The sequence below is a fragment of the Salvelinus namaycush genome, unplaced genomic scaffold, assembly GCF_016432855.1.
Source record: "Salvelinus namaycush isolate Seneca unplaced genomic scaffold, SaNama_1.0 Scaffold938, whole genome shotgun sequence".
In the NCBI taxonomy this organism is placed as follows: domain Eukaryota; kingdom Metazoa; phylum Chordata; class Actinopteri; order Salmoniformes; family Salmonidae; genus Salvelinus; species Salvelinus namaycush.
Window position 1 is genome coordinate 32,501 of NW_024061684.1, and position 67,735 is coordinate 100,235.

General features: G+C 42.9%; 1 protein-coding gene across 1 annotated transcript; it reads left to right on the top strand.

Moving 5' to 3' along the window:
• The first annotated feature begins 16,534 nt into the window (after positions 1-16,534).
• Positions 16,535-35,971, top strand: LOC120043474 (hyaluronan synthase 2-like). The gene is made up of 3 exons (XM_038988067.1): positions 16,535-17,161; positions 30,737-30,838; positions 33,021-35,971. Exons 1-3 carry the CDS (start codon positions 16,535-16,537, stop codon positions 33,954-33,956), a joined length of 1,665 nt encoding a protein of 554 aa, XP_038843995.1. The 3' UTR covers positions 33,957-35,971.
• Positions 35,972-67,735: the final 31,764 nt, after the last annotated feature.

Sequence of the window (67,735 nt, forward strand, 5' to 3'; positions counted from 1 at the left end):
GTAGGATATAGACCGTAGGGCTACTATGCCATACATATGTGTGGTTTGGTCACGTTTTTTTTTATATACTTTAGTATTGCATTAATCTCAGCCATTATACGGTGGATAAATGAAATAGTGGAACTATAAAGTCGAAACAAGGTAGTTCTTTATTATTCCCTGCTGCCTACGGGGGGGAAAAAATCTGCACCATAACGTTTTAGAGTGAACTGGATTAACACGGTACTCCATCGAGGATGGGCATAATCACTGTCCAAATCATTTATTGTACCGTTAGAATAAAACATATGTCGACGTCACGGCCATATACGTCATTCGAATCGCAGGGGTGCTTGAGCCAATGACAAGGCAGCTATTGGGTTTCCTTCAGAGCACACTCAGTACGTTCGAAATATCGTTTTTTTCCATGGATACAGTATTTTATTTATTTTGTATTTATTGTCACATACACAGGTTATATGCAGTGAAATATGGTGTTTTACACGGTCAGCCACTGTAGTACTGGAGCAAATTAGGGTGAAGTTCCCTCCGTATTCAAGGGGACAACGATCTTCGAACTTCCTTCCTTTCCCGCTCAGGCGTTTTTTATACCTCAGCGTGGATGCGCGCGCTGTTCGAAACACATAAATAGCAGCCCACCATTCATTACAAAGCAGTTTATTTAGTTAGTGGTTTTGAGTTGACTTGATTCTATAACAGTTTATTTAGTTAGTGGTTTTGAGTTGACTTGATTCCATAACAGTTTATTTAGTTAGTGGTTTTGAGTTGACTTGATTCCATAACAGTTTATTTAGTTAGTGGTTTTGAGTTGACTTGATTCCATAGCAGTTTATTTAGTTAGTGGTTTTGAGTTGACTTGATTCCATAACAGTTTATTTAGTTAGTGGTTTTGAGTTGACTTGATTCCATAGCAGTTTATTTAGTTAGTGGTTTTGAGTTGACTTGATTCCATAACAGTTTATTTAGTTAGTGGTTTTGAGTTGACTTGATTCTATAACAGTTTATTTAGTTAGTGGTTTTGAGTTGACTTGATTCCATAACAGTTTATTTAGTTAGTGGTTTTGAGTTGACTTGATTCCATAACAGTTTATTTAGTTAGTGGTTTTGAGTTGACTTGATTCCATAACAGTTTATTTAGTTAGTGGTTTTGAGTTGACTTGATTCCATAGCAGTTTATTTAGTTAGTGGTTTTGAGTTGACTTGATTCCATAACAGTTTATTTAGTTAGTGGTTTTGAGTTGACTTGATTCCATAACAGTTTATTTAGTTAGTGGTTTTGAGTTGACTTGATTCCATAACAGTTTATTTAGTTAGTGGTTTAGAGTTGACTTGATTCCATAACAGTTTATTTAGTTAGTGGTTTTGAGTTGACTTGATTCCATAGCAGTTTATTTAGTTAGTGGTTTTGAGTTGACTTGATTCCATAACAGTTTATTTAGTTAGTGGTTTAGAGTTGACTTGATTCCATAGCAGTTTATTTATTTAGTGGTTTTGAGTTGACTTGATTCCATAGCAGTTTATTTAGTTAGTGGTTTAGAGTTGACTGGATTCCATATTCTTTGTTATCATTTATGATAAGCCTATACGTTGTGGAGATATTCATATCTCATCTGTTGTGTAGGGATTATACATTTTTTCAAAGATGTACACCTACAGTATACAGTAGACTATTTTCATTTCTGAAAGTAACATATCCCACTGGGCACAGATGTCAATTCAACGTCTATTCCACATTGGTTCAACGTAATTTAATTCCACTTTGGTTCGACATAATTTCATTAAAATGACGTGGAAACAATGTTATTTCAGCCAGTGTGTTCCCAGTGGGACGTGACTGTAAATGGTACAATGATCAAATACATGCTTTGAACTGTGCGAAAACAAAACCACATGACTGCAAGAGTACATGCTGCCATTCATTTTAACCGCATGAAGACTCCCGTTGAGACATGGTAGTCCTCAACTCAACATATATGGAGATGCTTAAAGCTGGAATCCTCAGTTGAAACAATAACAAAGCAGTCACCTGCCTCTGTTTTTTTTAATTCATTCATTAATAAGTCCAAAAATGAATGTAGCAACTTAAGAATTCTAGGTTTAACACAGCCATGACATAACCCTGTGGGCCGACTTCCCTTTCAATATATGTCACTATATTGTCAACATTGTTATGACAGATGGCAGGCATTATAGGTCAGATACCCAGCTTTTATCTACTCCCTCAGTCACAGTTATGACATTGTTATTAAATGGTTGAACATGACTACATAGAATGTCACAATGGCAATGCTGTCTTAAAACTGAAACATCCAGTCATCTAGTTAAGACCACTGTCATCTACCGCAGGGTTTCACAAACTCAGTCCTGGAGCCCCTCCCTCCCCTGGGTGCACGTTTTGGGTTTTGCCTTAGCACTAGCACCAGGACCAAGTTTGGGAATCCCTGATCTACTGGACCAGTATACCTTTATAGTTGAACAATAACATTGTCACAATAAGCCTGCTGCCTGTGAGGGAAGTCATTTGTCCATTCTGGCTCGGACAAGGTTACTTACTCTTACTTACTATGAGGAAAGTCATGACTCAGCATGCCCGTGGCTACGTGTGAGCCATTGCTCAACCATTTACACAGAGAGATGGCAACACACAAACTAATGCATTGTTTATGTCTGCATTTCAGACTACCATTTATCCCATTTCTAGTAGGCGTACTCTTTCTATCTAATCCCACCTACAGTATATACAGTGTGCAATCAAGATCTCTGTAGGTTCTATCTGCCAATGAGGTGGTTTGTGTCTTTACAGAGGAAGAGTTCTGTAGGACTATCTACCAATGAGGTGGTTTGTGTATTTACAGAGGAAGAGTTCTGTAGGACTATCTACCAATGAGGTGGTTTGTGTATTTACAGAGGAAGAGCTCTGTAGGACTATCTACCAATGAGGTGGTTTGTGTCTTTACAGAGGAAGAGCTCTGTAGGAATATCCACCAATGAGGTGATTTGTGTCTATACAGAGGAAGAGCTCTGTAGGACTATCTACCAATGAGGTGGTTTGTGTCTTTACAGAGGAAGAGCTCTGTAGGAATATTCACCAATGAGGTGGTTTGTGTCTTTACAGAGGAAGAGCTCTGTAGGACTATCTACCAATGAGGTGGTTTGTGTCTTTACAGAGGAAGAGCTCTGTAGGAATATCCACCAATGAGGTGGTTTGTGTCTTTACACAGGAAGAGTTCTGTAGGACTATCCACTAATGAGGTGGTTTGTGTATTTACAGAGGAAGAGTTCTGTAGGACTATCCACCAATGAGGTGGTTTGTGTCTTTACACAGGAAGAGTCCTGTAGGACTATCCACTAATGAGTTAGTTTGTGTATTTACACAGGAAGCATTCTACGCCTGTTCCGTATTAGTGCTCCCAGTCAGGGCCTTGCCAGCCATCCTTAAACACTGCAGGCTGGGAAGCAGGTAGGCAGGGAAGCCAGGAGGCAGGGAAGGAAGGAAGATAGGAGGGAGGGAGGGAAGCATGGAAGGAAAGAAGCTGGGAAAGAGGGAAGCTGGGAGGGAGGAAAGCAGGGAAGGAGGGAAGCTGGGAGGGAGGGAAAGAGGGAACCTGGGAAGGAAGCTGGGAGGGAGGGAAGCTGGGATGGAGGGAAGAAGGGAAGCTAGGAGGGAGGGAAGCTGGGAAGGAAGCTGGGAGGGAGGGAAGAAGGGAAGGAGGGAAGCATAAAGAGGAGGTGAGTAGCAGAAAGTCAGGTAGTTGGAGTAACAATAATTAGTAGTGGTGGAGGATCACAGACCAGACAGGAAGGAGGGAGGGACAGAGAGATGTGATGGATGAGTCAGAGAGCTAGCTGAATCAGGAAAGCATCCAGGAGCCAAGGATGGCAAGGCGCCACCACCGCCCAAGTTCAACATCACACACAGTCTCCTCCTCTTCCTGACGTTCAACCCATCCAGAAAGAGAGAGGGAGCTGTATGAGGGAAGACTTTGGGTTGTACGGTAACTACTACAGCTGATTCCAATCAGGAGAGGAAGAGGAGTAGGGTGTTCCATTTAATGATGGAACACTTAATGACAACATGATTCCCACACCGGTGAGAATACTGCAGCCACAGGGAAAGGCTGTACATCTACATAGGGTTCCGGAACTACAAGAGGGTTAAGGGGAGGAGGGGGGGACGGGGGACGTCACTTCACACACACACAACCACACACACACACACATAGAAGTAACCCTCTGTGCCTTTTGACACATTACTAGTTGTCTCTTAATCACGTTTCCGAACCTCAGAACCTCAGTGACTTGTGTTCATTGAGTTTGCTTTTAAGTCCAGTTCAAGAGAAGGTTCGATCTGAACTAACTACAGAAGCAAGCCTAGCAAGAACTACAAGTAGCTAACTACAGAAGCAAGCAAGAACTACAAGTAGCTAACTACAGAAGCAAGCAAGAACTACAAGTAGCTAAATACAGAAGCAAGCAAGAACTACAAGTAGCTAAATACAGAAGCAAGCAAGAACTACAAGTAGCTAACTACAGAAGCAAGCAAGAACTACAAGTAGCTAACTACAGAAGCAAGCAAGAACCTCAAGTAGCTAACTACAGAAGCAAGCAATAACTACAAGTAGCTAAATACAGAAGCAAGCAAGAACTACAAGTAGCTAACTACAGAAGCAAGCAAGAACTACAAGTAGCTAACTACAGAAGCAAGCCTAGCAAGAACTACAAGTAGATAACTATAGAAGCAAGCAAGAACTACAAGTAGCTAACTACAGAAGCAAGCAAGAACTAGAAGTTGCTAACAACAGTAGCAAGATAGCAAGAACTACAAGTTACTAACTACAGTAGCAAGCTTTGAGATAGTACAGTACTGTATATATAATTAACATCTTGTACAAGGATTCCTGGTCATTCCATGCGTTCCTGTCTTTTAATCTGCTATAGAATAGTCGTCATGAGGCATGAGTTTCCTGCCATTTATAATGGCAGTATTGAGGGCCATCTTCGTTTTACTGCAGCTGTGCCTCTCAGACATGAAGTGGAATCTCTGTAGACTTCAACTATAGTACTGTAAAATAGTACCGTTGCTGTATTAGCATGTAACACAGATGCGTAATGAAACCATAAATAATGGAATGGGGATCTGACTTTACTGGTCTTCATGACTACACATGAGGCTCCACTTCAGCGTGCAGTCTGTAAGTGCTATGCTAAATCCCATCCAGCAACACAAGGACATCACTTTAACATTTATTAAATACAGGACACCAACTGATTTTTTTCTTCAACAACCCCTTTCTATCCAGATATATTTCCCCCTTCTGCACATGCTGTAAGCTGTAGGTGCCATTGAAGCCATATATTCATGGTGATGGTACACCATTTGATTGATTGATTGATTGATTATTCCACACATGAAGTTCCACCTCACCATACACCTCAATATGTCAATTTAACAACCCTCTTCTATCCTTTCATCCTCCTTCTACACATACTGTTAGCAAGGCAACTGTTACCAAGACACCTGTTACCAAGACAAGTGTTAGCAAGACAAGTGTTAGCAAGACAGCTGTTAGCAAGACAAGTGTTAGCAAGACAAGTGTTTGCAAGACAAGTATTAGCAAGACAAATATTAGCAAGACAAGTGTTAGCAAGACAAGGGTTATTAAGACAACGTTTAGCAAGCAACTGTTACCAAGACAAGTGTTAGCAAGACACCTGTTAGCAAGACAAGTGTTAGCAAGACAGCTGTTAGCAAGACAAGTGTTAGCAAGACAGCTGTTAGCAAGACAAGTGTTAGCAAGACAGCTGTTAGCAAGACAAGTGTTAGCAAGACAGCTGTTAGCAAGACAAGTGTTAGCAAGACAGCTGTTAGCAAGACAAGTGTTAGCAAGACAGCTGTTAGCAAGACAAGTGTTAGCAAGACAGCTGTTAGCAAGACAAGTGTTAGCAAGACAGCTGTTAGCAAGACAAGTGTTAGCAAGACAGCTGTTAGCAAGACAAGTGTTAGCAAGACACGCGTTAGCAAGTAACGTATTAGCAAGACAACGTTTAGCAAGACAAGTGTTAGCAAGACAGCTGTTAGCAAGACAAGTGTTAGCAAGACACGCGTTAGCAAGTAACGTATTAGCAAGACAAAGTTTAGCAAGACAACTTTTAGCAAGACAAGTGTTACCAAGACAACATTTAGCAAGACAACTGTTAGCAAGACAACTTTTAGCATGACAACTGTTAGCAAGACAAGTGTTACGAAGACAAGTGTTACCAAGACAAGTGTTAGCAAGACAATGCTTAGCAAGACAATGGTTAGCAAGATAAGTGTTACCAAGACAACTGTTAGAAAGACAAGTGTTACCAAGACAACTGTTAGCAAGATTAGTGGTGCCAAGATAACTGTTAGCAAGACAAGTGTTATCAAGACAACTATTACCAAGACAACTGTTAGCAAGACAAGTGTTACCAAGACAAGGGTTATTAAAGTTATATCAAGTGTGGGCATGGCCGTGTCCCAAATGGCACCCTATTCCCTATCTAGTGCACTTCATACAGCTGTGGTCTACAGGGTTCAGGTTAAAAAAAAATATAGTGCACTATATAGGGGATTTGGTGTCATTTGGGACACAGCCCACGTCACTGACCAGGTGTGAACTGCACATCCACGGCGGTAGACCACTACATTAATAAAGTGTTTTTGACTACAGCAGGTATTCATTTTAGAGCTGTAAAGTCCATTGACCACAGTCATTGCCACGATTCTATTTCAGTTGTTGAACAGAACAGACCTCAAGTCCTCTTGGCCCAGTTTCAGCTTTGCTCAGCTCTGCTCTGGCCGCAGTGTTGTATTTCATCTAAACCGTCAAAGCCTTGGAGTTTAGGTTTTCCCCACTGACCATGATTCAACTCTCCGTTGAGTCTGTCCAGCTCAGCACAGGAACCCCTCCCTGTGTCCGCCTAGCCTTTATACCCCTCCTGGAACAGGCCCAGCTCCAGCAGAATCAAACTAATGGTCTTCATGTTGGATTCTCAGACAGGTAGCCAGACAACAGGTGTAAATATGAAGTCTTTACATGTCAGCTACCATGCTGTTTCACCAACATGGCAGATACATTACGCTATAGCCTACACACATGTGCGCACATGCAGGCGAGCACACACACAAGCGAGCACAAACACAGATGCAGACGCACACACACACTCTCTCACGCTACCTCAGCTGTAGTTACAGTATGGTATAACATGACATGTGTTAGACTTGCAGTTGGCTGCAGCCACAAGGTTTTTATTGGTTACCTTCCTTCTCCAACATCCCCCATCACTTACTCAGCATTCACTCTCCTACACCCCCCTTCACTTACTCAGCCTTCACTCTCCTACATCCCCCATCACTTACTCAGCCTTCACTCTCCAACATCCCCCTTCACTTACTCAGCCTTCACTCTCCAACATCCCCCTTCACTTACTCAGCCTTCACTCTCCAACATCCCCCTTCACTTACTCAGCCTTCACTCTCCAACATCCCCCATCACTTACTCAGCATTCACTCTCCAACATCCCCCATCACTTACTCAGCCTTCACTCTCCAACATCCCCCATCACTTACTCAGCCTTCCTTCTCCAACATCCCCCATCACTTACTCAGCCTTCACTCTCCTATATCCCCCATCACTTACTCAGCCTTCACTCTCCAACATCCCCCATCACTTACTCAGCCTTCACTCTCCAACATCCCCCATCACTTACTCAGCCTTCACTCTCCAACATCCCCCATCACTTACTCAGCCTTCACTCTCCAACATCCCCCATCACTTACTCAGCCTTCACTCTCCAACATCCCCCATCACTTACTCAGCCTTCACTCTCCAACATCCCCCATCACTTACTCAGCCTTCACTCTCCAACATCCCCCATCACTTACTCAGCCTTCACTCTCCAACATCCCCCATCACTTACTCAGCCTTCACTCTCCAACATCCCCCATCACTTACTCAGCCTTCACTCTCCAACATCCCCCATCACTTACTCAGCCTTCCTTCTCCAACATCCCCCATCACTTACTCAGCCTTCACTCTCCAACATCCCCCATCACTTACTCAGCCTTCACTCTCCAACATCCCCCATCACTTACTCAGCCTTCACTCTCCAACATCCCCCATCACTTACTCAGCCTTCACTCTCCTACATCCCCCATCACTTACTCAGCCTTCACTCTCCAACATCCCCCATCACTTACTCAGCCTTCCTTCTCCAACATCCCCCATCACTTACTCAGCCTTCACTCTCCAACATCCCCCATCACTTACTCAGCCTTCACTCTCCTACATCCCCCATCACTTACTCAGCCTTCACTCTCCAACATCCCCCATCACTTACTCAGCCTTCACTCTCCAACATCCCCCATCACTTACTCAGCCTTCACTCTCCAACATCCCCCATCACTTACTCAGCCTTCACTCTCCTACATCCCCCATCACTTACTCAGCCTTCACTCTCCAACATCCCCCTTCACTTACTCAGCCTTCACTCTCCAACATCCCCCATCACTTACTCAGCCTTCACTCTCCTACATCCCCCATCACTTACTCAGCCTTCACTCTCCAACATCCCCCATCACTTACTCAGCCTTCACTCTCCAACATCCCCCATCACTTACTCAGCCTTCACTCTCCTACATCCCCCATCACTTACTCAGCCTTCACTCTCCAACATCCCCCATCACTTACTCAGCCTTCACTCTCCAACATCCCCCTTCACTTACTCAGCCTTCACTCTCCTACATCCCCCATCACTTACTCAGCCTTCACTCTCCAACATCCCCCATCACTTACTCAGCCTTCACTCTCCAACATCCCCCATCACTTACTCAGCCTTCACTCTCCTACATCCCCCATCACTTACTCAGCCTTCACTCTCCAACATCCCCCTTCACTTACTCAGCCTTCACTCTCCAACATCCCCCTTCACTTACTCAACCTTACTCACTATCAATTGAGATCATTGCTGTGTTATCTCAGGCAAAGGGAGTGTCCCGCCCAGACCCAGACCCAGGCCCAGACCCAGCCCCAGCCGACACAGTGCGTCAGTCAGGTCGCGTCGCAAATGGCACACTATTCCCTATTTAGTGCACTACTTTTTAACAAAGGCCCATATGGCTCTGGTCAAAAGTAGTGCACTGTACAGGGAATAGGGTGCCATTTGGTATGTATTGTCAGTCTGGACGTGTTCAAGCTAACCCACCAGCATACAGTCCAGGGACAACACACACAGGGCCTTGTGCAACTGTGAGGTGACATCATCTCAATATGTTGATGACACCCTCAATGTCGCACACACACACACAACTGTGCGCACACACACACACACGCACACACACGTGCACACGTGCACACACACACACACACACACACACATTTGAAATACTTTATTTCCATCCACCAATTACATTTTATTTCAATCCACCATTCAATTCAAACATTTCAAAGGTCCCTGTATGTATGGCACTCAAGGGTACAGAAAGCACCTCCTTCTCCAAACAGTCCACGACAGCTGAAACAGAGCAGTACCTAGCCAATTTCTTTGTCCTAGTTTTTGTCAGGCCTACAATCTGGAGGCTCCACCCGAGGCTGTCCAAGCGTGCCACGAGGGACTGGTGCTTAAGCAGCTTCTCGGCAAAGGCCTGCTCCAAGTAGCCGTCAAATGAGCAGCCCACTTCCAAAATGAGCACTTCACCCCGGCCCCTTATCAACAACAATATCTGGTGTTTGGCACACAGAAAAACACATCACCATCAACATCAAACCAGGGTTTAGATCTACATAGGGTCCGGAACTACAAGGGGGTTAAAGGGGGGAGGAGGAGGGAGGGAGGGGGGCAAAACGTCACTTCCACACATTAGTGGTTAATCCTTCTGCATTTGGCCCACAGGGTTTAGCTATATAGGCTGTTTTAGCACCCTCTGAATTGGGGGTTTAGGTTCACAGTTCACACAAAGTGTAGCCTACAACAGTGAGACTTGAAATGAAATATTTTAGGTTTGGGACGCTCTTTGTACTGGTTTAACACTACAGACGTTAACACCAATGCGTTAGGTTAACCAGTTGGCGAAGGGGTGGGGACTTGGAACATATGGAGGGGAATGGAATCAGAGGTCTTGTAAATGTGATGACGCTTTAAGTCCAGAAACATGCCAGTTCAGCACTCAGCTCGCCTCACACACTGATTACATCTACTTATCATCCTGTATCAAGTGATCCAGGCCTTATTCCATGCCAAGGAGGTGGCTGATTTTATAAAAAGAAAGCAAACTACAGTCTAGACACAAGGCGTGTCAGGGTTTCTTTGCTTCACAACATCATCGTACACATCACGATGTGTCACTTATGCAATCACATATCCAAGATTTAACCACGATGTACCACCTTCTTCTTCACTGTGACAGATAGAGAGGTCTTTCATGGAGAGTAACCTCTGCTGAGACCCTAACAACCGGATGGATGTTCCAGTTGTCAGGGGAAATGGAAAGAGAGCCTGTGACTTTGTGTGTCTTCCACTTTTGGATGTTAACAAGGAGACACTCCATCTTAACTCATCCTCCACATTTACTGGATTGGTTGAACAGTGCAGAAGAGAACCTCCCCCGACAGTTTATTTCCTTCTTGTCAAGACCAGGATGTAGGGCATCTAGTTTCAGACCAGTATGTAGGGGGATCTAGTTTCAGACCAGTATGTAGAGGATCTAGTTTCAGACCAGTATGTAGGGGATCTAGTTTCAGACCAGTATGTAGGGGGATCTAGTTTCAGACCAGTATGTAGGGGGATCTAGTTTCAGACCAGTATGTAGGGGATCTAGTTTCAGACCAGTATGTAGGGGGATCTAGTTTCAGACCAGTATGTAGGGGGATCTAGTTTCAGACCAGTATGTAGGGGGATCTAGTTTCAGACCAGTATGTAGGGGGATCTAGTTTCAGACCAGTATGTAGGGGATCTAGTTTCAGACCAGTATGTAGGGGGATCTAGTTTCAGACCAGTATGTAGAGGATCTAGTTTCATACCAGTATGTAGAGGATCTAGTTTCATACCAGTATGTAGAGGATCTAGTTTCATACCAGTATGTAGGGGATCTGGTTTCAGACCAGTATGTAGAGGATCTAGTTTCATACCAGTATGTAGGGGATCTGGTTTCAGACCAGGATGTAGAGGATCTAGTTTCATACCAGTATGTAGGGGATCTAGTTTCAGACTAGTATGTAGGGGGATCTAGTTTCAGACCAGTATGTAGGGGATCTGGTTTCAGACCAGTATGTAGAGGATCTAGTTTCAGACCAGTATGTAGGGGGATCTAGTTTCAGACCAGTATGTAGAGGATCTAGTTTCATACCAGTATGTAGGGAATCGAGTTTCATACCAGTATGTTGGGAATCTAGTTTCATACCAGTATGTAGGGAATCTAGTTTCATACCAGTATGTAGGGAATCTAGTTTCATACCAGTATGTTGGGAATCTAGTTTCAGACCAGTATGTAGAGGATCTAGTTTCAGACCAGTATGTAGGGGGATCTAGTTTCAGACCAGTATGTAGAGGATCTAGTTTCATACCAGTATGTAGAGGATCTAGTTTCATACCAGTATGTAGGGGATCTGGTTTCAGACCAGTATGTAGGGAATCTAGTTTCAGACCAGTATGTAGAGAATCTAGATTCATACCAGTATGTAGAGGATCTAGATTCATACCAGTATGTAGAGAATCTAGATTCATACCAGTATGTAGGGGGATCTAGTTTCAGGCGTTTCTACGCTTACTGCTTTAGGTCACGTGGAGGGAGACCCATGCATGCAGCATTTTATATGTCACTATTCCCATTCCAGTCCTTAATCCAAGTCAAGGAGGCGGCTGATTTTAAAACTCTAATTACAAGCACAAGTCAAACAAGACATGTCAGGGTTTCTTTGTCTTTAGACAGCCTTGGACTGCAACTTAGACTACATATAAGCCTTTAATGTAGTCTACTAAGACAACCTCAGCCTTTAATGTAGTCTACCAAGACAACCTCAGCCTTTAATGTAGTCTACCAAGACGACCTCAGCCTTTACTGTAGTCTACCAAGACAACCTCAGCCTTTAATGTAGTCTACCAAGATGCCCTCAGCCTTTAATGTAGTCTACCAAGACACCCTCAGCCTTTAATGTAACCTACCAAAACGTCCCTCAGCCTTTACTGTAGTCTACCAAGACGACCTCAGCCTTTAATGTAGTCTACCAAGACAACCTCAGCCTTTATTGTAGTCTACCAAAACGTCCCTCAGCCTTTAATGTAGTCTACCAAAACGTCCCTCAGCCTTTAATGTAGTCTACCAAGACGACCTCAGCCTTTAATATAGTCTACCAAGACGACCTCAGCCTTTAATGTAGTCTACCAAGACAACCTCAGCCTTTATTGTAGTCTACCAAGACGACCTCAGCCTTTAATATAGTCTACCAAGACGACCTCAGCCTTTAATGTAGTCTACCAAGACAACCTCAGCCTTTAATGTAGTCTACCAAGACAACCTCAGCCTTTAATATAGTCTACCAAGACGACCTCAGCCTTTAATGTAGTCTACCAAGACAACCTCAGCCTTTATTGTAGTCTACCAAAACGTCCCTCAGCCTTTAATGTAGTCTACCAAAACGTCCCTCAGCCTTTAATGTAGTCTACCAAAACGTCCCTCAGCCTTTAATGTAACCTACCAAAACATCCCTCAGCCTTTACTGTAGTCTACCAAGACGACCTCAGCCTTTAATGTAGTCTACCAATACGACCTCAGCCTTTAATATAGTCTACCAAGACGACCTCAGCCTTTAATGTAGTCTACCAAGACGACCTCAGTCTTTAATGTAGTCTACCAAGACGACCTCAGCCTTTAATGTAGTCTACCAAGACGACCTCAGCCTTTACTGTAGTCTACCAAGACGACCTCAGCCTTTAATGTAGTCTACCAAGACGACCTCAGTCTTTAATGTAGTCTACCAAGACGACCTCAGCCTTTAATGTAGTCTACCAAGACGACCTCAGCCTTTAATGTAGTCTACCAAGACAACCTCAGCCTTTAATGTAGTCTACCAAGATGACCTCAGTCTTTAATGTAGTCTACCAAGACGACCTCAGCCTTTAATGTAGTCTACCAAGACGACCTCAGCCTTTAATGTAGTCTACCAAGACGACCTCAGTCTTTAATGTAGTCTACCAAGACGACCTCAGCCTTTACTGTAGTCTACCAAGACGACCTCAGCCTTTAATGTAGTCTACCAAGACGACCTCAGTCTTTAATGTAGTCTACCAAGACGACCTCAGCCTTTAATGTAGTCTACCAATACGACCTCAGCCTTTAATGTAGTCTACCAATACGACCTCAGCCTTTAATATAGACTACCAAGATGACCTCAGCCTTTACTGTAGTCTACCAAGACAACCTCAGCCTTTACTGTAGTCTACCAAGACGCCCTCAGCCTTTAATGTAGTCTACCAATACGACCTCAGCCTTTAATATAGACTACCAAGATGACCTCAGCCTTTAATGTAGTCTACCAAGACGCCCTCAGCCTTTAATGTAGTCTACCAAGACGCCCTCGGCCTTTATTTGACCAAGAAGTACTACTTTGTTCTCCATTGTGACAGATGGGTCTTTAGTGTTACTGGACAGACCCATGCAGGCAGCATTGGACACATCAAAGTGTCACTTATGATAGATCCAAGATCTTTAATTAAAACAAAGTAACAAGATGCACTACTACCTGCTTCACTGTGACAGAAGGGTCTTTAGTGGAGACCCCAAAAAACTGTCATTCAAATAAAACAAGTCATGATAGTGTTTCTTTGTTTTTCAACAGCACCTTGAAGTGTCACTTAAACTATCACATGTCTAAGCCTTAAACAAAAGGTGCCACCCTCCTACTGCCTCAACTGATCAAATGTACCACCATATTCTTCAATGTGACAGAAGGGTCTTTAGTGGAGAGGCAGCGTTTTATATTTCCCTGCTCTTGTCTTCCCACGGAGATATAAACAGATGATGTCAGAGGGTGGTGCTCGCTCTCTCGCTCGACTCTTACGTCTGCCCAGCAGATGGGATGCAGCGTTAATAAAAAAGACTTGGAACAATCGGCCATAGAGAACCATCTGACATTTAGAGGGGGATTTTGGGGAGGGGGATGTAGGGAGAGAGGGATGGGAGGAGTCTGTTTACAGTCTGTCTGAACCCGTTTTCTTGTTGTTGTAAAACATGGAGTCTGTTGCTATGGTGACAGAGTAGAGTTAGGGAAGAGCTTTTACAGTGACGCATCGTAATGATGATTATTAGGTACATTTATCATCATTATCATCATTATGGTGATTATTAGGAACATGTATCATCATTATGGTGATTATTAGGTACATTTATTATCATATCATCATTATGGTGATTATTAGGTACATATATCATCAATATGGTGAATATTAGGTACATATATCATCATTATGGTGATTATTAGGTACATTTATCATCATTATCATCATTATGGTGATTATTAGGTACATTTATTATCATTATCATCATTATGGTGAATATTAGGTACATATATCATCAATATGGTGAATATTAGGTACATATATCATCATTATGGTGATTATTAGGTACATGTATCATCATTATCATCATTATGGTGATTATTAGGTACATTTATTATCATTATCATCATTATGGTGATTATTAGGTACATTTATCATCCTTATCATCATTATGGTGAATATTAGGTACATATATCATCATTATGGTGAATATTAGGTACATATATCATCATTATGGTGATTATTAGGTACATTTATCATCATTATCATCATTATGGTGATTATTAGGTACATTTATCATCATTGTCATCATTATGGTGAATATTAGGTACATTTATTATCATTATGGTGATTATTAGGTACATATATCATCATTATCATCATTATGGTGATTATTAGGTACATATATCATCATTATCATCAATATGGTGATTATTAGGTACATATATCATCATTATGGTGATTATTAGGTACATATATCATCATTATCATCATTATGGTGATTATTAGGTACATGTATCATCATTATCATCAGTATGGTGATTATTAGGTACATTTATCATCATTATCATCATTATGGTGAATATTAGGTACATTTATTATCATTATGGTGATTATTAGGTACATATATCATCATTATCATCATTATGGTGATTATTAGGTACATATATCATCATTATCATCAATATGGTGATTATTAGGTACATATATCATCATTATGGTGATTATTAGGTACATATATCATCATTATCATCATTATGGTGATTATTAGGTACATGTATCATCATTATCATCAGTATGGTGATTATTAGGTACATATAGCATCATTATCATCATTATGGTGATTATTAGGTACATTTATCATCATTATCATCATTATGTCTTCTGTATATTTCTAACAAGTTGACCAATTCATATCTGAAGCTGTGTTCATTTAGTAATTACCATATCAATGTCCTCCCAGTTACTCTACTGTCATCTCATTATTGATCCCACTGTATGTCTCTACTGTCATCTCATTATTGATCCCACTGTATGTCTCTACTGTCATCTCATTATTGATCCCACTGTATGTCTCTACTGTCATCTCATTATTGATCCCACTGTATGTCTCTACTGTCATCTCATTATTGATCCCACTGTATGTCTCTACTGTCATCTCATTATTGATCCCACTGTATGTCTCTACTGTCATCTCATTATTGATCCCACTGTATGTCTCTACTGTCATCTCATTATTGATCCCGCTGTATGTCTCTACTGTCATCTCATTATTGATCCCGCTGTATGTCTCTACTGTCATCTCATTATTGATCCCGCTGTATGTCTCTACTGTCATCTCATTATTGATCCCACTGTATGTCTCTACTGTCATCTCATTATTGATCCCACTGTATGTCTCTACTGTCATCTCATTATTGATCCCACTGTATGTCTCTACTGTCATCTCATTATTGATCCCACTGTATGTCTCTACTGTCATCTCATTATTGATCCCGCTGTATGTCTCTACTGTCATCTCATTATTGATCCCACTGTATGTCTCTACTGTCATCTCATTATTGATCCCACTGTATGTCTCTACTGTCATCTCATTATTGATCCCACTGTATGTCTCTACTGTCATCTCATTATTGATCCCACTGTATGTCTCTACTGTCATCTCATTATTGATCCCGCTGTATGTCTCTACTGTCATCTCATTATTGATCCTGCTGTATGTCTCTACTGTCATCTCATTATTGATCCCACTGTATGTCTCTACTGTCATCTCATTATTGATCCCACTGTATGTCTCTACTGTCATCTCATTATTGATCCCACTGTATGTCTCTACTGTCATCTCATTATTGATCCCACTGTATGTCTCTACTGTCATCTCATTATTGATCCCACTGTATGTCTCTACTGTCATCTCATTTGACATTGACAATGATTCTGTTCTTGTTTGCTTTTCCAGATGAAATGTGACAAAGCTCTCACCTACCTAAGAATTTTCGGGACGACAATGTTTGGAGTCTCGCTACTCGTGGGAATTTCTACCGCCTACATCATGGGCTACCAGTTTTTCACCACGGCACGAAACCACTTGTCCTTCGGGCTGTACGGGGCCATCCTGGTCATCCACCTCATCATCCAGAGTCTGTTTGCTGTCCTAGAACACCGGAACATGAGGAGATCCCTGGAGACGCCCATCAAACTCACCAAATCACTGGCCCTGTGCATTGCAGCCTATCAGGAGGACCCGGCCTACCTGAGGAAGTGTTTGGTATCGGTCAAGAGGTTGACCTACCCGGGCATCAAGGTCATCATGGTGATCGACGGGAATAACGAGGAAGACAACTACATGATGGAGATCTTCCGGGAGATCATGGGGTGGGATAAAGCCACCACGTACGTCTGGAAAAATAACTACCACCACCGGGGACCTGAGGAGACGGACCAGATGTACGCTGAGAGCCTGCAGGCCATCTCGCGCCTTGTGCTCAATAATAAATGTGTCTGCATCATGCAGAAGTGGGGAGGCAAGAGGGAAGTAATGTACACAGCCTTCAAAGCCCTGGGGAGGAGTGTGGACTATGTTCAGGTAAGTCCTGGGGGGAGGAGGGGTTGGAGGGGGGGGAGCGGTGGGGTACACAAAGACCCTTTTGTGCTCTCTTTCTTTAAAAGGATGGTGTGGAGGCCTTGTGTATGTACTGTAGCCCTACGGCTGTAAGGCTAATGCTGTTCACAGAGTGCTAGAGCTCAGCGTTAAACCCATTTACATATGTTTCTGCACTCAGTCCAACTCAGACAAAGTGGAGAGACCTGTAGGCTAATAGGTTGGAGTCAGATCATGTTGCATAGCATCGTGTCAAAACACACAGTATTCTCAGTGAGGAACTTTAAAAGTGACAGTATCCGCATTAGCTACTATCCCAAGGCGTGTATTAAGTTCCTTCATTAACATTTACTAAGTAAACAGCACCAACTGTGCTGTATATACTACATTGTGAATAGTTATACAGCAATACTGTAGAGTAGGTCCTCCAAACTGCTCTGGATAATACTGGAGTGTAGGTCCTTCAAACTGCTCTGGATAATACTGGAGTGTAGATCCTTCAAACTGCTCTGGATAATACTATAGTGTTGGTCCTTCAAACTGTTCTGGATAATACTGGAGTGTAGGTCCTCCAAACTGCTCTGGATAATACTGGAGTGTAGGTCTGATCAAACTGCTCTGGATAATACTGTAGTGTCGGTCCTCCAAACTGCTCTGGATAATACTGGAGTGTAGGTCCTTCAAACGGCTCTGGATAATACTGTAGAGTAGGTCCTCCAAACTGCTCTGGATAATACTGGAGTGTAGGTCCTCCAAACTGCTCTGGATAATACTGTAGTGTCGGTCCTCCAAACTGCTCTGGATAATACTGGAGTGTAGATCCTCCAAATTGCTCTAGATAATACTGTAGTGTAGGTCTGATCAAACTGCTCTGGATAATACTGTAGTGTAGGTCCTCCAAACTGCTCTGGATAATACTGGAGTGTAGGTCCTTCAAACGGCTCTGGATAATACTGTAGTGTAGGTCCTCCAAACTGCTCTGGATAATACTGGAGTGTAGGTCCTCCAAACTGCTCTGGATAATACTGTAGTGTAGGTCTGATCAAACTGCTCTGGATAATACTGTAGTGTAGGTCCTCCAAACTGCTCTGGATAATACTGTAGTGTAGGTCCTTCAAACTGCTCTGGATAATACTGGAGTGTAGGTCCTCCAAACTGCTCTGGATAATACTGGAGTGTAGGTCCTCCAAACTGCTCTGGATAATACTGGAGTGTAGATCCTCCAAACTGCTCTGGATAATACTGGAGTGTAGGTCCTCCAAACTGCTCTGGATAATACTGGAGTGTAGATCCTCCAAACTGCTCTGGATAATACTGTAGTGTATGGCACCTATTCAGTGCACTACTTTTGTCCAGGGCCCCTAGGGCTCCATTTGGGACGCAGCCTAGTACACTGCTGTCTTTCCACCGTAAACTCCTGGTTTCAGTTATAATTCTAACCTCTGATCCAAAGCTTATGGAGGGCTAACTGTGTTGGCCTTGTCACAGATCTGTTTTAGCTAGCTATTAGCTACCAGACCTGTGTGGTTATTCTCACTGTGGGGTCGTCTGTCTAACGTACCTGATCGTGACGGTTAAAGCCTTGGCTTGGCACCACACAGATGACTTACTTGACTTGACTTAGGTTACGTCCCAAATGGCACCCTATTCCCAAACATAGTGCACTACTTTTGATCACTACCCTAAGGGCCCTGGTCAAAAGTAGTGCATTATATAGGGAATAGGGTGCCAAAACAGTTCGGTAGAGTTCGTGCATATACTGTATTATAACAACATTTTGTGACATTTTTGTTGGTTTTGGACTTCGGTGAGGGTTTTTTCAGCTGTTCGTGCACACAATTTTTTTTTCTGGAGGCAAGCCTAAGTTCGGTGTCTGAAGTTTCCACCCCTTCGTCGGTGATTGGTCAACGGTAGGGATTCTTCAATAAAGTCTTTGTTGTCATTCAACATAATACGACTTGTTTTCATGCACATTTTTTCATTGAAAAACATTGCACCAAACATCTTAGTTAGATGTAAAATTGTTTGACTAAGATCACTTCTGCAAAAAAAAAAAGATTTCTTGAGTTATCTTAGATTAATTCTGACTATTTTGAGGAAGTGTATACTGGCTACGGCGTCTCAAAATGGACAAACAGTACTACTGCCACTCTTTTATCATTTTCAAAGTGAAGTTTTTTTTAAGGGAGTATGCTAGTACACTTGTTCGGTACGACTAGCTTCAGCCGACAAGTGCTCAGCATATGTGGGAACTCCTTCAAGACTGTTGGAAAAGCATTCCAGGGTGAAGATTCAGCCCAACTGAAGCTGACGCCTTAATTCCTTTTAGCTACTAGTGGAGCAGAGGGCCTCGACAGTTCAACACAGACATGACAGATTGTTCTCTACGGCCATGTCCTTTCAGAGGGCCTCGACAGTTCAACACAGACATGACAGATTGTTCTCTACGGCCATGTCCTTTCAGAGGGCCTCGACAGTTCAACACAGACATGACAGATTGTTCTCCATGTCCTTTCAGAGGGCCTCGACAGTTCAACACAGACATGACAGATTGTTCTCTACGGCCATGTCCTTTCAGAGGGCCTCGACAGTTCAACACAGACATGACAGATTGTTCTCCATGTCCTTTCAGAGGGCCTCGACAGTTCAACACAGACATGACAGATTGTTCTCCATGTCCTTTCAGAGGGCCTCGACAGTTCAACACAGACATGACAGATTGTCCTCTACGGCCATGTCCTTTCCGAGGGCCTCGACAGTTCAACACAGACATGACAGATTGTTCTCTATGGCCATGTCCTTTCAGAGGGCCTCGACAGTTCAACACAGACATGACAGATTGTTCTCTACGGCCATGTCCTTTCAGAGGGCCTCGACAGTTCAACACAGACATGACAGATTGTTCTCTATGGCCATGTCCTTTCAGAGGGCCTCGACAGTTCAACACAGACATGACAGATTGTTCTCCATGTCCTTTCAAAGGGCCTCGACAGTTCAACACAGACATGACAGATTGTTCTCCATGTCCTTTCAGAGGGCCTCGACAGTTCAACACAGACATGACAGATTGTTCTCCATGTCCTTTCAGAGGGCCTCGACAGTTCAACACAGACATGACAGATTGTTCTCTATGGCCATGTCCTTTCAGAGGGCCTCGACAGTTCAACACAGACATGACAGATTGTTCTCTATGGCCATGTCCTTTCAGAGGGCCTCGACAGTTCAACACAGACATGACAGATTGTCCTCTACGGCCATGTCCTTTCAGAGGGCCTCGACAGTTCAACACAGACATGACAGATTGTCCTCTACGGCCATGTCCTTTCAGAGGGCCTCGACAGTTCAACACAGACATGACAGATTGTCCTCTACGGCCATGTCCTTTCAGAGGGCCTCGACAGTTCAACACAGACATGACAGATTGTTCTCTACGGCCATGTCCTTTCAGAGGGCCTCGACAGTTCAACACAGACATGACAGATTGTTCTCCATGTCCTTTCAGAGGGCCTCGACAGTTCAACACAGACATGACAGATTGTTCTCCATGTCCTTTCAGAGGGCCTCGACAGTTCAACACAGACATGACAGATTGTCCTCTACGGCCATGTCCTTTCAGAGGGCCTCGACAGTTCAACACAGACATGACAGATTGTTCTCCATGTCCTTTCAGAGGGCCTCGACAGTTCAACACAGACATGACAGATTGTTCTCCATGTCCTTTCAGAGGGCCTCGACAGTTCAACACAGACATGACAGATTGTTCTCCATGTCCTTTCAGAGGGCCTCGACAGTTCAACACAGACATGACAGATTGTTCTCTACGGCCATGTCCTTTCAGAGGGCCTCGACAGTTCAACACAGACATGACAGATTGTTCTCCATGTCCTTTCAGAGGGCCTCGACAGTTCAACACAGACATGACAGATTGTTCTCTACGGCCATGTCCTTTCAGAGGGCCTCGACAGTTCAACACAGACATGACAGATTGTTCTCCATGTCCTTTCAAAGGGCCTCGACAGTTCAACACAGACATGACAGATTGTTCTCCATGTCCTTTCAGAGGGCCTCGACAGTTCAACACAGACATGACAGATTGTTCTCCATGTCCTTTCAGAGGGCCTCGACAGTTCAACACAGACATGACAGATTGTTCTCCATGTCCTTTCAGAGGGCCTCGACAGTTCAACACAGACATGACAGATTGTTCTCTACGGCCATGTCCTTTCAGAGGGCCTCGACAGTTCAACACAGACATGACAGATTGTTCTCCATGTCCTTTCAGAGGGCCTCGACAGTTCAACACAGACATGACAGATTGTTCTCTACGGCCATGTCCTTTCAGAGGGCCTCGACAGTTCAACACAGACATGACAGATTGTTCTCCATGTCCTTTCAGAGGGCCTCGACAGTTCAACACAGACATGACAGATTGTCCTCTACGGCCATGTCCTTTCAGAGGGCCTCGACAGTTCAACACAGACATGACAGATTGTTCTCTACGGCCATGTCCTTTCAGAGGGCCTCGACAGTTCAACACAGACATGACAGATTGTCCTCTACGGCCATGTCCTTTCAGAGGGCCTCGACAGTTCAACACAGACATGACAGATTGTCCTCTACGGCCATGTCCTTTCAGAGGGCCTCGACAGTTCAACACAGACATGACAGATTGTTCTCCATGTCCTTTCAGAGGGCCTCGACAGTTCAACACAGACATGACAGATTGTTCTCCATGTCCTTTCAGAGGGCCTCGACAGTTCAACACAGACATGACAGATTGTTCTCCATGTCCTTTCAGAGGGCCTCGACAGTTCAACACAGACATGACAGATTGTTCTCTATGGCCATGTCCTTTCAAAGGGCCTCGACAGTTCAACACAGACATGACAGATTGTTCTCTATGGCCATGTCCTTTCAGAGGGCCTCGACAGTTCAACACAGACATGACAGATTGTTCTCTACGGCCATGTCCTTTCAGAGGGCCTCGACAGTTCAACACAGACATGACAGATTGTTCTCCATGTCCTTTCAGAGGGCCTCGACAGTTCAACACAGACATGACAGATTGTTCTCTATGGCCATGTCCTTTCAGAGGGCCTCGACAGTTCAACACAGACATGACAGATTGTTCTCCATGTCCTTTCAGAGGGCCTCGACAGTTCAACACAGACATGACAGATTGTTCTCCATGTCCTTTCAGAGGGCCTCGACAGTTCAACACAGACATGACAGATTGTTCTCCATGTCCTTTCAGAGGGCCTCGACAGTTCAACACAGACATGACAGATTGTTCTCTATGGCCATGTCCTTTCAAAGGGCCTCGACAGTTCAACACAGACATGACAGATTGTTCTCCATGTCCTTTCAGAGGGCCTCGACAGTTCAACACAGACATGACAGATTGTTCTCTACGGCCATGTCCTTTCAGAGGGCCTCGACAGTTCAACACAGACATGACAGATTGTTCTCCATGTCCTTTCAGAGGGCCTCGACAGTTCAACACAGACATGACAGATTGTTCTCCATGTCCTTTCAAAGGGCCTCGACAGTTCAACACAGACATGACAGATTGTTCTCTATGGCCATGTCCTTTCAGAGGGCCTCGACAGTTCAACACAGACATGACAGATTGTTCTCTATGGCCATGTCCTTTCAGAGGGCCTCGACAGTTCAACACAGACATGACAGATTGTTCTCCATGTCCTTTCAGAGGGCCTCGACAGTTCAACACAGACATGACAGATTGTTCTCTATGGCCATGTCCTTTCAGAGGGCCTCGACAGTTCAACACAGACATGACAGATTGTTCTCTACGGCCATGTCCTTTCAGAGGGCCTCGACAGTTCAACACAGACATGACAGATTGTTCTCTATGGCCATGTCCTTTCAGAGGGCCTCGACAGTTCAACACAGACATGACAGATTGTTCTCCATGTCCTTTCAGAGGGCCTCGACAGTTCAACACAGACATGACAGATTGTTCTCCATGTCCTTTCAGAGGGCCTCGACAGTTCAACACAGACATGACAGATTGTTCTCTACGGCCATGTCCTTTCAGAGGGCCTCGACAGTTCAACACAGACATGACAGATTGTTCTCCATGTCCTTTCAGAGGGCCTCGACAGTTCAACACAGACATGACAGATTGTTCTCCATGTCCTTTCAGAGGGCCTCGACAGTTCAACACAGACATGACAGATTGTTCTCTATGGCCATGTCCTTTCAAAGGGCCTCGACAGTTCAACACAGACATGACAGATTGTTCTCTATGGCCATGTCCTTTCAGAGGGCCTCGACAGTTCAACACAGACATGACAGATTGTTCTCTATGGCCATGTCCTTTCAAAGGGCCTCGACAGTTCAACACAGACATGACAGATTGTTCTCCATGTCCTTTCAGAGGGCCTCGACAGTTCAACACAGACATGACAGATTGTTCTCTACGGCCATGTCCTTTCAGAGGGCCTCGACAGTTCAACACAGACATGACAGATTGTTCTCCATGTCCTTTCAGAGGGCCTCGACAGTTCAACACAGACATGACAGATTGTTCTCTATGGCCATGTCCTTTCAGAGGGCCTCGACAGTTCAACACAGACATGACAGATTGTCCTCTATGGCCATGTCCTTTCAGAGGGCCTCGACAGTTCAACACAGACATGACAGATTGTCCTCTACGGCCATGTCCTTTCAGAGGGCCTCGACAGTTCAACACAGACATGACAGATTGTTCTCCATGTCCTTTCAGAGGGCCTCGACAGTTCAACACAGACATGACAGATTGTTCTCTACGGCCATGTCCTTTCAGAGGGCCTCGACAGTTCAACACAGACATGACAGATTGTCCTCTACGGCCATGTCCTTTCAGAGGGCCTCGACAGTTCAACACAGACATGACAGATTGTTCTCCATGTCCTTTCAGAGGGCCTCGACAGTTCAACACAGACATGACAGATTGTCCTCTACGGCCATGTCCTTTCAGAGGGCCTCGACAGTTCAACACAGACATGACAGATTGTTCTCTATGGCCATGTCCTTTCCGAGGGCCTCGACAGTTCAACACAGACATGACAGATTGTTCTCCATGTCCTTTCAGAGGGCCTCGACAGTTCAACACAGACATGACAGATTGTTCTCCATGTCCTTTCAGAGGGCCTCGACAGTTCAACACAGACATGACAGATTGTTCTCCATGTCCTTTCAGAGGGCCTCGACAGTTCAACACAGACATGACAGATTGTTCTCTATGGCCATGTCCTTTCAGAGGGCCTCGACAGTTCAACACAGACATGACAGATTGTTCTCCATGTCCTTTCAGAGGGCCTCGACAGTTCAACACAGACATGACAGATTGTTCTCCATGTCCTTTCAGAGGGCCTCGACAGTTCAACACAGACATGACAGATTGTCCTCTACGGCCATGTCCTTTCAGAGGGCCTCGACAGTTCAACACAGACATGACAGATTGTTCTCCATGTCCTTTCAGAGGGCCTCGACAGTTCAACACAGACATGACAGATTGTTCTCCATGTCCTTTCAGAGGGCCTCGACAGTTCAACACAGACATGACAGATTGTTCTCTACGGCCATGTCCTTTCAGAGGGCCTCGACAGTTCAACACAGACATGACAGATTGTTCTCCATGTCCTTTCAAAGGCAGCCAGTTTAAACTGAATTACTCCAAATTGCTTAAATGGAAATAAAAAAAATAAAAATCGACGTCATAGTCATTATCTCCAGAACCATCCCTGCGTCAACATATGTGAAAATTTAACATTTCTATGTTTTGCTGTAAAATAGATAGAAGAAGATGTGTTTCCATTGACATCATCGGTGTGCATCATGTGATATTAACCAATTGTGAGGAGGCATTACCTACTAATTACCTACTAATTACCTACTAATTACCTACTAATTACCTACTAATTAGTTTATGATGTCATTGGAAACACCTATCTTCCTCCATCTTTTTTTACTACTAAACATTAAAACGCGCCATTTTCAAATATGTTGACGTTGGAGAGGTGCTGGAGATGATGGCTATGACATCGAATTGTCCCTTTAAGCATTCCTCTTAGCAGTCCTGTTATGTCTGATAAGATATGTTGCATCAGTGGATGAACTTGACGTGACCTTTATTTAGCTACCGGTTGCTGCATGATCATCACAGTAAACTAACATGGCCGAGTGCGTCCCAAATAGCACCCCCCCTTTCCCTAGATAGTGCATTACTTCTGACCAGGGCCCATAGGGTCAAAAGAACTAAACCTTATATTCTCACCATAACTGTGTGTGAAGGTATTGATATTGTGGCATAGGGTAACACTTAACTACACAGGCGTAAGAGAAACTTAGTGTAAAGTGTTACCCGGCATTGCTTTGCGGTGTCATTATTCTGTTGGCAGGTACAGTATGGGTAATATTCACCACACTGTGAGAGGAAAGCCCCCCAGGACTGTTAGACAGAGGACATGTCCTACGTTAGGAGAAGGACTACAACGCTGTCTGTTGGACAGAGGACATGTCCTACGTTAGGAGAAGGACTACAACGCTGTCTGTTGGACAGAGGACATGTCCTACATTAGGAGAAGGACTACAACGCTGTCTGTTGGACAGAGGACATGTCCTACGTTAGGAGAAGGACTACAACGCTGTCTGTCAGACAGAGGACATGTCCTACATTAGGAGAAGGACTACAACGCTGTCTGTCGGACAGAGGACATGTCCTACGTTAGGAGAAGGACTACAACGCTGTCTGTTGGACAGAGGACATGTCCTACGTGTAGTATGGATCCAGATGGAACATCAGTGAATCCATTGTTCGTCTGCTGACGTCATGACCCCCCCGACCTTCGCCTTTTGTGATGTCAAAACCCTGTGGTATTTGTGGCACAGATCAACCGACTGACGCCAGATCGAACATGTTTTACTGAGGAGACCTTTTACACAAGCTATTCCCGATAACCACTTATCGGAGGAACAACTGATTATTAGCGGTTTTCATGTCGTCTCCCCAAGCTGAGGCTCGTTACAGCTGCAATCTGTTACCTCTTTTACAGTGAAACTATAAATATTAAATGGGACTTTCCCCCTTCGTTTTCAGCATCTGTAGTCTTTGCAGTAATTTGATGCGGGTGATCTGTGAATATGAATGCCATTTATGGACCCGTCAGAACAGGTTTGGTGCTAAACGTTGCTATGGGACTGGTTGCCAAGGGGCAGTGATCAAAGAAACTGAATTCCATTTCTTTGGTAGTGATGCAGCTTCTCTTAATCAAACACTCTACAGATGATGAAAATAACATGAGGAATGTTGTGCACATTAGCAGACGTGCCAACAGGCTATGCCAAACTACGCATGAGTATCTGTTCTCACCGGGAAAGGGGGAGTGTGTGTTGGTGTTCTGTGTATCAAAACCAATAGACTGGTTAGGGGTACAGAGGTCTATTCCTGAGGTGGTTTGATTATCTTCTGGCCATATCATTCTCTTTAGTTACTCTCCTTTCATGGCATTTGTGTATTAATACATTGCTCTTACAGCAGAAAGATAGAATTGAATTATCACAGTTCTACACGATGAAAATGTCTTCCTTTTCAAACAATTCAAACAGCTGTCTTGATCTTTCTCCATATATGACCATTTTGAAACAGCTATAGAGCTATACTACAAAATCTCTGCCACCATCAGAACACAACCAATCACAACACAACCCTCTCTGTCAGAACACAACCAATCACAACACAACCCTCTCTCAGTCAGAACACAACCAATCACAACACAACCCTCTCCCAGTCAGAACACAACCAATCACAACACAACCCTCTCCCAGTCAGAACACAACCAATCACAACACAACCCTCTCTCAGTCAGAACACAACCAATCACAACACAACCCTCTCTCAGTCAGAACACAACCAATCACAACACAACCCTCTCCCAGTCAGAACACAACCAATCACAACACAACCCTCTCTCAGTCAGAACACAACCAATCACAACACAACCCTCTCTCAGTCAGAACACAACCAATCACAACACAACCCTCTCCCAGTCAGAACACAACCAATCACAACACAACCCTCTCTCAGTCAGAACACAACCAATCACAACACAACCCTCTCCCAGTCAGAACACAACCAATCACAACGCAACCCTCTCTGTCAGAGCACAACCAATCACAACACAACCCTCTCTCAGTCAGAACACAACCAATCACAACACAACCCTCTCCCAGTCAGAACACAACCAATCACAACGCAACCCTCTCTGTCAGAGCACAACCAATCACAACACAACCCTCTCTCAGTCAGAACACAACCAATCACAACACAACCCTCTCCCAGTCAGAACACAACCAATCACAACGCAACCCTCTCTGTCAGAACACAACCAATCACAACACAACCCTCTCTCAGTCAGAACACAACCAATCAGAACACAACCCTCTCCCAGTCAGAACACAACCAATCACAACACAACCCTCTCTGTCAGAACACAACCAATCACAACACAACCCTCTCCCAGTCAGAACACAACCAATCACAACGCAACCCTCTCTCAGTCAGAACACAACCAATCAGAACACAACCCTCTCCCAATCAGAACACAACCAATCACAGCACAACCCTCTCAGTCAGAACACAACCAATCACAACCCAGCCCTCTCAGTCAGAACACAACCAATCACAACCCTCTCCCAATCAGAACACAACCAATCACAACGCAACCCTCTCTCAATCAGAACACAACCAATCAGAACCCAGCCCTCCCAGTCAGAACACAGCCAATCACAACCCTCTCCCAGTCAGAACACAACCAATCACAACCCTCTCTCAGTCAGAACATAACCAATCACAACCCTCTCCCAGTCAGAACACAACCAATCACAACCCTCTCCCAGTCAGAACACAACCAATCACAACCCTCTCCCAGTCAGAACACAACCAATCACAGCACAACCCTCTCAGTCAGAACACAACCAATCACAACCCAGCCCTCTCAGTCAGAACACAACCAATCACAACCCTCTCCCAGTCAGAACACAACCAATCACAGCACAACCCTCTCAGTCAGAACACAACCAATCAGAACCCAGCCCTCTCAGTCAGAACACAACAAATAACAACCCTCTCCCAGTCAGAACACAACCAATCACAACCCTCTCTCAGTCAGAACATAACCAATCACAACCCTCTCCCAGTCAGAACATAACCAATCACAACCCTCTCCCAGTCAGAACACAACCAATCACAACCCTCTCTCAGTCAGAACACAACAAATAACAACCCTCTCCCAGTCAGAACACAACCAATCACAACCCTCTCCCAGTCAGAACATAACCAATCACAACCCTCTCCCAGTCAGAACACAACCAATCACAACCCTCTCTCAGTCAGAATACAACCTTACTGTATCACTTCCAGTCTAGGAAGACGTCCCAAACAGCACAGCAACCTTCCTTCCTTCCTTTCAGCCTTCCTTCCTTTCTTCCAGCCAAACCCCAGCCCTCCCTACACCGGCCCCAATGACTTCACTGACCCAATGAAATCATTCCCAATGAAGGAGTGACTGGAGAAACCTTTCTAATCTGTGAAGAGATTGCTGCAAATATGACTTTACTCACCCGGTTGTTTGTTGACCAACTGACGGACCTTCCCACTTGACACAAACTTGTTTTGGAACAATCTTTCCCGGGAAACATCCACGTTGCAAACAAATCTTCAACTTGACATCCAAAAGAGTTTCAAAGAAACACAAAGCAACACTGAACGTCAGTAATCAGTGTAATTAATGTACCAACACTGTACGTCAGTAATCAGTGTAATTAATGTACCAACACTGTACGTCAGTAATCAGTGTAATTAATGTACCAACACTGTATGTCAGTAATCAGTGTAATTAATGTACCAACACTGTACGTCAGTAATCAGTGTAATTAATGTACCAACACTGTACGTCAGTAATCAGTGTAATTAATGTACCAACACTGTACATCAGTAATCAGTGTAATTAATGTACCAACACTGTACGTCAGTAATCAGTGTAATTAATGTACCAACACTGTACGTCAGTAATCAGTGTAATTAATGTACCAATACGGTACGTCAGTAATCAGTGTAATTAATGTACCAACACGGTACACCAGTAATCAGTGTAATTAATGTACCAACACTGTACGTCAGTAATCAGTGTAATTAATGTACCAATACGGTACGTCAGTAATCAGTGTAATTAATGTACCAACACTGTACGTCAGTAATCAGTGTAATTAATGTACCAACACTGTACGTCAGTAATCAGTGTAATTAATGTACCAACACTGTACGTCAGTAATCAGTGTAATTAATGTACCAACACTGTACGTCAGTAATCAGTGTAATTAATGTACCAACACTGTACGTCAGTAATCAGTGTAATTAATGTACCAATACGGTACACCAGTAATCAGTGTAATTAATGTACCAACACTGTACGTCAGTAATCAGTGTAATTAATGTACCAACACTGTACGTCAGTAATCAGTGTAATTAATGTACCAACACTGTACGTCAGTAATCAGTGTAATTAATGTACCAACACTGTACGTCAGTAATCAGTGTAATTAATGTACCAACACTGTACGTCAGTAATCAGTGTAATTAATGTACCAACACTGTACGTCAGTAATCAGTGTAATTAATGTACCAACACTGTACACCAGTAATCAGTGTAATTAATGTACCAACACTGTACGTCAGTAATCAGTGTAATTAATGTACCAACACTGTACGTCAGTAATCAGTGTAATTAATGTACCAACACTGTACACCAGTAATCAGTGTAATTAATGTACCAACACGGTACACCAGTAATCAGTGTAATTAATGTACCAACACTGTACGTCAGTAATCAGTGTAATTAATGTACCAACACTGTACACCAGTAATCAGTGTAATTAATGTACCAACACTGTACGTCAGTAATCAGTGTAATTAATGTACCAACACTGTATGTCAGTAATCAGTGTAATTAATGTACCAACACTGTACGTCAGTAATCAGTGTAATTAATGTACCAACACTGTACGTCAGTAATCAGTGTAATTAATGTACCAACACTGTACGTCAGTAATCAGTGTAATTAATGTACCAATACGGTACACCAGTAATCAGTGTAATTAATGTACCAACACTGTACGTCAGTAATCAGTGTAATTAATGTACCAACACTGTACGTCAGTAATCAGTGTAATTAATGTACCAACACAGTACGTCAGTAATCAGTGTAATTAATGTACCAACACTGTACATCAGTAATTAATGCGCTGCTGATTGGTCAAATTGGCCAATATAAAACAAACATATCCCGCCCAAAAACTTGACGAAGGACTCTTTGTCTGTGTAACGAGATCTTCTGGCCTAGTTTATCTTTCTTACTTTGTGTTGTGAGAGAGAGAGAGCGTGAGAAGTGTTTTGGGTGAAGTGTTTTGTAGATTGAACAGGATAGTGTGTACCCTTGTGTTTCAGGTGTGAAGTGTTTTGTGGATTCAACAGGATTGTGTGTCCCCCTTGTGTTTCAGGTGTGTGACTCTGACACTATGCTGGATCCTGCGTCCTCTGTGGAGATGGTGAAGGTTCTGGAGGAAGACCCCATGGTGGGAGGAGTGGGAGGAGACGTCCAGGTAATGTCTCCATTGTTATTGACTAGTCTGTTTGTCTGAGACGGTGTTCCCCTAGCCTGGTACCGTACTGTAGGTGCTGAAACCAGCTCCAGTCTCCATTGTTATTGACTAGTCTGTTGGTCTGAGACGGTGTTCTCCTAGCCTGGTACCGTACTGTAGGTGCTGAAACCAGCTCCAGTCTCCATTGTTATTGACTAGTCTGTTTGTCTGAGACTGTGTTCTCCTAGCCTGGTACCATACTTTAGGTGCTGAAACCAGCTCCGGTCTCCATTGTTATTGACTAGTCTGTTTGTCTGAGACTGTGTTGTCCTAGCCTGGTACCGTACTGTAGGTGCTGAAACCAGCTACAGTCTTCTGTTGATAGAAGACTAGCGTTGGGTTCAGCACAGGGGAGTCTGCTGAGGGGAGGACGGCTCATAATAATGTCTGGAACGGAGCAAATGGAATGGCAGCAAACCATGTGTTAGATGTATTTGATACCATTCCACTCATTCCACACCAGTCATTACCACGAGCCCCGTCCTCCCCAATTAAGGTGCCACCAACCTCCTGTGGTTCAGCACCTACAGTACATACGGCATGGATACAAAGCTAGGGTTGTCCAACTGCTTTCAGAGATGTACTGGGTGTGCAGGTGGGTCATCTAACCCAGTGGAGGCTGCTGAGGGGAGGACGGCTTATAATAATGTCTGGAATGGACTGGATGAAATGGTATCAAACACATGTAGGCTGAGAGAATCTTCAGAGTTGCTCCGGTTAAGCTGAGAGAATCTTCAGAGTTGCTCCGGTTAAACTGAGAGAATCTTCAGAGTTGCTTCGGGTTAAGCTGAGAGAATCTTCAGAGTTGCTTCGGGTTAAGCTGAGAGAATCTTCAGAGTTGCTCCGGTTAACCTGAGAGAATCTTCAGAGTTGCTCCAGTTAAACTGAGAGAATCTTCAGAGTTGCTCTGGTTAAACTGAGAGAATCTTCAGAGTTGCTCCGGTTAAACTGAGAGAATCTTCAGAGTTGCTCCGGTTAAACTGAGAGAATCTTCAGAGTTGCTCCGGTTAAACTGAGAGAATCTTCAGAGTTGCTCCGGTTAAACTGAGAGAATCTTCAGAGTTGCTCCGGTTAAGCTGAGAGAATCTTCAGAGTTGCTCCGGTTAAACTGAGAGAATCTTCAGAGTTGCTTCGGGTTAAGCTGAGAGAATCTTCAGAGTTGCTCCGGTTAAACTGAGAGAATCTTCAGAGTTGCTCCGGTTAAACTGAGAGAATCTTCAGAGTTGCTCCGGTTAAACTGAGAGAATCTTCAGAGTTGCTCCGGTTAAACTGAGAGAATCTTCAGAGTTGCTCCGGTTAAACTGAGAGAATCTTCAGAGTTGCTCCGGTTAAACTGAGAGAATCTTCAGAGTTGCTCCGGTTAAACTGAGAGAATCTTCAGAGTTGCTCCGGTTAAGCTGAGAGAATCTTCAGAGTTGCTCCGGTTAAGCTGAGAGAATCTTCTCACACTGTGGTTTATTAACTGATGTGGTGATGTTGATGCCTTTACGACCCGCATTTAGAAGTTACAAAGAAATAAACACAAACCTCTTAAAATTATTTTGATAGCTTTTTCAACAAGTATGCTTCAGTGCATAAAATAAAGCTTTAGTGCTTTCTTTTATGATCCTGTAAAGTATTTCTGGACAAGAGAAAGAGTAATGGTTCAGCCTACACAGTTGTTGAGGACCAAATCTGCCCGTATTGAATTTAAAGTTCCCTGAATACCAAATAATACAAACTATAAAAATGCATCTACACAACAGGACATTCCTTGACAAAATTGAGTCAGCCTATACCTTAGGCTTACATTGATTACTCTCTGGTGAGAATTCTACACAATAGCAGGTTGATAGGTGCTTCCGTGCTTCTACACCTGCATTTCTTGCTGTTTGGGGTTTTAGGCTGGGTTTCTGTACAGCACTTTGAGATATCAGCTGATGTAAGAAGGGCTATATAAATACATTTGATTTGATTTGATAGGTGGAACATTTGTAAGAGCTCTGGGAGAGTTGATAGCATTTCCTTTTGCTAACTAGGGGTCCTTAAACCAATTGCCCACAATTGTGCCGTTTGGTTGCTATGCTAATACTATAGAATGTGTTTACAGCAGTTGTTAACCAACTTAAATACCCTGACCCTATGTGTCTTTCTTCCTCCACAGATCCTGAACAAATACGAGTCCTGGATCTCGTTTCTTAGCAGCGTCCGTTACTGGATGGCCTTCAACATCGAGCGGGCGTGTCAGTCCTACTTCGGCTGCGTCCAGTGCATCAGCGGACCACTGGGAATGTACAGGAACAACCTGCTCCACGAGTTCATAGAGGATTGGTACAACCAGACCTTCATGGGCAGCCACTGTAGCTTCGGCGACGACCGCCACCTCACCAACCGCGTGCTGAGCCTGGGCTACGCCACCAAGTACACGGCCCGGTCCAAGTGCCTGACCGAGACCCCCATCACCTACCTGCGCTGGCTGAACCAGCAGACCCGCTGGAGTAAGTCCTACTTCAGAGAGTGGCTCTACAACGCCATGTGGTTCCACAAACACCACCTCTGGATGACCTACGAGGCTGTCATCACCGGGTTCTTCCCCTTCTTCCTCATCGCCACGGCGATACAGCTGTTCTACCAGGGGAGGATCTGGAATATCCTTCTCTTCCTGTTGATCGTCCAGGCGGTCGCCCTCATCAAGTCCTCCTTTGCCTCCTGCATGAGGGGCAACATCGTCATGGTCTTCATGTCCTTCTACTCAGTGTTGTACATGTCCAGTCTGCTACCGGCCAAGATGTTCGCTATCGCCACCATAAACAAGGCCGGCTGGGGCACGTCAGGGAGGAAGACGATCGTGACTAACTTCGTAGGGCTCGTTCCCATATCGGTCTGGTTCACCATCCTCTTCCTTGGCATTATCTATACGGTCGTCCAGGAAACCAGAAAAGATGTTCCTTTTCCAGACTCTGAAAAGATAGTGTTAATGGTGGGTGCGATAGTGTACGCCAGCTACTGGGTCATGCTGTTGACATTGTACATGGTGCTGATCACTAAATGTGGCAAGAGGAAGAAAGAACAGCAGTATGATATGGTGCTGGATGTATGACATCTCCCTCCTCATCCTCCTCCTCCCCTGAAACTCCTCGGTTGGGTCTTAAACGCCACTCTATTTCCTGCATAGTGCACTACTTTTGACCAGGGTCCATACAGGGCTCTGGTCAAAAAGTAACACACTTTTTTTTTAGGGATCAGGGTGCAGTTTGAGGCGCAGACTATCTCCCTCTCAACAACGTTTACAAAGTGAAGAATCTCAAACTGCTCCTTGATTGTTGGACTCTCGGCGGGTGACGTGAAGTGAGGATGCCAGGAGAGCGATATCATTGCTGCTGTGACTGACTGCAACAAGAAACTACAGATATTTTCTTCTGAAATATTATGATGATGAGGTAAAACTCTTGTTGGTGATGTGTTTTGCCAAATGGAAAACCACCAAACGGACATCCTGTTTTTCCACATAGATACACAGAGATGATATGCATAATGTCCTATGCACTTTTACGTCTCACTCCCATTGTGCATAATGCTTGACAGAGTCATTTGAAGATGAAATACCTCAGTGGTTATGCTTTTCATTGTATGAGTGAGTGATCGGGATGCACCCAGAAAATGGCTCGTTCTTGATTATAACATAATTTATGATGTTTTTGGTCATATTTGTCCTTTTTTTTATACACAGTTCTTAATGAAAGTCAAAGCTGGAATTTCTCAGTTCTTTTGGCCATGCTGTATCTGTTGACTTGTTACTTTGTAAGTTACATATTATATTTTAATGCCTTTTTATATAGACTTTTTAAAAATTCTATTTTTGCTTTAATAACCACCAAAGATTCTTTATTTTCATTCATTTTTATATAAAATGGAGAGAAAAAAATGCATTGTGCATTCAACTGTTATAACAATGACGTGTGTATCTGACCAAAAAATGTGAAGTTAACAGCTGGGGTTTTGTCTGCAATGATAACAATAAAATGCAATTCTAGGGATAAGTTATTGAATACAAGAAGGGTGATTAACCTGTGTTTTTTTTTATGTACAATGAGAGAAAACCAGCAATATTTATAAGAACATTCTGTGGTTTTCTAGATAATTCTATATTTAATAATATACATTTCATAATAGACCTTATAGAGACCGTCGTTCGTTTTGGAGAGGTAGCCGTTCTGCAGGATTTTACTCCAGCCCTAATCTTAACATAGCCTTTCGCAAATCTAAATTAGCAAGACAGCACAAACAGATCTGGGACCAGGCTAGCTCTAACACACTCTATTCTACTGATCAGCACAAACAGATCTGGGACCAGGCTAGCTCTAACACACTCTATTCTACTGATCAGCACAAACTGATCTGGGACCAGGCTAGCTCTAACACACTCTATTCTACTGATCAGCACAAACAGATCTGGGACCAGGCTAGCTCTAACACACTCTATTCTACTGATCAGCACAAACAGATCTGGGACCAGGCTAGCTCTAACACACTCTATTCTACTGATCAGCACAAACTGATCTGGGACCAGGCTAGCTCTAACACACTCTATTCTACTGATCAGCACAAACAGATCTGGGACCAGGCTAGCTCTAACACACTCTATTCTACTGATCAGCACAAACAGATCTGGGACCAGGCTAGCTCTAACACACTCTATTCTACTGATCAGCACAAACTGATCTGGGACCAGGCTAGCTCTAACACACTCTATTCTATTGATCAGCACAAACTGATCTGGGACCAGGCTAGCTCTAACACACTCTATTCTACTGATCAGTACAAACTGATCTGGGACCAGGCTAACTGTTACTGCAGGGCTGGAGCAAAAGCCTGCCACGCAGTATCTCTTCAGGCGGCGGTTTAACCACCTTTTGCCTTACTGTAGGACTTCCTGAAATAGGTTTCAAGGTTTCATACGAGTTCACATGAGGACATTCGTCACATGATGCATTCTGAAAATTGTATAAACAATGCGTTAATCCACATCAGATTAAAATCCCAAAAGATACATTTTCGCAAAAATGTAATGATCTATTCCAGAGTACTTACTCTTTAGAATCTTATTAGAATTGATCAGACCGAATATTGAACCGTGACTTTGGGATCATGGGTAGTATTATCATGAAGCACTTTTGTGTTGTGCCAAAAAATAAAAAAATAAAATATCTTACTATGTTTAGAAAGTTGTCATTATTAATCTGTAATAGTACTTCTGTCATAATGAATATGTGTGACTCCCTCGTGTCTTATAACACTGACGGTCAGTAAAACACACTTGTTTGCACATAAAATGAGACATTCTCACTAGTGTAGAAGTGTTAGTTTACATTGGCGGATGTTGCTGTTTGGCTGCTGTTGTGTTTTATTGTTGCCATGGAGACAGCTGAACCTGGAGATCAGAGGGCCTTTCTCCAGACAAGTATCTCGGGGTGGAGAGTTGCCATGGAGACAGCTGAACCTGGAGATTAGAGGGCCTTTCTCCAGACAAGTATCACGGGGTGGAGAGTTGCCATGGAGACAGCTGAACCTGGAGATTAGAGGGCCTTTCTCCAGACAAGTATCACGGGGTGGAGAGTTGCCATGGAGACAGCTGAACCAGGAGATCAGAGGGCCTTTCTCCAGACAAGTATCACGGGGTGGAGAGTTGCCATGGAGACAGCTGAACCTGGAGATTAGAGGGCCTTTCTCCAGACAAGTATCACGGGGTGGAGAGTTGCCATGGAGACAGCTGAACCTGGAGATTAGAGGGCCTTTCTCCAGACAAGTATCACGGGGTGGAGAGTTGCCATGGAGAGAGCTGAACCTGGAGATTAGAGGGCCTTTCTCCAGACAAGTATCACGGGGTGGAGAGTTGCCATGGCAGAGAAGCTTATTTATTGTACACACAAACGTTTTAGTATAAAGTAGCAGAGTAGTGAAATCAGTCGTCTAGACTTGGCCATTCCATAAGAATCCTCTCACTAATCTTCCCAGGTCATCCAGGAGGTTCACTTTGAATGAGATACATCACACGGTATTAATGGGGAAGATTTTTCTTTAAGCAGAATTCTCCCACAGAATTCTCTCACAGAATTCTCTCACAGAATTCTAACTCAATACTCTATTATTCAAGACAGCCCATTCCAGAGTACAGAACTAGGTTATTACTCACACAATATGACATGTTCAAGTCCTTCTAGACTAACATTGGATTGAACACCTGCTGTTAAAATCCTCCTGAGTTCTGCTGCATTTCTGTCCAGTCTCCAACATGGCTCCCAAATGGCCCTAGTCAAAAGGAGTACACTATATAGGGAATAGGGTTCCATTTGTGATGAAAACTCTTGTCTGGTCTCAGACCGTAAGGGGACAACTGGAACTGCAACATTGTACCACTTTCAACAGGTGGTTAAAAAAAATCCAGCTTCTTCCTGGTTGGTTGGGTCATGGAAAGAAAAAGTAAATGTGAATTCTCTCAGTACTGCACAGTCACCAAGCCAGCTGTGTTTTCTCTGTCTAGCTACCTCACTGTAGTAACAGACCGAGAGACCCAGTCATACATCCAGAACGGCACATCGGCAACACATGGGCAACATCGGAGCCAAGTCCCCCAGTGTGTCACTCCTGGGTTCAAAAACTATCCGAAATCCTTATACATACTTTGTCTATGTTTGATTGAGCTTGCCTGGCAAAATGGAACCAATGGAATCATTCCAAAAGTGTAAAACCCCGACCATCTGGCACTCCAGGCAGGCTAAAGCAAATGCTGAAAGTATGTGAAAGATTTGGAATAGTACTTGAACCCAGGTTCTGCAGTGCGTCAGCAGTGAAACGCCATTCCCAGCTCTGCCAGAGGCATTAAAGTAGCGCTCAGAGCTGCAGCTATTCCCCTCTGTCTGTGGGAATGAATGTATGTAACTCATGTCATGTTCTCCTGCATGCAGAGCTCCAGTTCTTGGTCAGGGCTGCTAGACTCTGCACATTGGAATCATTAGCAGTACAGCTGATACATATGCCATGAGGATCTGTGGGACTGAATGACTCAACCGTTCTAGAAGCCATTGAGACTCTAAAGAACACATTGGCTGTTGTGAATGTTCTACTCATACTGTAGATATAGAACAGATGTGAGGAGTTCCATTCCAAGACGCTATATATGCATTTTCTGAATCTTTTCGTAAATTCAATTTTTTTGTTTAAAGAATTTCTGAAAGAGATTGGTGTGTTTTCTCCATCTAATCATGGAACGGGGTTGTTGAATGACAGACGGGTGTGTTTGAAACCTATCACTACATGGTTTCACGTCAGAGAGACAAACCATCACATGTTGTTGAATGACAGACGGTGTGTTTGAAACCTATCACTACATGGTTTCACGTCAGAGAGACAAACCATCACATGTTGTTGAATGACAGACGGTGTGTTTGAAACCTATCACTACATGGTTTCATGTCAGAGAGACAAACCATCACATGTTGTTGAATGACAGACGGTGTGTTTGAAACCTATCACTACATGGTTTCATGTCAGAGAGACAAACCATCACATGTTGTTGAATGACAGACGGGTGTGTTTGAAACCTATCACTACATGGTTTCACGTCAGAGAGACAAACCATCACATGTTGTTGAATGACAGACGGGTGTGTTTGAAACCTATCACTACATGGTTTCACGTCAGAGAGACAAACCATCACATGTTGTTGAATGACAGACGGTGTGTTTGAAACCTATCACTACATGGTTTCACGTCAGAGAGACAAACCATCACATGTTGTTGAATGACAGACGGGGGTGTTTGAAACCTATCACTACATGGTTTCATGTCAGAGAGACAAACCATCACATGTTGTTGAGTGACAGACGGGTGTGTTTGAAACCTATCACTACATGGTTTCACGTCAGAGAGACAAACCATCACATGTTGTTGAATGACAGACGGGTGTGTTTGAAACCTATCACTACATGGTTTCACATCAGAGAGACAAACCATCACATGTTGTTGAATGACAGACGGTGTGTTTGAAACCTATCACTACATGGTTTCAAGTCAGAGAGACAAACCATCACATGTTGTTGAATGACAGACGGGTGTGTTTGAAACCTATCACTACATGGTTTCACATCAGAGAGACAAACCATCACATGTTGTTGAGTGACAGACGGTGTGTTTGAAACCTATCACTACATGGTTTCACGTCAGAGAGACAAACCATCACATGTTGTTGAATGACAGACGGGTGTGTTTGAAACCTATCACTACATGGTTTCATGTCAGAGAGACAAACCATCACATGTTGTTGAATGACAGACGGTGTGTTTGAAACCTATCACTACATGGTTTCACGTCAGAGAGACAAACCATCACATGTTGTTGAATGACAGACGGGTGTGTTTGAAACCTATCACTACATGGTTTCATGTCAGAGAGACAAACCATCACATGTTGTTGAATGACAGACGGTGTGTTTGAAACCTATCACTACATGGTTTCATGTCAGAGAGACAAACCATCACATGTTGTTGAGTGACAGACGGGTGTGTTTGAAACCTATCACTACATGGTTTCATGTCAGAGAGACAAACCATCACATGTTGTTGAATGACAGACGGTGTGTTTGAAACCTATCACTACATGGTTTCACGTCAGAGAGACAAACCATCACATGTTGTTGAATGACAGACAGGTGTGTTTGAAACCTATCACTACATGGTTTCACATCAGAGAGACAAACCATCACATGTTGTTGAATGACAGACGGTGTGTTTGAAACCTATCACTACATGGTTTCATGTCAGAGAGACAAACCATCACATGTTGTTGAATGACAGACGGTGTGTTTGAAACCTATCACTACATGGTTTCACGTCAGAGAGACAAACCATCACATGTAGTTGAATGACAGACGGGTGTGTTTGAAACCTATCACTGCATGGTTTCATGTCAGAGAGACAAACCATCACATGTTGTTGAATGACAGACGGTGTGTTTGAAACCTATCACTACATGGTTTCATGTCAGAGAGACAAACCATCACATGTTGTTGAATGACAGACAGGTGTGTTTGAAACCTATCACTACATGGTTTCATGTCAGAGAGACAAACCATCACATGTTGTTGAATGACAGACGGGTGTGTTTGAAACCTATCACTACATGGTTTCACATCAGAGAGACAAACCATCACATGTTGTTGAGTGACAGACGGTGTGTTTGAAACCTATCACTACATGGTTTCACGTCAGAGAGACAAACCATCACATGTTGTTGAATGACAGACGGGTGTGTTTGAAACCTATCACTACATGGTTTCATGTCAGAGAGACAAACCATCACATGTTGTTGAATGACAGACGGTGTGTTTGAAACCTATCACTACATGGTTTCACGTCAGAGAGACAAACCATCACATGTTGTTGAATGACAGACGGGTGTGTTTGAAACCTATCACTACATGGTTTCATGTCAGAGAGACAAACCATCACATGTTGTTGAATGACAGACGGGTGTGTTTGAAACCTATCACTACATGGTTTCATGTCAGAGAGACAAACCATCACATGTTGTTGAATGACAGACGGTGTGTTTGAAACCTATCACTACATGGTTTCATGTCAGAGAGACAAACCATCACATGTTGTTGAGTGACAGACGGGTGTGTTTGAAACCTATCACTACATGGTTTCATGTCAGAGAGACAAACCATCACATGTTGTTGAATGACAGACGGTGTGTTTGAAACCTATCACTACATGGTTTCACGTCAGAGAGACAAACCATCACATGTTGTTGAATGACAGACAGGTGTGTTTGAAACCTATCACTACATGGTTTCACATCAGAGAGACAAACCATCACATGTTGTTGAATGACAGACGGTGTGTTTGAAACCTATCACTACATGGTTTCATGTCAGAGAGACAAACCATCACATGTTGTTGAATGACAGACGGTGTGTTTGAAACCTATCACTACATGGTTTCACGTCAGAGAGACAAACCATCACATGTAGTTGAATGACAGACGGGTGTGTTTGAAACCTATCACTGCATGGTTTCATGTCAGAGAGACAAACCATCACATGTTGTTGAATGACAGACGGTGTGTTTGAAACCTATCACTACATGGTTTCATGTCAGAGAGACAAACCATCACATGTTGTTGAATGACAGACAGGTGTGTTTGAAACCTATCACTACATGGTTTCATGTCAGAGAGACAAACCATCACATGTTGTTGAATGACAGACGGTGTGTTTGAAACCTATCACTACATGGTTTCATGTCAGAGAGACAAACCATCACATGTTGTTGAATGACAGACGGTGTGTTTGAAACCTATCACTACATGGTTTCATGTCAGAGAGACAAACCATCACATGTTGTTGAATGACAGACGGTGTGTTTGAAACCTATCACTACATGGTTTCACGTCAGAGAGACAAACCATCACATGTTGTTGAATGACAGACGTGTGTGTTTGAAACCTATCACTACATGGTTTCACGTCAGAGAGACAAACCATCACATGTTGTTGAATGACAGACGGTGTGTTTGAAACCTATCACTACATGGTTTCACGTCAGAGAGACAAACCATCACATGTTGTTGAATGACAGACAGGTGTGTTTGAAACCTATCACTACATGGTTTCACGTCAGAGAGACAAACCATCACATGTTGTTGAATGACAGACGGTGTGTTTGAAACCTATCACTACATGGTTTCACGTCAGAGAGACAAACCATCACATGTTGTTGAATGACAGACGGGTGTGTTTGAAACCTATCACTACATAGTTTCACGTCAGAGAGACAAACCATCACATGTTGTTGAATGACAGACGGTGTGTTTGAAACCTATCACTACATGGTTTCAAATCAGAGAGACAAACCATCACATGTTGTTGAATGACAGACAGGTGTGTTTGAAACCTATCACTACATGGTTTCATGTCAGAGAGACAAACCATCACATGTTGTTGAATGACAGACAGGTGTGTTTGAAACCTATCACTACATGGTTTCACGTCAGAGAGACAAACCATCACATGTTGTTGAATGACAGACGGTGTGTTTGAAACCTATCACTACATGGTTTCACGTCAGAGAGACAAACCATCACATGTTGTTGAATGACAGACAGGTGTGTTTGAAACCTATCACTACATGGTTTCATGTCAGAGAGACAAACCATCACATGTTGTTGAATGACAGACGGGTGTGTTTGAAACCTATCACTACATGGTTTCATGTCAGAGAGACAAACCATCACATGTTGTTGAATGACAGACGGTGTGTTTGAAACCTATCACTACATGGTTTCACGTCAGAGAGACAAACCATCACATGTTGTTGAATGACAGACGGTGTGTTTGAAACCTATCACTACATGGTTTCATGTCAGAGAGACAAACCATCACATGTTGTTGAGTGACAGACGGGTGTGTTTGAAACCTATCACTACATGGTTTCACGTCAGAGAGACAAACCATCACATGTTGTTGAGTGACAGACGGGTGTGTTTGAAACCTATCACTACATGGTTTCACGTCAGAGAGACAAACCATCACATGTTGTTGAATGACAGACGGTGTGTTTGAAACCTATCACTACATGGTTTCATGTCAGAGAGACAAACCATCACATGTTGTTGAATGACAGACGGGTGTGTTTGAAACCTATCACTACATGGTTTCACATCAGAGAGACAAACCATCACATGTTGTTGAATGACAGACGGTGTGTTTGAAACCTATCACTACATGGTTTCATGTCAGAGAGACAAACCATCACATGTTGTTGAATGACAGACGGTGTGTTTGAAACCTATCACTACATGGTTTCACGTCAGAGAGACAAACCATCACATGTAGTTGAATGACAGACGGGTGTGTTTGAAACCTATCACTGCATGGTTTCATGTCAGAGAGACAAACCATCACATGTTGTTGAATGACAGACGGTGTGTTTGAAACCTATCACTACATGGTTTCATGTCAGAGAGACAAACCATCACATGTTGTTGAATGACAGACAGGTGTGTTTGAAACCAATCACTACATGGTTTCATGTCAGAGAGACAAACCATCACATGTTGTTGAATGACAGACGGTGTGTTTGAAACCTATCACTACATGGTTTCATGTCAGAGAGACAAACCATCACATGTTGTTGAATGACAGACGGTGTGTTTGAAACCTATCACTACATGGTTTCATGTCAGAGAGACAAACCATCACATGTTGTTGAATGACAGACGGTGTGTTTGAAACCTATCACTACATGGTTTCACGTCAGAGAGACAAACCATCACATGTTGTTGAATGACAGACGTGTGTGTTTGAAACCTATCACTACATGGTTTCACGTCAGAGAGACAAACCATCACATGTTGTTGAATGACAGACGGTGTGTTTGAAACCTATCACTACATGGCTTCACATCAGAGAGACAAACCATCACATGTTGTTGAATGACAGACGGGTGTGTTTGAAACCTATCACTACATGGTTTCACGTCAGAGAGACAAACCATCACATGCAGTTGAATGACAGACGGGTGTGTTTGAAACCTATCACTACATGGTTTCACGTCAGAGAGACAAACCATCACATGTTGTTGAATGACAGACGGTGTGTTTGAAACCTATCACTACATGGTTTCATGTCAGAGAGACAAACCATCACATGTTGTTGAATGACAGACGGGTGTGTTTGAAACCTATCACTACATGGTTTCACATCAGAGAGACAAACCATCACATGTTGTTGAATGACAGACGGTGTGTTTGAAACCTATCACTACATGGTTTCATGTCAGAGAGACAAACCATCACATGTTGTTGAATGACAGACGGTGTGTTTGAAACCTATCACTACATGGTTTCACGTCAGAGAGACAAACCATCACATGTTGTTGAATGACAGACAGGTGTGTTTGAAACCAATCACTACATGGTTTCATGTCAGAGAGACAAACCATCACATGTTGTTGAATGACAGACGGTGTGTTTGAAACCTATCACTACATGGTTTCATGTCAGAGAGACAAACCATCACATGTTGTTGAATGACAGACGGTGTGTTTGAAACCTATCACTACATGGTTTCATGTCAGAGAGACAAACCATCACATGTTGTTGAATGACAGACGGTGTGTTTGAAACCTATCACTACATGGTTTCACGTCAGAGAGACAACCCATCACATGTTGTTGAATGACAGACGTGTGTGTTTGAAACCTATCACTACATGGTTTCACGTCAGAGAGACAAACCATCACATGTTGTTGAATGACAGACGGTGTGTTTGAAACCTATCACTACATGGTTTCACGTCAGAGAGACAAACCATCACATGTTGTTGAATGACAGACGGTGTGTTTGAAACCTATCACTACATGGTTTCACGTCAGAGAGACAAACCATCACATGTTGTTGAATGACAGACGGGTGTGTTTGAAACCTATCACTACATGGTTTCATGTCAGAGAGACAAACCATCACATGTTGTTGAATGACAGACGGTGTGTTTGAAACCTATCACTACATGGTTTCACGTCAGAGAGACAAACCATCACATGTTGTTGAATGACAGACAGGTGTGTTTGAAACCTATCACTACATGGTTTCATGTCAGAGAGACAAACCATCACATGTTGTTGAATGACAGACAGGTGTGTTTGAAACCTATCACTACATGGTTTCACGTCAGAGAGACAAACCATCACATGTTGTTGAATGACAGACGGTGTGTTTGAAACCTATCACTACATGGTTTCACGTCAGAGAGACAAACCATCACATGTTGTTGAATGACAGACAGGTGTGTTTGAAACCTATCACTACATGGTTTCACATCAGAGAGACAAACCATCACATGTTGTTGAATGACAGACGGGTGTGTTTGAAACCTATCACTACATGGTTTCATGTCAGAGAGACAAACCATCACATGTTGTTGAATGACAGACGGTGTGTTTGAAACCTATCACTACATGGTTTCACGTCAGAGAGACAAACCATCACATGTTGTTGAATGACAGACGGTGTGTTTGAAACCTATCACTACATGGTTTCATGTCAGAGAGACAAACCATCACATGTTGTTGAGTGACAGACGGGTGTGTTTGAAACCTATCACTACATGGTTTCACGTCAGAGAGACAAACCATCACATGTTGTTGAGTGACAGACGGGTGTGTTTGAAACCTATCACTACATGGTTTCACGTCAGAGAGACAAACCATCACATGTTGTTGAATGACAGACGGGTGTGTTTGAAACCTATCACTACATGGTTTCATGTCAGAGAGACAAACCATCACATGTTGTTGAATGACAGACGGGTGTGTTTGAAACCTATCACTACATGGTTTCACGTCAGAGAGACAAACCATCACATGTAGTTGAATGACAGACGGGTGTGTTTGAAACCTATCACTACATAGTTTCACGTCAGAGAGACAAACCATCACATGTTGTTGAATGACAGACGGTGTGTTTGAAACCTATCACTACATGGTTTCACATCAGAGAGACAAACCATCACATGTTGTTGAATGACAGACAGGTGTGTTTGAATCCTATCACTACATGGTTTCACGTCAGAGAGACAAACCATCACATGTAGTTGAATGACAGACGGGTGTGTTTGAAACCTATCACTGCATGGTTTCATGTCAGAGAGACAAACCATCACATGTTGTTGAATGACAGACGGTGTGTTTGAAACCTATCACTACATGGTTTCATGTCAGAGAGACAAACCATCACATGTTGTTGAATGACAGACAGGTGTGTTTGAAACCTATCACTACATGGTTTCATGTCAGAGAGACAAACCATCACATGTTGTTGAATGACAGACGGTGTGTTTGAAACCTATCACTACATGGTTTCATGTCAGAGAGACAAACCATCACATGTTGTTGAATGACAGACGGTGTGTTTGAAACTTATCACTACATGGTTTCATGTCAGAGAGACAAACCATCACATGTTGTTGAATGACAGACGGTGTGTTTGAAACCTATCACTACATGGTTTCACGTCAGAGAGACAAACCATCACATGTTGTTGAATGACAGACGTGTGTGTTTGAAACCTATCACTACATGGTTTCACGTCAGAGAGACAAACCATCACATGTTGTTGAATGACAGACGGTGTGTTTGAAACCTATCACTACATGGTTTCACGTCAGAGAGACAAACCATCACATGTTGTTGAATGACAGACGGTGTGTTTGAAACCTATCACTACATGGTTTCACGTCAGAGAGACAAACCATCACATGTTGTTGAATGACAGACGGGTGTGTTTGAAACCTATCACTACATGGTTTCATGTCAGAGAGACAAACCATCACATGTTGTTGAATGACAGACGGGTGTGTTTGAAACCTATCACTACATGGTTTCACGTCAGAGAGACAAACCATCACATGTAGTTGAATGACAGACGGGTGTGTTTGAAACCTATCACTACATAGTTTCACGTCAGAGAGACAAACCATCACATGTTGTTGAATGACAGACGGTGTGTTTGAAACCTATCACTACATGGTTTCACATCAGAGAGACAAACCATCACATGTTGTTGAATGACAGACAGGTGTGTTTGAATCCTATCACTACATGGTTTCATGTCAGAGAGACAAACCATCACATGTAGTTGAATGACAGACGGGTGTGTTTGAAACCTATCACTGCATGGTTTCATGTCAGAGAGACAAACCATCACATGTTGTTGAATGACAGACGGTGTGTTTGAAACCTATCACTACATGGTTTCATGTCAGAGAGACAAACCATCACATGTTGTTGAATGACAGACAGGTGTGTTTGAAACCTATCACTACATGGTTTCATGTCAGAGAGACAAACCATCACATGTTGTTGAATGACAGACGGTGTGTTTGAAACCTATCACTACATGGTTTCATGTCAGAGAGACAAACCATCACATGTTGTTGAATGACAGACGGTGTGTTTGAAACTTATCACTACATGGTTTCATGTCAGAGAGACAAACCATCACATGTTGTTGAATGACAGACGGTGTGTTTGAAACCTATCACTACATGGTTTCACGTCAGAGAGACAAACCATCACATGTTGTTGAATGACAGACGTGTGTGTTTGAAACCTATCACTACATGGTTTCACGTCAGAGAGACAAACCATCACATGTTGTTGAATGACAGACGGTGTGTTTGAAACCTATCACTACATGGTTTCACGTCAGAGAGACAAACCATCACATGTTGTTGAATGACAGACGGTGTGTTTGAAACCTATCACTACATGGTTTCACGTCAGAGAGACAAACCATCACATGTTGTTGAATGACAGACGGGTGTGTTTGAAACCTATCACTACATGGTTTCATGTCAGAGAGACAAACCATCACATGTTGTTGAATGACAGACGGGTGTGTTTGAAACCTATCACTACATGGTTTCACGTCAGAGAGACAAACCATCACATGTAGTTGAATGACAGACGGGTGTGTTTGAAACCTATCACTACATAGTTTCACGTCAGAGAGACAAACCATCACATGTTGTTGAATGACAGACGGTGTGTTTGAAACCTATCACTACATGGTTTCACATCAGAGAGACAAACCATCACATGTTGTTGAATGACAGACAGGTGTGTTTGAATCCTATCACTACATGGTTTCATGTCAGAGAGACAAACCATCACATGTAGTTGAATGACAGACGGGTGTGTTTGAAACCTATCACTGCATGGTTTCATGTCAGAGAGACAAACCATCACATGTTGTTGAATGACAGACGGTGTGTTTGAAACCTATCACTACATGGTTTCATGTCAGAGAGACAAACCATCACATGTTGTTGAATGACAGACAGGTGTGTTTGAATCCTATCACTACATGGTTTCATGTCAGAGAGACAAACCATCACATGTAGTTGAATGACAGACGGGTGTGTTTGAAACCTATCACTGCATGGTTTCATGTCAGAGAGACAAACCATCACATGTTGTTGAATGACAGACGGTGTGTTTGAAACCTATCACTACATGGTTTCATGTCAGAGAGACAAACCATCACATGTTGTTGAATGACAGACAGGTGTGTTTGAAACCTATCACTACATGGTTTCATGTCAGAGAGACAAACCATCACATGTTGTTGAATGACAGACGGTGTGTTTGAAACCTATCACTACATGGTTTCATGTCAGAGAGACAAACCATCACATGTTGTTGAATGACAGACGGTGTGTTTGAAACTTATCACTACATGGTTTCATGTCAGAGAGACAAACCATCACATGTTGTTGAATGACAGACGGTGTGTTTGAAACCTATCACTACATGGTTTCACGTCAGAGAGACAAACCATCACATGTTGTTGAATGACAGACGTGTGTGTTTGAAACCTATCACTACATGGTTTCACGTCAGAGAGACAAACCATCACATGTTGTTGAATGACAGACGGTGTGTTTGAAACCTATCACTACATGGTTTCACGTCAGAGAGACAAACCATCACATGTTGTTGAATGACAGACGGTGTGTTTGAAACCTATCACTACATGGTTTCACGTCAGAGAGACAAACCATCACATGTTGTTGAATGACAGACGGGTGTGTTTGAAACCTATCACTACATGGTTTCACGTCAGAGAGACAAACCATCACATGTTGTTGAGTGACAGACGGGTGTGTTTGAAACCTATCACTACATGGTTTCACGTCAGAGAGACAAACCATCACATGTAGTTGAATGACAGACGGGTGTGTTTGAAACCTATCACTACATGGTTTCACGTCAGAGAGACAAACCATCACATGTTGTTGAATGACAGACGGTGTGTTTGAAACCTATCACTACATGGTTTCACATCAGAGAGACAAACCATCACATGTTGTTGAATGACAGACAGGTGTGTTTGAATCCTATCACTACATGGTTTCATGTCAGAGAGACAAACCATCACATGTAGTTGAATGACAGACGGGTGTGTTTGAAACCTATCACTGCATGGTTTCATGTCAGAGAGACAAACCATCACATGTTGTTGAATGACAGACGGTGTGTTTGAAACCTATCACTACATGGTTTCATGTCAGAGAGACAAACCATCACATGTTGTTGAATGACAGACAGGTGTGTTTGAAACCTATCACTACATGGTTTCATGTCAGAGAGACAAACCATCACATGTTGTTGAATGACAGACGGTGTGTTTGAAACCTATCACTACATGGTTTCATGTCAGAGAGACAAACCATCACATGTTGTTGAATGACAGACGGTGTGTTTGAAACTTATCACTACATGGTTTCATGTCAGAGAGACAAACCATCACATGTTGTTGAATGACAGACGGTGTGTTTGAAACCTATCACTACATGGTTTCACGTCAGAGAGACAAACCATCACATGTTGTTGAATGACAGACGTGTGTGTTTGAAACCTATCACTACATGGTTTCACGTCAGAGAGACAAACCATCACATGTTGTTGAATGACAGACGGTGTGTTTGAAACCTATCACTACATGGTTTCACGTCAGAGAGACAAACCATCACATGTTGTTGAATGACAGACGGTGTGTTTGAAACCTATCACTACATGGTTTCACGTCAGAGAGACAAACCATCACATGTTGTTGAATGACAGACGGGTGTGTTTGAAACCTATCACTACATGGTTTCATGTCAGAGAGACAAACCATCACATGTTGTTGAATGACAGACGGGTGTGTTTGAAACCTATCACTACATGGTTTCACGTCAGAGAGACAAACCATCACATGTAGTTGAATGACAGACGGGTGTGTTTGAAACCTATCACTACATAGTTTCACGTCAGAGAGACAAACCATCACATGTTGTTGAATGACAGACGGTGTGTTTGAAACCTATCACTACATGGTTTCACATCAGAGAGACAAACCATCACATGTTGTTGAATGACAGACAGGTGTGTTTGAATCCTATCACTACATGGTTTCATGTCAGAGAGACAAACCATCACATGTAGTTGAATGACAGACGGGTGTGTTTGAAACCTATCACTGCATGGTTTCATGTCAGAGAGACAAACCATCACATGTTGTTGAATGACAGACGGTGTGTTTGAAACCTATCACTACATGGTTTCATGTCAGAGAGACAAACCATCACATGTTGTTGAATGACAGACAGGTGTGTTTGAATCCTATCACTACATGGTTTCATGTCAGAGAGACAAACCATCACATGTAGTTGAATGACAGACGGGTGTGTTTGAAACCTATCACTGCATGGTTTCATGTCAGAGAGACAAACCATCACATGTTGTTGAATGACAGACGGTGTGTTTGAAACCTATCACTACATGGTTTCATGTCAGAGAGACAAACCATCACATGTTGTTGAATGACAGACAGGTGTGTTTGAAACCTATCACTACATGGTTTCATGTCAGAGAGACAAACCATCACATGTTGTTGAATGACAGACGGTGTGTTTGAAACCTATCACTACATGGTTTCATGTCAGAGAGACAAACCATCACATGTTGTTGAATGACAGACGGTGTGTTTGAAACTTATCACTACATGGTTTCATGTCAGAGAGACAAACCATCACATGTTGTTGAATGACAGACGGTGTGTTTGAAACCTATCACTACATGGTTTCACGTCAGAGAGACAAACCATCACATGTTGTTGAATGACAGACGTGTGTGTTTGAAACCTATCACTACATGGTTTCACGTCAGAGAGACAAACCATCACATGTTGTTGAATGACAGACGGTGTGTTTGAAACCTATCACTACATGGTTTCACGTCAGAGAGACAAACCATCACATGTTGTTGAATGACAGACGGTGTGTTTGAAACCTATCACTACATGGTTTCACGTCAGAGAGACAAACCATCACATGTTGTTGAATGACAGACGGGTGTGTTTGAAACCTATCACTACATGGTTTCATGTCAGAGAGACAAACCATCACATGTTGTTGAATGACAGACGGGTGTGTTTGAAACCTATCACTACATGGTTTCACGTCAGAGAGACAAACCATCACATGTAGTTGAATGACAGACGGGTGTGTTTGAAACCTATCACTACATAGTTTCACGTCAGAGAGACAAACCATCACATGTTGTTGAATGACAGACGGTGTGTTTGAAACCTATCACTACATGGTTTCACATCAGAGAGACAAACCATCACATGTTGTTGAATGACAGACAGGTGTGTTTGAATCCTATCACTACATGGTTTCATGTCAGAGAGACAAACCATCACATGTAGTTGAATGACAGACGGGTGTGTTTGAAACCTATCACTGCATGGTTTCATGTCAGAGAGACAAACCATCACATGTTGTTGAATGACAGACGGTGTGTTTGAAACCTATCACTACATGGTTTCATGTCAGAGAGACAAACCATCACATGTTGTTGAATGACAGACGGTGTGTTTGAAACCTATCACTACATGGTTTCATGTCAGAGAGACAAACCATCACATGTTGTTGAGTGACAGACGGGTGTGTTTGAAACCTATCACTACATGGTTTCACGTCAGAGAGACAAACCATCACATGTTGTTGAGTGACAGACGGGTGTGTTTGAAACCTATCACTACATGGTTTCACGTCAGAGAGACAAACCATCACATGTTGTTGAATGACAGACGGTGTGTTTGAAACCTATCACTACATGGTTTCATGTCAGAGAGACAAACCATCACATGTTGTTGAATGACAGACGGGTGTGTTTGAAACCTATCACTACATGGTTTCACATCAGAGAGACAAACCATCACATGTTGTTGAATGACAGACGGGTGTGTTTGAAACCTATCACTACATGGTTTCACATCAGAGAGACAAACCATCACATGTTGTTGAATGACAGACGGGTGTGTTTGAAACCTATCACTACATGGTTTCACGTCAGCGAGACAAACCATCACATGTTGTTGAATGACAGACGGTGTGTTTGAAACCTATCACTACATGGTTTCATGTCAGAGAGACAAACCATCACATGTTGTTGAATGACAGACGGGTGTGTTTGAAACCTATCACTACATGGTTTCACATCAGAGAGACAAACCATCACATGTTGTTGAATGACAGACGGGTGTGTTTGAAACCTATCACTACATGGTTTCACATCAGAGAGACAAACCATCACATGTTGTTGAATGACAGACGGGTGTGTTTGAAACCTATCACTACATGGTTTCATGTCAGAGAGACAAACCATCACATGTTGTCGAATGACAGACGGTGTGTTTGAAACCTATCACTACATGGTTTCATGTCAGAGAGACAAACCATCACATGTTGTTGAATGACAGACGGTGTGTTTGAAACCTATCACTACATGGTTTCATGTCAGAGAGACAAACCATCACATGTTGTTGAGTGACAGACGGGTGTGTTTGAAACCAATCACTACATGGTTTCACGTCAGAGAGACAAACCATCACATGTTGTTGAATGACAGACGGGTGTGTTTGAAACCTATCACTACATGGTTTCATGTCAGAGAGACAAACCATCACATGTTGTTGAATGACAGACAGGTGTGTTTGAAACCTATCACTACATGGTTTCACGTCAGAGAGACAAACCATCACATGTTGTTGAATGACAGACGGTGTGTTTGAAACCTATCACTACATGGTTTCACGTCAGAGAGACAAACCATCACATGTTGTTTAATGACAGACAGGTGTGTTTGAAACCTATCACTACATGGTTTCATGTCAGAGAGACAAACCATCACATGTTGTTGAGTGACAGACGGGTGTGTTTGAAACCTATCACTACATGGTTTCACGTCAGAGAGACAAACCATCACATGTTGTTGAATGACAGACGGTGTGTTTGAAACCTATCACTACATGGTTTCACGTCAGAGAGACAAACCATCACATGTTGTTGAATGACAGACGGTGTGTTTGAAACCTATCACTACATGGTTTCATGTCAGAGAGACAAACCATCACATGTTGTTGAGTGACAGACGGGTGTGTTTGAAACCTATCACTACATGGTTTCACGTCAGAGAGACAAACCATCACATGTTGTTGAGTGACAGACGGGTGTGTTTGAAACCTATCACTACATGGTTTCACGTCAGAGAGACAAACCATCACATGTTGTTGAATGACAGACGGTGTGTTTGAAACCTATCACTACATGGTTTCACGTCAGAGACACAAACCATCACATGTTGTTGCAAAACAAGATACAGTGCATTCAGAAAGTATTCAGACCCCTTCCCCTTTTTCCACATTTTGTTACGTTACAGCCTTATTCTGAAATGTATTAAATTAAAACAATTTCCTCATCAATATACACACAATACCCACAATGACAAAGTGAAAACAGGTTTTTAGAAATTTTTGCAAATGTATTAAAAATAGAAAACAGAAATACCTTATTTACATAAGTATTCAGACCCTTTGCTATGAGACTCGAAATTGAGCTCAGCTGCATCCTGTTTCCATTGATCCTCCTTGAATTGTTTCTACAACTTGATTGGAGTCCACCTGTGGTAAATTCAATTTATTGGACATGATTTGGAAAGGCACACACCTGTCTATATCAGGTCCCACAGTGCATGTCAGAGCAGAAACCAAGCCATGAGGTCGAAGGAATTGTCCATAGAGCTCAGCGACAGGATTGTGTCACGGGCACAGATCTGGGGAAGGATACCAAAACATTTCTGCAGCATTGAAGGGCCCCAAGAACACAGTGGCCTCCATCATTCTTAAATGGAAGAAGTTTGGAACTACCAAGACTCTTCCTAGAGCTGGCCGCCCGGCCAAACTGAGCAATTGGGGGAGAAGTGCCTTAGTCAGGGAGGTAACCAAGAACCCGATGGTCACTCTGACAGAGTTCCAGAGTTCCTCAGTGGAGATGGGAGAACCTTTCAGAAGGATAACCATCTCTGCAGCACTCCACCAATCAGGCCTTTATGGTAGAGTGGCCAGACGGAAGCGATTCCTCAGTAAAAGGCACATGACAGCCCATTTGGAGTTTGCCTAAAGGCACCTAAAGGACTCTCAGATCATGAGAAACAAGATTCTCTGGTCTGATGAAACCAAGATTGAACTCTCTGAACTGAATGCCAAGCGTCACGTCTGGAGGAAACCTGTCAGGGACTGGGAGACTAGTCAGGATCGAGGGAAAGATGAACAGAGCAAAGTACAGAAAGATCCTGGATGAAAGCCTGCTCCAGAGTGCTCAGGACCTCAGACTGGGGCGAAGGTTCACCTTCCAACAGGACAACGACCCTAAGCACACAGCCAAGACAATGCAGGAGTGATTTCAGGACAAGTCTCTGAATGTCCTTGAGTGGCCCAGCCAGAGCCCAGACTTGAACCCGATCGAACATCTCCGGAGAGACCTGAAAATAGCTGTGCAGCGACGTTCCCCATCCAACCTGACAGAGCTTGAAAGGATCTGCAGAGAAGAATCAGCGAAACTGTTGAAATACAGGTGTACCAAGCTTGTAGCATCATATCCAAGAAGACTTGAGGCTGTAATCGCTGCCAAAGGTTCTTCAACAAAGTACTGGGTAAAGGGTCTGAACACTTGTAATTTCAATTTTTTAAATATTTAATACATTTGCAAGAAATGCTAAAAACCTGTTTTTGCTTTGTCATTATGGGGTATTTGGTGTAGATTTATGAGGGGAAAAAACAATTTCATCAATTTATAATAAGACTGTAACGTAACAAAATGTGGAAAAGTAGCACTGGAAGGTTTTACACAGTCAAATGTGACAAATGATACATTTGTGACATCAATATTTAACTGTAATTTGTTTTTATCTCGTCTCTGGTCAAGAGTAGTGCACTATATAGGGAATAGGGTGCCATTTGGGACGAGGCCTAACTCTAACCAAACACTGTAGCATGAGGCTAGAATTGGTGTTAAATATACAGGATAGGAACATACCATTCCAGATAACCAATGGATATACAGGATAGGAACATTCCATTCCAGCTAACCAATGGATATACATGATAGGAACATACCATTCCAGCTAACCAATGGATATACAGGATAGGAACATACCATTCCAGATAACCAATGGATATACAGGATAGGAACATACCATTCCAGATAACCAATGGATATACAGGATAGGAACATACCATTCCAGATAACCAATGGATATACAGGATAGGAACACACCATTCCAGATAACCAATGGATATACAGCGTTTTGCAACTAAACCCATTGTAATACACATCTAAAATCTGTTAATCCAAAATCTGAGGACAGTAATGTTTATACACACTTAAAAAGGTAGAGCCAAAGCATCCATTTCTGATGAAAAAATACACTCTTCATATGTCTATAGTTCTGTTGTCCAGAGGGAAAGCAGTGTATTCTAATACACTCTTCATATGTCTATAGTTCTGTTGTCCAGAGGGAAGGCTGTGTATTCTAATATACTCTTCACATGTCTATAGTTCTGTTGTCCAGAGGGAAGGCTGTGTATTCTAATACACTCTTCATATGTCTATAGTTCTGTTGTCCAGAGGGAAGGCTGTGTATTCTAATATACTCTTCATATGTCTATAGTTCTGTTGTCCAGAGGGAAGGCTGTGTATTCTAATACACTCTTCATATGTCTATAGTTCTGTTGTCCAGAGGGAAGGCTGTGTATTCTAATACACTCTTCATATGTCTATAGTTCTGTTGTCCAGAGGGAACGCTGTGTATTCTAATACACTCTTCATATGTCTATAGTTCTGTTGTCCAGAGGGAAAGCAGTGTATTCTAATACACTCTTCATATGTCTATAGTTCTGTTGTCCAGAGGGAAGGCTGTGTATTCTAATACACTCTTCATATGTCTATAGTTCTGTTGTCCAGAGGGAAGACTGTGTATTCTAATACACTCTTCATATGTCTATAGTTCTGTTGTCCAGAGGGAAGGCTGTGTATTCTAATACACTCTTCATATGTCTATAGTTCTGTTGTCCAGAGGGAAGACTGTGTCTTCTAATACACTCTTCATATGTCTATAGTTCTGTTGTCCAGAGGGAAAGCAGTGTATTCTAATACACTCTTCATATGTCTATAGTTCTGTTGTCCAGAGGGAAGGCTGTGTATTCTAATACACTCTTCATATGTCTATAGTTCTGTTGTCCAGAGGGAAGACTGTGTATTCTAATACACTCTTCATATGTCTACGGTTCTGTTGTCCAGAGGGAGGGCTGTGTATTCTAATACACTCTTCATATGTCTATAGTTCTGTTGTCCAGAGGGAGGGCTGTGTATTCTAATACACTCTTCATATGTCTATAGTTCTGTTGTCCAGAGGGAAGGCTGTGTATTCTAATACACTCTTCATATGTCTATAGTTCTGTTGTCCAGAGGGAAGGCCGTGTATTCTAATACACTCTTCATATGTCTATAGTTCTGTTGTCCAGAGGGAAGGCTGTGTCTTCTAATACACTCTTCATATGTCTATAGTTTTGTTGTCCAGAGGGAAGGCTGTGTATTCTAATACACTCTTCATATGTCTATAGTTCTGTTGTCCAGAGGGAACGCTGTGTATTCTAATACACTCTTCATATGTCTATAGTTCTGTTGTCCAGAGGGAACGCTGTGTATTCGTTTGGTCTCTCGTTTATATGATATATGTTGAAGCTATGTTATAAAAGCTAACGAGGTCAAAAGTTATTTAAGTTAAGGCAGCATTGTACAAGTTAAGGCAGCATTGTACAGTATATACTAGGCCAACCTAACATAAACCTACAGTATATACTAGGCCAACCTTACATTAATCTACATTATATACTAGGCCAACCTTACATGAATCTACAGTATATACTAGGCCAACCTTACATGAATCTACAGTATATACTAGGCCAACCTTACATGGATATACAGTATATACTAGGCCAACCCTACTTAAATCTACAGTATATACTAGGCCAACCCTACTTAAATCTACAGTATATACTAGGCCAACCTTACATGAATCTACAGTATATACTAGGCCAACCTTACATGAATCTACAGTATATACTAGGCCAACCCTACTTAAATCTACAGTATATACTAGGCCAACCCTACTTAAATCTACAGTATATACTAGGCCAACCTTACATGAATCTACAGTATATACTAGGCCAACCTTACATGAATCTACAGTATATACTAGGCCAACCCTACTTAAATCTACAGTATATACTAGGCCAACCCTACTTAAATCTACAGTATATACTAGGCCAACCCTACTTAAATCTACAGTATATACTAGGCCAACCTTACATGAATCTACAGTATATACTAGGCCAACCTTACATGAATCTACAGTATATACTAGGCCAACCTTACATGAATCTACAGTATATACTAGGCCAACCCTACTTAAATCTACAGTATATACTAGGCCAACCCTACTTAAATCTACAGTATATACTAGGCCAACCTAACATGAATCTACAGTATATACTAGGCCAACCTAACATGAATCTACAGTATATACTAGGCCAACCCTACTTAAATCTACAGTATATACTAGGCCAACCTAACATGAATCTACAGTAAATACTAGGCCAACCTTACATGAATCTACAGTATATACTAGGCCAACCTTACATGAATCTACAGTATACACTAGGCCAACCTTACATTAATCTACAGTATATACTAGGCCAACCCTACTTAAATCTACAGTATATACTAGGCCAACCTTACATTAATCTACAGTAAATACTAGGCCAACCTTACATGAATCTACAGTATATACTAGGCCAACCTAACATGACTCTACAGTATATACTAGGCCAACCTTACATTAATCTACAGTATATACTAGGCCAACCTAACATTAATCTACAGTATATACTAGGCCAACCCTACTTAAATCTACAGTATATACTAGGCCAACCTAACATTAATCTACAGTATATACTAGGCCAACCTTACATGAATCTACAGTATATACTAGGCCAACCTAACATTAATCTACAGTATATACTAGGCCAACCTTACATGAATCTACAGTATATACTAGGCCAACCTTACATTAATCTACAGTATATACTAGGCCAACCTTACATTAATCTACAGTAAATACTAGGCCAACCTTACATGAATCTACAGTATATACTAGGCCAACCTAACATGACTCTACAGTATATACTAGGCCAACCTTACATTAATCTACAGTATATACTAGGCCAACCCTACTTAAATCTACAGTATATACTAGGCCAACCCTACATGAATCTACAGTATATACTAGGCCAACCTTACATTAATCTACAGTAAATACTAGGCCAACCTTACATGAATCTACAGTATATACTAGGCCAACCTAACATGACTCTACAGTATATACTAGGCCAACCTTACATTAATCTACAGTATATACTAGGCCAACCCTACTTAAATCTACAGTATATACTAGGCCAACCCTACATGAATCTACAGTATATACTAGGCCAACCCTACATAAATCTACAGTATATACTAGGCCAACCTTACATGAATCTACAGTATATACTAGGCCAACCTAACATTAATCTACAGTAAATACTAGGCCAACCTAACATAAATCTACAGTATATACTAGGCCAACCTTACATGAATCTACAGTATATACTAGGCCAACCTAACATGAATCTACAGTATATACTAGGCCAACCCTACATAAATCTACAGTATATACTAGGCCAACCTAACATAAATCTACAGTATATACTAGGCCAACCTTACATAAATCTACAGTATATACTAGGCCAACCTTACATGAATTCCACTGAATTCATTTATTTTTTAGGTTTATACTTGTGACTTCAATGTTCATTACAACTGTTGGCCTTAATAAGACAATTAGATTTGGAACATACTAGAGCGTGGTTACGGTAAGCTATAAAAACTCAGGCTAGGTGAAGAAGGCACTGAATCATTTGTAGGAATCTAGAGGTCATTACAGTACATTTTATAGATTTGGCCTCTTTCCTCAAGACACCCAAATGTGGCTGGCCACTGTACCATTATCAGTTTCCCATGGTTTTGAGAGGCCAGAATACCTACTTAATGAGGGTATATATGTAAATAAATACATAACTTCTATCCACATAGAAAAGGTTGTCCAGGGCCATAAGATCTGAGTCTTAATAGCTGTGTTTGATTCAGCATCAGCTATTGCTTCCCATGCTTATATAGTTACATTTGAGTCATTTATTATATTTTATTTAACCTTTATCTACCATTCAACGTTATCTACCATTCAACGTCATCTACCATTCAACGTCATCTACCATTCAACGTCATCTACCATTCAACGTCATCTACCATTCAATGTCATCTACCATTCAACGTCATCTACCATTCAATGTCATCTACCATTCAACATCATCTACCATTCAATGTCATCTACCATTCAATGTCATCTACCATTCAACATCATCTACCATTCAATGTCATCTACCATTCAACATCATCTACCATTCAACGTCATCTACCATTCAACGTCATCTACCATTCAATGTCATCTACCATTCAATGTCATCTACCATTCAACATCATCTACCATTCAATGTCATCTACCATTCAATGTCATCTACCATTCAACGTCATCTACCATTCAACGCCATCTACCATTAAATGTCATCTACCATTCAATGTCATCTACCATTCAACATCATCTACCATTCAACGCCATCTACCATTCAACGTCATCTACCATTAAATGTCATCTACCATTCAACGCCATCTACCATTCAACGTCATCTACCATTCAATGTCATCTACCATTCAACGCCATCTACCATTCAACGCCATCTACCATTCAACGTCATCTACCATTCAATGTCATCTACCATTCAACGTCATCTACCATTCAATGTCATCTACCATTCAACGCCATCTACCATTCAACGCCATCTACCATTCAACGTCATCTACCATTCAATGTCATCTACCATTCAACGTCATCTACCATTCAATGTCATATACCATTCAATGTCATCTACCATTCAACGTCATCTACCATTCAATGTCATCTACCATTCAACGTCATCTACCATTCAATGTCATCTACCATTCAACGTCATCTACCATTCAACGTCATCTACCATTCAACGCCATCTACCATTCAACGTCATCTACCATTAAATGTCATCTACCATTCAACGCCATCTACCATTCAACGTCATCTACCATTCAACGCCATCTACCATTCAAAGTCATCTACCATTCAACGCCATCTACCATTCAAGTGTCTGTTCTCAAGATGTCCTGTTCACTAATCTCCAGGGGGTTTTGTCTCTTGCCTCCCAACAATAAACATGTGTTTTATGTCATTTGTTTCATTGTTTCGCTCAGCGGGGAAAGGTCCAAACAGAGACACATGAAGAGACCCTCCCTCCCCTCAACAGCAATTATTTACTGACTGTCGTCATTAGTCTTTCATGACCAACAGGCCATTCAGAGAAATCATATTTACCCTGCTGCCGTTAATAAAATCACAGATGGAACTGGAACCTAGAATCAACGAAACGCACCGCCTGCCTTTGTTCCCCTCCCTGCTGAAACAGCCTGAGGTCGTTCCCTCCCTGCTAAAGCAACCTGAGGTCGTTCCCCTCCCTGCTAAAGCAACCTGAGGTCGTTCCCCTCCCTGCTGAAACAGCCTGAGGTTGTTCCCTCCCTGCTAAAGCAACCTGAGGTCGTTCCCTCCCTGCTGAAACAGCCTGAGGTCGTTCCCCTCCCTGCTAAAGCAACCTGAGGTCGTTCCCCTCCCTGCTAAAGCAACCTGAGGTCGTTCCCTCCCTGCTGAAACAGCCTGAGGTCGTTCCCTCCCTGCTAAAGCAACCTGAGGTCGTTCCCTCCCTGCTAAAGCAACCTGAGGTCGTTCCCTCCCTGCTAAAGCAACCTGAGGTCGTTCCCTCCCTGCTAAAGCAACCTGAGGTCGTTCCCTCCCTGCTGAAACAGCCTGAGGTCGTTCCCTCCCTGCTGAAACAGCCTGAGGTCGTTCCCTCCCTGCTAAAGCAACCTGAGGTCGTTCCCTCCCTGCTAAAGCAACCTGAGGTCGTTCCCCTCCCTGCTAAAGCAACCTGAGGTCGTTCCCTCCCTGCTAAAGCAACCTGAGGTCGTTCCCCTCCCTGCTAAAGCAACCTGAGGTCGTTCCCTCCCTGCTAAAGCAACCTGAGGTCGTTCCCCTCCCTGCTAAAACAGCCTGCTGTCGTTCCCCTCCCTGATAAAACAGCCTGCTTTCGTTCCCTCCCTGCTAAAACAGCCTGCTGTCGTTCCCCTCCCTGCTAAGACACCCTGCTGTCGTTTCCCTCCCTGCTAAAACAGCCTGCTGTCGTCCCCCTCCCTGCTAAAACACCCTGCTGTCGTTCCCCTCCCTGCTAAAACAGCCTGCTGTCGTTTCCCTCCCTGCTAAAACAGCCTGCTGTCGTTCCCCTCCCTGCTAAAACAGCCTGCTGTCGTTTCCCTCCCTGCTAAAACAGCCTGCTGTCGTTCCCTCCCTGCTAAAACAGCCTGCTGTCGTTCCCCTCCATGCTAAAACAGCTGTGAGCTCCATCTGAAAACAGTGAAAAGTCAGGACTCTCCTGATGGGCATGGGGTATGTGAAACAACACACACACACACGCACACACATAAACACACACAGGACACACACACACACACACAGTACACACACGCACACACACACACATAAACACACACAGGACACACACACACACACATCCTGACTGGATCCCATATGACTGACTCAGCCATCCTGACTGGATCCCATATGACTGACTCAGCCATCCTGACTGGATCCCATATGACTGACTCAGCCATCCTGACTGGATCCCATATGACTGACTCAGCCATCCTGACTGGATCCCATATGACTGACTCAGCCATCCTGACTGGATCCCATATGACTGACTCAGCCATCCTGACTGGATCCCATATGACTGACTCAGCCATCCTGACTGGATCCCATATGACTGACTCAGCCATCCTAACTGGATCCCATTAGACTAACTCAGCCATCCTGACTGGATCCCATTAGACTGACTCTGCCATCCTAACTGGATCCCATATGACTGACTCAGCCACCCTGACTGGATCCCATATGACTGACTCAGCCATCCTGACTGGATCCCATATGACTGACTCAGCCATCCTGACTGGATCCCATATGACTGACTCAGCCATCCTGACTGGATCCCATATGACTGACTCAGCCATCCTGACTGGATCCCATATGACTGACTCAACCATCCTGCCTGTTTGTCTGCCCTGAATCAGGTTTACAACCATAGAAGAACCCATTGTGTTTTAACAGGATTAAACTGTATATCCCACGGTTGCCCCACTTTGATGGTGTTTCATCCCAAATGGCACCCTATTCCCTATATAGGGCACTACTTCTGACCAGGGCCTTTGGCCCATAATAGGGAATAGGGTGCCATTTGAGACGCAGGCATGGTGTTTCTGTGGGGGAACACTGGGTGGTCAACCACAAACCTCTGGTAGAGCAGCCGACGGAGTTTACCAACGTCCCCCGTCATACTGAAGCCCTGGCTGGCTGCGACCAAAGGGAGTTATCAACTCATTACCTGCTGGTGATTACATCTCATTATGTAGTTAAGTTCTGGTGATTACATCTCATTATGTAGTTAAGTTCTGGTGAATAGATGTAATGGCGTTATTAGTGGTTAAGTAGAGAGGGTCTGAAGAAGGGAAGGAAAGAATACTAGAGGGGATACTTTGATTGTGGAGCACCAAGCCAGATCAGCCCGACCACCCGTAACATTGGGAGGGAGAAGTCAATGGGATTTACCATGGCTGCCCCAGGGCAGTAGTGTCTGGAAAGAATCAAGACGCTTTGCTTATGCTCCACAATGGCAGGTCAATTAGTGACTTCACAATGGCAGGTCAATTAGTGACTTCACAATGGCAGGTCAATTAGTGACTTCACAATGGCAGGTCAATTAGTGACTTCACAATGGCAGGGCAATTAGTGACTCCACAATGGCAGGTACATTTGTGACTCCACAATGGCAGGTCAATTAGTGACTTCACAATGGCAGGTCAATTAGTGACTCCACAATGGCCGGTCAATTTGTGACTTCACAATGCCAGGTCAATTAGTGACTCCACAATGGCAGGTCAATTAGTGACTTCACAATGGCAGGGCAATTAGTGACTCCACAATGGCAGGTACATTTGTGACTCCACAATGGCCGGTCAATTTGTGACTCCACAATGGCCGGTCAATTTGTGACTCCACAATGACAGGTCAATTAGTGACTCCACAATGGCATGTCAATTTGTGACTCCACAATGGCAGGTCAATTTGTGACTCCACAATGGCAGGTCAATTTGTGACTCCACAATGGCCGGTCAATTTGTGACTCCACAATGGCAGGTCAATTTGTGACTCCACAATGGCCGGTCAATTTGTGACTCCACAATGGTAGGTAAATTTGTGACTCCACAATGGCAGGTCAATTTGTGACTCCACAATGGCCGGTCAATTTGTGACTCCACAATGGCATGTCAATTTGTGACTCCACAATGGTAGGTAAATTTGTGACTCCACAATGGCAGGTCAATTAGTGACTCCACAATGGCAGGTCAATTAGTGACTCCACAATGGCAGGTCAATTAGTGACTCCACAATGGCAGGTCAATTTGTGACTCCACAATGGCAGGTCAATTAGTGACTTCACAATGCCAGGTCAATTAGTGACTCCACAATGGCCGGTCAATTAGTGACTTCACAATGCCAGGTCAATTAGTGACTCCACAATGGCAGGTCAATTAGTGACTTCACAATGCCAGGTCAATTAGTGACTCCACAATGGCAGGTCAATTAGTGACTTCACAATGGCAGGGCAATTAGTGACTCCACAATGGCAGGTACATTTGTGACTCCACAATGGCCGGTCAATTTGTGACTCCACAATGACAGGTCAATTTGTGACTCCACAATGGTAGGTAAATTAGTGACTCCACAATGACAGGTCAATTTGTGACTCCACAATGACAGGTCAATTTGTGACTCCACAATGACAGGTCAATTTGTGACTCCACAATGACAGGTCAATTTGTGACTCCACAATGGTAGGTAAATTAGTGACTCCACAATGGCATGTCAATTTGTGACTCCACAATGGCAGGTCAATTAGTGACTCCACAATGGCAGGTCAATTAGTGACTCCACAATGGCAGGTCAATTAGTGACTCCACAATGGCAGGTCAATTAGTGACTCCACAATGGCAGGTCAATTAGTGACTCCACAATGGCAGGTCAATTAGTGACTCCACAATGGCAGGTAAATTAGTGACTCCACAATGGCATGTCAATTTGTGACTCCACAATGGCAGGTCAATTAGTGACTCCACAATGGCAGGTCAATTAGTGACTCCACAATGGCAGGTCAATTAGTGACTCCACAATGGCAGGTCAATTAGTGACTCCACAATGGCAGGTAAATTAGTGACTCCACAATGGCAGGTCAATTTGTGACTCCACAATAGCAGGTCAATTAGTGACTCCACAATGGCGGTTATACATGATTACTAGCAGGGCTGCTCCCTACAGGATGATAAATTATAGTAAAGACACTGACATGATGGACAAACCCTGAAAAACAGGGTTTATAAAATGTACAATATATTGGTAATGAGACAGCAGTTCCCTTTTCCCATTGGGTAAACCACTTGGGATAGTTTTCCAAATATATCCGATTGCCCCAGCCCGGATCTTTGGGGTTTGCCAGCAATCAGCTGCTCTGTTGATTGAAAAGAATATCACATTTATAAAGAAAACATTATGTCATAATACTGAGGAAAATACACAGCATGAGAGGCTGATCAGACTCAGACCTGGGTTCAAAGACTATTTGTTATCATTTCACATACTTTATCTGGGCTTGATTGAGCTGGCCTGGCACGGGACTAATGGAATAGTCACAAAACTGGAAACCTCACCCAGCTGGCACTTCAGGCAAACTAAAGCAAATGTTACAAGTGTTTGAAAGATTTCAAGTAGTACTTGAACCCTGCAGGTCTCGACTGGACGGTCTACCAACACCTGTATTTACTTACTACAGCCAATACTGGGCATTGGAGATCATTGTGCCAGAAATCAAATAAATGAACATCGTAAGCAGTTTCGTGTTTGACTGTTGATGAATGGCTGGAGGACAGGAAGTCAACGCACACCATCTTAAGAGCTTTTTAATGAATGTGCTGCTGCCAACATGATGTCTGGAAGAACATGGGTATGGAACAAGAGTTTGTCAAAGATGATTAATTTAATGTGTTCACAATGATGTCCGAGGGTCTAAGTGTTGGGTGGGATTGTCAGGGTTCACTATAAACTGTGTGTTAGGTGGGATTGTCAGGGTTCACTATAAACTGTGTGTTAGGTGGGATTGTCAGGGTTCACTATAAACTGTGTGTTAGGTGGGATTGTCAGGGTTCACTATAAACTGTGTGTTAGGTGGGATTGTCAGGGTTCACTATAAACTGTGTGTTGGTGGGATTGTCAGGGTTCACTATAAACTGTGTGTTAGGTGGGATTGTCAGGGTTCACTATAAACTGTGTGTTGGGTGGGATTGTCAGGGTTCACTATAAACTGTGTGTTAGGTGGGATTGTCAGGGTTCACTATAAACTGTGTGTTAGGTGGGATTGTCAGGGTTCACTATAAACTGTGTGTTAGGTGGGATTGTCAGGGTTCACTATAAACTGTGTGTTGGGTTGGGATTGTCAGGGTTCACTATAAACTGTGTGTTAGGTGGGATTGTCAGGGTTCACTATAAACTGTGTGTTGGGTGGGATTGTCAGGGTTCACTATAAACTGTGTGTTAGGTGGGATTGTCAGGGTTCACTATAAACTGTGTGTTAGGTGGGATTGTCAGGGTTCACTATAAACTGTGTGTTGGGTGGGATTGTCAGGGTTCACTATAAACTGTGTAGATAAAAAACAACAACAATTGAATCCCTTTTCAGATATAATTGTAGCCCTCTCCTGCAGTCACATGACCTAGTGGCCTCATGGGTGGAATGTTATTCATATTATTCATCATTTCATAATTAATACACTTTTGTTTTACACTGAAAATCCGGTGTTTCCGTGTCAAATGGTTTTGTGATATTTCAGTCTTCTGTGATGTACTGTATATAAAGTGTAATATTTGGATGCAAACTCAAAATGTAATACATTTCAACTCTATTTCTGACATGGTACATGTGTCTTCTTTTTTTAAAGCCCATAACCATGTGTGTGAGGTGAATACTTTTGTTTCAAAGTAGATTTGTTTAAGACTAACAACAATCACTCTGTGTGACCCTGATTTAGCCCACTGCAGTAAAAGGTTAAGGTGGCAAAATGTGAAGACTGTGCAGGGGGTGTGTAGACTTTCACTAGCAATTGTATGTAGAAGATGGAGGAGTGGACTTCAAGGAATGAACTTCATCATTATTTTCCCAAGCTTGCCATGCATTATTTAACTCAGGTATATCACAAGGGACTAAGAAATACATATATTTCTACTCAAAATGGCTGTGGAAACTGGCGGAATGGCTGGTAGAAAAGAGAAAAGCCAATGCAGGAAGAACATATTGAAGCTTGAGTTCCTCTAAAACAATAATGAATAAATAAATAAAAGCAATGGGATTTCCTCCTCCCTAAACCAAGATCTTGTTCAAAAAGGCCTTAGTGTCCAATATCGGGCTGATACAGTAGATGTCACGCTGACTGGCTACAGTACTCAGTTAAATAAAGGTTAAATAAAAATACATACAATTAAAAATGAAAGTACTCAGACCCTGCTGATGAAAAATAAAAGGAAATCTCCACTGGAAAGGACTGTGTGTTTTCTTGCATTGGTGACAACAGCAATAAGAGGAAAAGGCAAGAATCAACCATAGCTGAAACATGTCTCTGTACTTTTCAAGTCTGAAAGTAACTTCCCATTCGTCCATTTGGTAGCATTTTGATTGAGGATGCAACAAAGGCCCTTCTGACATGGCTGTGCTCTGGTGATTTACTGGTCCCCAGGGACACTGCCATTCCGCTCGGCTCCAGATGCTTTATAAACAAGGGGACTTCCTGTGATTCTGGAGACTACGTATCAAATGGCACCCTATTCTCTATATTAGTGCACTACTTGTGACCAGAGTCATATGACCAGAGCGCTAAAGTAGTGCACTTTATAGGGAATAGGGTGCCATTTGAAATGCAGCCTGACTGGCGCTCCTTGCACATGTCGAGCAAAGCACTCGCCTCAATCACCCCTCAGTCCCACTTCCAGCCCTGAACCTGCCTGGCGCAGTTTCTGAAGGGTGGGAGGGCTTGGAGGGCCCTGGTTTTATAGTGTTTATAGTGGTTTCACAGCAGTACTGTGCTGCCTGGCTGCTGACTGTTCCCAATAGTGCTGCTGGGATTATCTTGTCACCGAACAACATCTGGAAGAGTGTTTACGCTGTACCTCCGACAGTGAAAAGACAAGCCCCTCTAAAGAAGTTATTAGCTCAGAACACAGGGATTTAAGACTACTTGAGCCTTTTAACGGATATTTTTTAAATCACTGTTCAACACGTAAGGAAAATGAACACGTCGAAAGCGCTGTGTTGAAGTGACTTTGATTCATGAATAGTTGAACTCTCTGGATAACCTTGAAAACATTTAACAAACTATGAATATATTGTACATCTACAGTATCTGCCAATGTCAAAAATCCGTTTTGCACCTGTATCCAACTGTAGCCTTTCATTCATTATTCAGTTTGTTTAGTGTCTTAGACTCCGTAGAGCCTCAGAGATAATGTAGAGAACAGAACACCTATCCTGTACCTCAGAGATA

Excerpts from the sequence above, each read along its gene's own strand:
- LOC120043474 (XM_038988067.1), top strand. The coding sequence starts at position 16,535 with ATGAAATGTGACAAAGCTCTCACCTACCTAAGAATTTTCGGGACGACA. Across the intron at positions 17,162-30,736 it reads GGAGTGTGGACTATGTTCAG|GTGTGTGACTCTGACACTAT; the intron begins GTAAGTCCTGGG and ends CTTGTGTTTCAG. Across the intron at positions 30,839-33,020 it reads GAGTGGGAGGAGACGTCCAG|ATCCTGAACAAATACGAGTC; the intron begins GTAATGTCTCCA and ends CTTCCTCCACAG.